General features: G+C 33.6%; 11 protein-coding genes across 12 annotated transcripts in view; 2 read left to right on the forward strand and 9 right to left on the reverse strand.

Annotated features, from left to right (window-relative positions):
- The window catches only part of LOC100248925 (protein transport Sec1a), a 16,430-nt gene extending 10,072 nt beyond the window's left edge, over positions 1–6,358 (reverse strand). The window contains exons 1-5 of one of the 2 annotated variants that reach the window (XM_002278930.4): positions 5,938–6,358; positions 3,999–4,057; positions 3,099–3,180; positions 1,328–1,406; positions 1–24 (exon numbers count right to left, since the gene is read on the reverse strand). The exon at positions 1–24 is cut by the window's left edge and continues 27 nt beyond it. In XM_002278930.4, the coding sequence (XP_002278966.1) occupies positions 1–24; positions 1,328–1,406; positions 3,099–3,180; positions 3,999–4,057; positions 5,938–6,010 (317 nt within the window). In that variant the 5' untranslated portion in view covers positions 6,011–6,358. Of the gene's footprint in view, positions 25–1,327; positions 1,407–3,098; positions 3,181–3,998; positions 4,058–5,937 lie in introns of those variants that run through there. The other variant, XM_019225464.1, reaches the window with a different exon arrangement.
- Positions 6,359–7,697: 1,339 nt separating this feature from the next.
- On the reverse strand, positions 7,698–9,434 carry LOC100254019 (vestitone reductase). The gene is made up of 4 exons (XM_002278877.4): positions 9,157–9,434; positions 8,440–8,964; positions 8,102–8,297; positions 7,698–7,983 (listed from the first exon to the last, which is right to left on the reverse strand). The coding sequence occupies exons 1-4, from the start codon at positions 9,362–9,364 to the stop codon at positions 7,842–7,844; spliced, it is 1,071 nt and encodes a 356-aa protein (XP_002278913.2). The 5' UTR covers positions 9,365–9,434; the 3' UTR covers positions 7,698–7,841.
- A 5,044-nt stretch (positions 9,435–14,478) lies between these two features.
- LOC109121429 (vestitone reductase) lies at positions 14,479–16,314 on the reverse strand. The gene is made up of 4 exons (XM_002278851.5): positions 15,984–16,314; positions 15,289–15,813; positions 14,984–15,179; positions 14,479–14,865 (listed from the first exon to the last, which is right to left on the reverse strand). Exons 1-4 carry the CDS (start codon positions 16,102–16,104, stop codon positions 14,724–14,726), a joined length of 984 nt encoding a protein of 327 aa, XP_002278887.1. The 5' UTR covers positions 16,105–16,314; the 3' UTR covers positions 14,479–14,723.
- Positions 16,315–17,948: 1,634 nt separating this feature from the next.
- On the reverse strand, positions 17,949–19,782 carry LOC109121428 (vestitone reductase). Its single transcript, XM_002278838.4, has 4 exons — positions 19,510–19,782; positions 18,605–19,129; positions 18,322–18,517; positions 17,949–18,212 (listed from the first exon to the last, which is right to left on the reverse strand). The coding sequence occupies exons 1-4, from the start codon at positions 19,700–19,702 to the stop codon at positions 18,071–18,073; spliced, it is 1,056 nt and encodes a 351-aa protein (XP_002278874.1). The 5' UTR covers positions 19,703–19,782; the 3' UTR covers positions 17,949–18,070.
- A 3,721-nt stretch (positions 19,783–23,503) lies between these two features.
- On the reverse strand, positions 23,504–25,278 carry LOC100242041 (vestitone reductase). Its single transcript, XM_002278783.5, has 4 exons — positions 25,022–25,278; positions 24,169–24,693; positions 23,850–24,045; positions 23,504–23,752 (listed from the first exon to the last, which is right to left on the reverse strand). Exons 1-4 carry the CDS (start codon positions 25,140–25,142, stop codon positions 23,587–23,589), a joined length of 1,008 nt encoding a protein of 335 aa, XP_002278819.1. The 5' UTR covers positions 25,143–25,278; the 3' UTR covers positions 23,504–23,586.
- Positions 25,279–33,907: 8,629 nt separating this feature from the next.
- LOC104881872 (two-component response regulator ARR1) lies at positions 33,908–35,210 on the reverse strand. The gene is made up of 3 exons (XM_010663323.3): positions 35,002–35,210; positions 34,752–34,904; positions 33,908–34,629 (listed from the first exon to the last, which is right to left on the reverse strand). Exons 1-3 carry the CDS (start codon positions 35,144–35,146, stop codon positions 34,052–34,054), a joined length of 876 nt encoding a protein of 291 aa, XP_010661625.1. The 5' UTR covers positions 35,147–35,210; the 3' UTR covers positions 33,908–34,051.
- A 3,434-nt stretch (positions 35,211–38,644) lies between these two features.
- On the reverse strand, positions 38,645–39,704 carry LOC104881893 (transcription factor BOA-like). The gene is made up of 3 exons (XM_019225599.2): positions 39,634–39,704; positions 39,001–39,550; positions 38,645–38,902 (listed from the first exon to the last, which is right to left on the reverse strand). The coding sequence occupies exons 1-2, from the start codon at positions 39,679–39,681 to the stop codon at positions 39,032–39,034; spliced, it is 567 nt and encodes a 188-aa protein (XP_019081144.2). The 5' UTR covers positions 39,682–39,704; the 3' UTR covers positions 38,645–38,902; positions 39,001–39,031.
- A 37-nt stretch (positions 39,705–39,741) lies between these two features.
- LOC132255185 (two-component response regulator ARR2-like) lies at positions 39,742–40,748 on the reverse strand. Its single transcript, XM_059743046.1, has 3 exons — positions 40,557–40,748; positions 40,289–40,441; positions 39,742–40,199 (listed from the first exon to the last, which is right to left on the reverse strand). Exons 1-3 carry the CDS (start codon positions 40,693–40,695, stop codon positions 39,742–39,744), a joined length of 750 nt encoding a protein of 249 aa, XP_059599029.1. The 5' UTR covers positions 40,696–40,748.
- A 1,642-nt stretch (positions 40,749–42,390) lies between these two features.
- Positions 42,391–48,808, reverse strand: LOC100259113 (flap endonuclease GEN-like 1). The gene is made up of 9 exons (XM_002273123.4): positions 48,542–48,808; positions 48,111–48,287; positions 47,534–47,704; positions 45,499–45,680; positions 45,206–45,389; positions 44,793–45,017; positions 44,469–44,604; positions 43,719–44,191; positions 42,391–42,874 (listed from the first exon to the last, which is right to left on the reverse strand). The coding sequence occupies exons 1-9, from the start codon at positions 48,734–48,736 to the stop codon at positions 42,614–42,616; spliced, it is 2,004 nt and encodes a 667-aa protein (XP_002273159.1). The 5' UTR covers positions 48,737–48,808; the 3' UTR covers positions 42,391–42,613.
- Positions 48,809–50,797: 1,989 nt separating this feature from the next.
- Positions 50,798–53,103, forward strand: LOC100854402 (uncharacterized). Its single transcript, XM_003633885.4, has 2 exons — positions 50,798–51,889; positions 52,276–53,103. Exons 1-2 carry the CDS (start codon positions 51,194–51,196, stop codon positions 52,759–52,761), a joined length of 1,182 nt encoding a protein of 393 aa, XP_003633933.1. The 5' UTR covers positions 50,798–51,193; the 3' UTR covers positions 52,762–53,103.
- Positions 53,104–55,518: 2,415 nt separating this feature from the next.
- On the forward strand, positions 55,519–58,405 carry LOC100242001 (UDP-galactose/UDP-glucose transporter 4). Its single transcript, XM_002273054.5, has 8 exons — positions 55,519–55,577; positions 55,791–55,934; positions 56,618–56,646; positions 56,753–56,954; positions 57,212–57,454; positions 57,552–57,653; positions 57,742–57,849; positions 58,062–58,405. Exons 1-8 carry the CDS (start codon positions 55,575–55,577, stop codon positions 58,296–58,298), a joined length of 1,068 nt encoding a protein of 355 aa, XP_002273090.2. The 5' UTR covers positions 55,519–55,574; the 3' UTR covers positions 58,299–58,405.
- Positions 58,406–60,608: the final 2,203 nt, after the last annotated feature.

Consider the following 60,608-nt stretch of genomic DNA (forward strand, 5'->3'; position numbering starts at 1 on the left):
ATGTCAGACAAGAACATGACAACACTGCATGTTAAGCAAGAAACAGAAGTTAAATACATTTCCACGGTAGGAAGAGAAGTGAAAATAAAAACAAAAAATTTAAAAACAGAAATGAGAGCCTAATCTCAAATTTAGGAACCCTTGTTGGTGCACTTATGTTGGAATTAAAACAATCAATTTCTGATAGGCATATCAACTGTACTGAGAAATCATTACATCTTCTGACAACCGAAACAATAAAGTATTAACCAGTAGTATTTTGCAAAAGGTTTATAGAGTCAACAGCTGAAAAGACATAACAAAATAAAGGAAGGGGGATTTAATGATGGCCTAGAAGGAAGGTGGGGGGATTCTACTAAAATCCTAAAAAAATAACAAGAATGACTAGATTTGAATCCAAATAAAAAATACTGAGAAGGAACAGTTTTCTTTGAACCATGGAAATTTTAGACTCCATTTAGGTCCTGAACAGTTTGAGAGAAAGTGCAAGAGAATGAAAATAGAGGGGAAAAGGGGAAGGAAAGAAAAAAATAAAGGAAAAAAAAAATGGTTTAAAGTTAAAAAAAATAAAAAAATCCCTCACATGTTTTTTGAAATTTATTTCTCTTCTTTGCTCTCTTATATTAGGAATGAAGAATTTGAAAATGCATACAATTCTAACTAACTTTCATTATATTTGATTTTTCCTCATATTTCTATGGTAAACCTAAAAAGAGAATTTGTATTCCTTCCTACTTTTCTTCCTTTCCCTAGGACTTTTCATGATCCAAAGGGAGTCCAAGACTACAAGTATGAAGGCAACAAGTAGAATCCTAGAGCATTTTTTGATAGCTTGCTTTGAACCACAAGTGCCATATGAAGAGAAATTGATGACTATAGACCTTGAGATTTTCAAGCGTTCATTTGGAAATTAAACTATGAGTAACGGTGTTACAAAACACTTGAAATGCATCTCTTCTCTACCCATTTTGACAACGCCTTGCCCCCCAGTGTTTGGGACTGGGCACAAAACCATTTTAACCAGATAGTTCTGTAAGATTTAAATGAACTAATGGATACAGTCCAGCAGGAGCAGTACTGAATCAGAAGACATGCGAATGCGCAATTGCTAGCTAAACTACAAAGGAGTCCAAAAAAATTAATACCTAGACTTTAAAGGTTTACTTTTACTATTGAATTCAATACAGAGATCTATATATAGAACCAAATTAAAAACAGAAAAGCAGCCAGGATTTCTTCACATACCCAAACTATGCAATTTCTCTCTAAATATAACTAAGGAAATAAGCATCAAAGAGAAAAACAAATGAAAGGGAAAATATTGTACTTCTCCTTTGAAGGCTGGATGAAATATATAGCATCCAAGGAGGGCAATGGTTGCCTTCTCCTATAAAGGTCTTCAACCACTGCAGAAAAAGTAGAAATTCCATTCGGTATCATTCATAGGAACCGGCACTCAGAAACTAAATTAGGAATATATTTTCGTACGGTTGTATAACTGAATATAGAACCACATAAATGCACAATGCAATCAGCATGGAAGCATTCATACAAACCAATATTTGGTTGGAAAACAATGGCATAGAAATATATTCACTATATAACAAGAAGTGTATATAAATAGAGAACAGATTACTAAGTTGAATAGCATTGTTTTCTGTGTACAGACAATATGACATACAACAAGAAAAGCATCTTGTGCAGAGGGATTTTCTATGGGGAGAGGGAGCTCTTGTGCAGAGGCCACACCTTGTTAGGTGGAATCTGGTTTGCTTGGAAAAAAGGAAAGGTGGGTTGGGTGTGAGAAATTTAGCTTTGATGAATAGAGCTCTCTTAAGTAAGTGGAATTGGTGCTATGCCAATGAAAAAGAGGCTTTTTGAAAGCAAGTTATCAATCAGAAATATGGTGTGGAAGAGGGAGAGTGGTGCACTCAGGTTGTAAGTGGGAGGTATGGTGTTAGACTTTGGAAAGCAATAAGAAATGAGTGGTTGTTTCTGAATAGTAGACTAGCCTACCAAGTGGGTAATGGTCGGAGAGTGAAATTTGGGAAGGACAAGTGGTGTGGAGATGAGCCTCTTTGTGAGTCATTCCCCTCTTTATATTCCATTTCCCTGTCTAAAGATGCTTGGGTGTCGGATGTTTGGAACCCAGACAGTGATGGGGAGGGTTGGACCCCTCTTTTCTCAAGGGCGTTCAATGATTGGAAGATTGAGATGGTGGAGTGTTTTATTTTCAAGATCCAAGCTTTTAGGGTGCAAAGAGAGGACGAAGATAGAGTGGTTTGGATGACTTCAAAGAGTGGTGATTCCTCAGTCAAGTCGTTGTATTCTATATTGGAGCCCGAAGACTCTCATTTGTTCCCTTGTAATAGCATATGGAGGGTGAAGGCACCTCCTAAGGTTGCCTTCTTTGCTTGGGAGGCTTCTTGGGCTAAAATCTTAACTTTGGAGCAAGTTCAGAGGAGGGGGTACTCTATGGCAAACAGGTGTTTTCTATGCCTCTCTGAAGTAGAGACGGTGGATCACCTTTTACTTCATTGTGTAAAGACGCGGGTTTTGTGGAATCTCATTTTCTCCCTATTTGGTGTGGCTTGGGTTCTTTCATGTTCAGTGAAGGAAACTCTTCTTAGGTGGCATGGAGCTATTGTGGGGAAAACTCGTAAAAAGGCTTGGCAATTGGCCCCCTTATGTATTTTTTAGTCAATCTAGAAGGAAAGGAACTTGTTAGCTTTTGAGAATGAGGAGCTTTCGCATAGACTGAAATATTCTTTTGTATGTAATATTTGGTCTTGGGTTAGGATGTCTATGGTTTTGAGCCCTTCTTCTCTTGTTAGTTTTTTGGATTGGCTAGGCTCTAAGTAGGGGTTTCGAGCTTTTAGGCTACTTTTGTATACTCTCTGTATACTTTGAGGGCACTGTTTTTGGTGCTTCCTCTTTTCGTTAAATACATTTCTTTTTATCTATCAAAAAAAAAAACAAGAAAAGCATCACAGGCATGAATACATTCAGAAAACAAGGAAATGTGGTAAAAATTAAAAGAATAACAAGTGAATGGATTCACAGAGTCCAATTTTCAGCAAATGCCTTTTGAAGCTTACAGGAAATTCCTTCATCTGTTATGTCCGCCATTTTGCATGAGGAAGACATGACTTTCGTAGTAACTTTATCCATGATGAGTACCTGTGGAAGATCAGTTAAGGTTGACTAAACAACATAACATAGACAAATTCAACAATGTGCAACTATGTACTGGATATGACGGACAGAATTATTCAGCAAGAATTAACAACAGAAAAGAATTCAAGATGCACTGATCACAAATATCACATAGGTTGATTAATTAGGCGAAGACAGCAGCAACTCTAATGCATATGACATGGAGTTAAAAACATAAGGAAAACTTTAATCCTTGGTCAAGGTTAATTTGCAATCAAATCACTACTTGTATCTTATTGATCAAATCAACAGAATTTTATTTTCCAGGTAAAATATTGCTGCATTTCCCAGCACTCATCAATAAGAAGAGATTTTCAGATGTCTTAATGTAACAAACATGCCATTTATGTCCAAATCCCTTATGTATCATTGAAAATTTGAGGATATCATATTTATTGCTACTTATATGTGTTAAAGCATACCAACCCTAAGAAAGAACCAGAATTCAAATATGAACTCAACATTCTAAATTTCATTCTCTTCCCTCTCTCTGCTCCAAAACGTCAATTAAAATTTTAATTTTGTTAGATTTCAGTTTTGAACAAAAAAATAATCAATTTGCTGTAACATAGCCTTAGAAGCATTTATCATCAAGGCAATGGTCCAATAGTAAGAGGGGATCTGAACTATCAGGTACATGCCATGTACTGTTTGTTTCTAATTTTGAAAAAATAGGGGTAAACAAAAGCAAAACACCAAACATGTTCTCTCCAAAACAATAAAGCTAGGTTCAAAAAGCATTAAGAGAATCATAAATCAGAAGATTTGCAGCATCAACATACTTTCCAAGTTGATTTTGAATCCCCTGTTTTAGTTGATCTGAGCATTTCATGTAGTAAACCTGAAGTACGAATCCACCAATAGTATATGAGCAAAGAGGAAGAAAAAAACCAAAATTAATATGTCAAATTCAACATCTACTTATCAAACAAATGTTCAATGAGTTCTAAAAATTTATCTTGCAACAATCTTAAACATAGCATATCAAAATAAATATGTTAACATGCATGTGGACGTTCCATAGGGATGTAATTTCTTTAACAAACAGAAATGGCTACCATCTTGCTTGCCTAAAAAATTAAGATTTTACCTTGGTTAAAATGTGATCATTCTAGGAAGTAAAAGGCCATCATAATGCAAATTATTTACCCAATAAGATCAACAAACAAGCAACTGATTTAGTGGATTTGAGCATATAAAGAACAACCACCAACCGCTTTCTGTAGTTTTTTCTTAAATAACATATTCTACAATACTTCAAAATTAGTTTTCTATCATCCCACCATCAATACCTTATCCAACTTCTTGAGTTGGTTGCACAGGCTCTTTTCTCAAATATATGTTTATCATACATTTTCCAAGTGATCAATCTTCAAATATTTTACTACAACACAAAAGAAGGGTGGGAAGTTTGACCAACAACCTTTTGACCTTCACCTCATCTTTTCAAAGCACTGAAGCAGCATAATCCGCTTCATTGGGATTTCACTAAATTTTCAGCAGTTTAATCTTCTTAGTCAAATCTCTGTTTTGCCCACTGTTGAGCTAGTCCCTAGCACTATACTGTAATGCAATCATTCTAAAATTATGAACTTGTGGCATGCAGTATCCACATAAGTGCCATCTCCAGATCCCTACTCCCTACCATCTTGAAATCCAATAACGTTCCATTGTTTCAATTGATTGGCAACTTAAAGCAAAATGACCACCAATATGGAAGAAGAGCATTAGCCAAACTGAACATGTTATTTGTCTTTGAGCCAAATCACTATGTCTTGAATTTAAATTGAAGTTCAACATCCTGGATTACATTCATCTACAAATAAAGAAAAAGAAAATAAAGAAATAAATAGACTGCCTAATCAGGGGACTGAACTATTCTACTGAAATTCATATGCTTTTTTTTCATTTACTCAGAGAAGGGTTACACGAAAAAAAAGGAAAAAAAGAAAAAAAGAAAAAAAAAAAAAAATGAACTTCTATTGCATAATCATTTCTTTTCTTTTCTTTTCCTTTTTTACCTTTCCTTTTTTTCACTAGAAAAACCATAAAAGACCAATAGCATCTCCCAAGTGCTTTCTGATGTATATAAATAAATCCTCTTAATTATGCATGCAGTTCCATATCAAATCAACAAATATTTATATAAGTTATAGTAAACACAAATCATTTTTCAAAAGCATATGATTCAATGTGTGGGACCTTCTCCACTCAGGATTCAGAATTTCTCTGGGAAAACAAAAGCAATGAAACTTACAATTTTAAGAAGAAACCTATTTTCGGCAGTATTAAGTTGCTAAATGGTGTTTCTTTCTTGAAAATCAAGAAAAAAAAAAAAAAAATCAAAATTTCAGGTAGGTCAAGAAAACTTTAAGTCAACATCCAGTACACCAACGCCGTTTCCCGTTACTGGAAACGCACAAATTTTTCTCAGGATTTTCAATACCCCCCTACTCTCAAAAACATTCTTCCACGCACAGATTTCGAAAATGCCATATGCCCACAACCTTTTCAAAATTTTCACCTCAAAAGCAAATAAGAAACTCATTTGTCCACAAAATATGATTTCTAGAAAGAAAAAAGAAAAGAAAAGAAAAGAAAAGAAAAGAAAAGCTTTTCTTCATCATTTCCCTATCTTTTCGTCCGTTTTCTTAGCAAAGAAGTACAGACAACAAAAGTACAACAAACCAAAATCCAAACAAAAAAGTCAAATAAACTTACGATCGCGGCTGATTTGACGAAAGTTCTTGTACTCTCCGGCATTTGACGAAAAATCAAAGTCCGACATCGACATCGCGGATCCAAACGAACGAAGATCAGAGAGCCAAATCCAGAAGAGAAAAGGCGAGAAAGTTAGAGGGGAGAGTGTCTTCTCTAGAGAGAGTTTTCTGGAGCAAGAAAGGAGGAGAGAAATGATCGGAGGAAAGGTCGTTATGGTTGTGGTGGGAACGTTCTTCTCGATGAATATTTTTATTTTTTGAATGTAAAATAGAACGGGAATTTCGCTTTCGTTTCGGTGGGAACGCCGCCAGAATGGTGCACCAAATGCGTCGTCGTTTTGTCTCTTTAAATGCTTGAAATTACGGTTCCATCCTTTCTTGTTTTTCAACTGTCGGCCCCTGATATTTGGGGTTATCTCATACGGCCCCCCTATATTTTGAAGTGTTCGACTTTTAACCCTCGAAGGGGCTTCGATCCTGGTGTTGGTGCCAAGACGTGACCGCCTCTCAACTCTCACGTTGATTTATCTATTGGAGATTTTCTACAAAAATGGGCTACTTGAAGGACAATTTTTCTTTAGCTTCCAACTTCTTTATTTACTTATTTTTAATGAAGACACAATTTTTCCAACCATTTTTAATACTTGAATTAAGTTTGAATTAAATTTTTGTTGAATTCAAGTTTTAAAAAATAAGGTTAAATTAAATTTATATTAACTACCCCAAATTAAAACTTAAGTTAAATTATATTTGACTAGATTATTTCTTAATTTGAATTTAACCCAATTTATAATTCGATCTAATCCATCTAAATTACAGTCAGTCTTAAAATGACAGTTTCAATTACTTAAAATGACTGCTTCAATTTTATTTTATTTTTAAAAAAAATGAATCTATGTTGGAGTTGTTCTTTCTTTAATAATAACTTCTATTTTTAAAAGAGGTTGTTACTTGAAGAGAAAATTTTACTAAAAATAAAATATAAAATAAACTTAATTTTTAGTCTAAGTGTAATTTGAAGGAATAATTTCAATGTAAAAGAAATTAATAAATTTGTAGCACTAGCCCATAAAATGACAGTGTTTGAGAAAGAAATAGGCAAGTAATGTAACAATAAGAAACTATGTATGAATTATGATATTTGAGTGGACTTGAAGCTATCTTGGCCGTCGAGATATTAGTTCAATCAACATCATGTTGGCTCCTTAAATCACATATTTGTAAGCTAGACCTGATATCACATGGCCAAGGAATGCCCCAGGAAGCTCAAACTATGTCACTCAACTACATGTAAATGTATTAAGGGTGAGATAGGGCTCAAGCCCAAATACAATTAAAATCACGCAATTATCATATTATTATATAATTTTTAATAATATACTTTGCATTTTATTGAAATATTAAACAAAATATTACATTTTTTTCTATTCCAAAATTATACATATATATATACATATATACATGTATATATATATATATATATATATATATAACCAGTTAGACGTGACTAGCTTGGGATATCACATGGGTGAGTCAAACGGTTTAACCCAAGTAGCTTGACTGGTTCATTGAAATCAATTTAATAACGTTAAACAAGTAAAGAGTGAGTTTGATAATGATTTTAGAAAATATTTCTATTTTTTTTAACACTTAAAATTTTTTATCTTTTAAATATAAAAATAAAAAATAAAAATTAGAAACACTTCCTATAATCACTACCAAACACACTCGAAATAGCAATGGAAAACACAACCCCAAATGTAATGTTCAAACTGACAGTTCTATTTATTAAGAGCTTATTGTCACAAGATGTTTCAGTAAGACTGACTTAGCAAGATAAGTGTCTTGATTTGTCTAAGTGTTGCACAGAAGAGACTAAATCCGTGATATTGTGCCAAACATGAACTAGAGAAACCCCTTCTCTTTGCAGCATTGAATTGCTTCATCAAACATCTCATCCAGCCCATACTTATACTTGAACCCAGTATCCAATAGCTTCTTTGACGAGACGCCAGGTGTTCCATACCCTTGAACCTCCTTCAAAGAACTGCAAAACAAAAAAAACAAAAAAGCAATTGAATATTTTGCCTTTTCAGATCAACAGATATGAAGCCAAAAAACATGGAGCAATTATTAAGAAAGGATTAAAATGGAACAGAACTCACTCTATTGTGGGTATTGGAAGTTGTGGGTACTTGGCAGAAAGAAACTCAGACATCTCATTCAGTGTCAGTCTGTCTGATGAACAAATATATCTGCCTTTTGCATCTGGGTATTCCAGAAGAAAGATGTGTGCACTGCATACATCATCCACGTGCACCATTGACACGCTCATAAGAAAATGATAATGTTGCTGGTCACCTGTATATGTCAAGAAAATTATGAAGAAGGTAGTTTCAAGTGTGGACTTGGTTGACCCAGGCCTAAAATGAGAAGAAAGTGCGAATATATATCACATGATTCAATTAGAATATATGTGTCTTCACAAAGTGAAGCAACATACCTAAGACCAGAGCCAGTGCGGCGTTCACCGATCCAGGGAACCGGGGACAAATGAAGGGGCCCACAACAAAAGAAGGAATCACAGTCACCAGGTCCAATCCATGCTCATGTGCAAAATCAAGAGCTGCCCTTTCGGTCATTGTCTTGGAAATCATGTATGATAGGCCCCAATAGTTGAGAGCCTTGAGGAAATCTACATCACTCCATGAACTCTCATCCTTTATGTCTCCACCCTTGTCATTGTACTCAACAGCAGATGTACTAGAAGTATACACAACTCGCTTCACCGTCTTTGAATTCAGACACGCCTTTAAAATGCCTAAAGTGCCTTCCACCGATCTTTTGGTCACAGTTTCCTCTGGTTCTGTGTCTTCAAAATCTATGGGATGAGCAACATGGAAAACTCCGATACATCCTTCAATGGCTGCTTCAAAACTGCTGGGATCACTCAGATCTGCGTTGTAGATTCGGAGCTTTTCCGATGCTCCCGGAAGGTTTGTCAGGTAGCTAACGTCTTTCTTGCTCTCTGATCATGTGGAAATTTTTGCAATTTCTAGAGTTAGCTTCTTTGCTAAAAAAGCCCTAAAAAAAACCAGAATGGCAAAACATTTCGTACTCCAAAACACGATTAATAATTTTATTAGTTTCGAAAAACTAAACTTAAAAAAAATGAGGAAAAAAAAAAAAAAAGATTATAAAATTCAAAAAATTTGCATACGAGGGTGAGATCGAATGGTAGCATTAACAGAGTAACCGTGTTGCAGAAGCTTCATGACGAGCCATGAGGCTATGAACCCTGTCCCACCTGTTACACACACTCTGCCTTTCTCGCCTTCCATTTCTTCTCTCTCTCTTCTCTTTGTTTCTCTGTCTCTGTGTGTCCCCTCTCTTGATTTCTTTCTCTCCCTTTCTCTAGTAGGTTGCATATCAATCTACATACTTTGTCCCTCTTGAGTCTTGATTTCTTTCTCTCGCTTTCTGTGTTAGGTTGCATGTCAATTCAGTCCCATATAATCTATTTAATAAAAAGGATGATATTCTTAAATATACAACTGGGGAGAGCGGGACAAGAGACTACCATCGAGACTACCAGGCACACCACAACCAACAGGCAAGACAAACGAGACTTGGGAAAGCTGGCAACCCAATCGGGAGACAGAGTCTCGTTAAATAATAGATTTCTTTCCTCCTATTCCTTTTTTTCTAGCAAGATGACATCATTACTTACATGCTCCTGAGATTAAATTAAAGAGTATCGGGTCAAAATGGGTCATTTATTAAAAAAAAAAAAAAAAAAACAACCAATTTTTCAAAGTTACGATCAAATTCGTCTCTTTGTATTCAAATTCATCTCTTTGTCATAGGCATCATGTCATTAAATTATTTTTTTTTTCATCATTTTAGTTAAAATATCAATTGATAGCTGAAACTTCATTTTTAAACTAAAACCGTAATTGATAATAAGACTTCATTTTTTAACTAAAGCCTCAATTGATAACTGAGACTTTAGTTAATTATTTTTTAAAATTAAAAATTATTAAATTATAATTTATTATTGAAAATTTAAAAATATATTTAAATAATAATTATTTATATTTAAACTTAAGAATCTAGTATTATTTTAACAAACATAAATTGATAAATAAAAAAAATTATAACTGAATATTTTATTTATTAATAATCTTAAAATAATAAATTTATATAACATATAAATAATTTATAAAATAAAAATGAAGTGATTTTAAGTAAAATGATGATTTTTTTTTTTTTTTAATGATATGGCGCCTACGTGACACCAAAAATGCTAATTTAAACACAAGTTTCAAAAAGGCTAATTTAAACACAAGTTTCAAAAAGTGGTTGGATGTTATGTTTTTTTTTAATAAATGGGTCATTTTGAACCAATGCTCCAAATTAAATTTAAACCTATGAGCCCATCCCGAACACTTCATACGAAAATGGATTAACTCATTGAAAGACTTGCAAGAATGTTGAACATTTTGCCTTCTCAGATCATCAGCAGCAGACAAGCAATTAATACTGAAAAATGACTGAAAATGAATTAATTTACTCGGTTGTGGGATTACCTTTTTACTTTTATTTATTCTAATTACCTTTACGATCTCTTTTGCTATCCTACCACCTCCACTATTAATCGATCTTGTTTACTTTAATTATAATTTATGAATATAAATATGCTAATTTTATAATTTAAAATAAGTTTTAAATTAACTTTATTAAACAGCCTTAACGTCAATTAAAATTTTAATTTTGTTAGATTTCAGTTTTGAACAAAAAAAATCTATCAATTTACTGTAACATAGCCTTAGAAGCATTTATCATCAAGGCAATGATCCAATAGTAAGAGGGGATCTGAACTATCAGGTACATGCCATGTACTGCTTGTTTCTAATTTTGAAAAAATAGGGGTAAACAAAAGCAAAACACCAAACATGTTCTCTCCAAAACAATAAAGCTAGGCTCAAAAAGCATTAAGAGAATCATAAATCAGAAGATTTGCAGCATCAACATACTTTCCTAGTTGATTTTGAATCCCCTGTTTTAGTTGGTCCCAGCATTTCGTGTAGTAAACCTGAAGTATGAATCCACCAATAGTATATGAGCAAAGAGGAAGAAAAAAACCAAAATTAATATGTCAAATTCAACATCTACTGATCAAACAAATGTTCAATGAGTTCTTAAAATGAGTTTTCTATCATCCCACCATCAATACCTTATCCAACTTCTTGAGTTGGTTGCACAGGCTCTTTTCTCTAATATATGTTTATCATACATTTTCCAAGTGATCAATCTTCAAATATTTTACTACAACACAAAAGAAGGGTGGGAAGTTTGACCAACAACCTTTTGAACCTTCACCTCATCTTTTCAAAGCACTGAAGCAGCATAATCCGCTTCATTGGGATTTCACTAAATTTTCAGCAGTTTAATCTTCTTAGTCAAATCTCTGTTTTGCCCACTGTTGAGCTAGTCCCTAGCACTATACTGTAATGCAATCATTCTAAAATTATGAACTTGTGGCATGCAGTATCCACATAAGTGCCATCTCCAGATCCCTACTCCCTACCATCTTGAAATCCAATAACGTTCCATTGTTTCAATTGATTGGCAACTTAAAGCAAAATGACCACCAATAGTAAACACAAATCATTTTTCAAAAGCATATGATTCGATGTGTGGGACCTTCTCCACTCAAGGTTCAGAATTTCTCTGGGAAAATAAAAGCAATGAAACTTACAATTTTAAGAAGAAACCAAATTTCGGCGGTATTAAGTTGCTAAATGGCGTTTCTTTCTTGAAAATCAAGAAAAAAAAAATCCAAATTTCAGGTAGGTCAAAAAAACTTTAAGTCAACATTCAGTACACCAACGCCGTTTCCCGTTACTGGAAACGCACAAATTTTTCTCAGGATTTTCAATAACCCCCTACTCTCAAAAACATTCTTCCACGCACAGATTTCGAAAATGCCATATGTGTTGATGTCTCACGTCTTTGAGGATCCACGTAGTTGACAGATGGATGGACGCGTGATCTCAACCCATAAAGGTTCTTGATCCAGCCGTTATACCTGCAAGAAGGCATCCGGACAGGGTGTCCGGACGCACCCTCCGATGGTTTTGTTAGCCATGGTGAGAGAGAGGAATATAAATCAGTTGGCCTTTTACCAGGTATTAAAAAGTTACCAGGAGGATCCCCCTCTTCTTCGTGCGAATGCATATATATACAGCTTCAGGGTACTGTTCCTTTCATTAATGGTGAGGAAATATTTTATGATGGGATGTGGGCCATAGCTGGCTGTCGTGATAGCGTGTAAGACTTGCTTTACTTTGATTGATGATCCGGACGATTATATCCGGGTGGCACATGCTTATTGCCCGGATGTATTGTGGGGCGAATCCATTATGAAGGTTGTCCGGATGTCTGTGCTTTGCCAGCGACGTTTGCTCTCCCTTGGATATGAGAAGTTGAAACGTCTTTTGCCTTTCCTTGAGGTGATCCGGATAGGAGAACTGCCTCATGCATATCTTTAGGGGAATCCGGATGGTGGTGGTTCGGATGATGATGCGTGCCACGTGTCACTGTGAGGTGCGTGCCACGTGTTTTCCAGAGGGAGGGGTCCCTACAATATGCCCGCAACCTTTTCAAAATTTTCACCTCAAAAGCAAATAAGAAACTCATTTGTCCACAAAATATGATTTCTAGAAAGAAAAAAAAAAAAAAAAAAAGCTTTTCTTCATCATTTCCCTATCTTTTCGTCCGTTTTCTTAGCAAAGAAGTACAGACAACACAAGTACAACAAACCAAAATCCAAACAAAAAAAGTCAAATAAACTTACGATCGCGGTTGATTTGACGAAAGTTCTTGTACTCTCCGGCATTTGACGAAAAATCAAAGTCCGACATCGACATCGCGGATCCAAAAGAACGAAGATCAGAGAGCCAAATGCAGAAGAGAAAAGGCGAGAAAGTTAGAGGGGAGAGTGTCTTCTAGAGAGAGAGTTTTCTGGAGCAAGAAAGGAGGAGAGATATGATCGGAGGAAAGGTCGTTATGGTTGTGGTGGGAACGTTCTTCTCGATGAATATTTTTATTTTTTGAATGTAAAATAGAACGGGAATGTCGCATCCGAAACACCAAATGCGTCGTCGTTTTGTCTCTTTAAATGCTTGAAATTACGGTTCCATCCTTTCTTGTTTTTATCTCATACGGCCCCCATATTTTGAAGTGTTCGCCTTTTAACCCTTGAAGGGGCTTCGACCCTGGTGTTGGTGCCAAGACGTGACCACCTCTCAACTCTCACGTTGATTTATCTATTGGAGATTTTCTACAAAAATGGGCTACTTGAAGAGACGTGGACATTTTTTTTGTTTTTTTAGCTTCCAAACTTCTTTATTTACTTATTTTTAATGAAGACACAATTTTTCCCAAAATAATTGCATTTCAAATAGGGATGACAATGAAATGGATTTTTTTAGGTATCCGCACCTTGCTCCTAATGAGACAGGGTTCAATTGTAATAAACGAGTTTGAGATTTTTTTTCCCCCATTTAATTTTTTAAATGAGACGGGATGAGAATTATTTTAAATAAACGGAGCGGGGTTGGAATGGGGACGACCCGTCCCGAATCTGTTTCATTGTCATTCCTAATTTCAAAGCAATTTTTAATACTTCAATCAAGTTTTAAAAAATGTGATTAAATTAAATTTATATTAACTACCTCAAATTAGAACTTAAGTTAAGTTAGATTTGGATTGATTGTTTCTTAATTAAATTTAACCCAATTTATCTATTAACTCGATCCAACCCATCTAAATTGTAATCTTACTTAAAATGACAACTTCAATTTTATTTTATTTTAAAAAAAAATGAATTTAAGTTGGAGTCATTGTTTCTTAAGTAATAATTTGTATTTTTAAAAGAGGTTGTTACTTGAAGGGAAAATTTGACTAAAAATAAAATATGAAATATTCAACTTTTATTTTTAAAAAAACTTAATTTTTAGTTTAAGTGTAATTTGAAGAAATAATTTCAATGTAAAAGGAATTAATAAATTTTATATTAAAATTGTCTCTTGAAAAAATAACTTCAAAACACGTAAGTTAAAAACCTTTAACAAGTTCTCAATATCGTAAATGTAACCAAATATTCAAATTATATAATTATGCTACTTTTGATCGAGGTTACAAATGCCTCACAACAACATTGAACAAAACATCCAAGCCATTCATCACATGAATGACCTCATGTGTGAACATCCTCCCTAACTAATGAGAGAGCATTTGTAGCATATGAAGCATTCTTACCACTAGCTCATAAAATGATAATGTTTGAGTAAGAAATAGGCAAGTAATGTAACAATATGAAACTATGTATGAATTATGATATTTGAGTGGACTTGAAGCTATCTCGGCCGTCGAGATATTAGTCCAATCAAAATCATGTTGCTTCTTTAAATCGCACATTTGTAAGCTAGACTTGAGATCACATGGCCAAGGAATGCCATAGGAACCTCGAACTATATCACTCAACTATGTGTATATGTATTAATTAAGGGTGAGATAGGGCTCAAGCCCAAATACAATTAAAATCACACTATTATCATATTATTATATAATTTTTAATATTATACTTTGTATTTTATTGAAATATTAAACAAAATATTACCATCACTACCAAACAAACTCCAACTAGCAATGCAAAACACACCTCAAATGTAACGTTCAAACTGGCAGTTCTATTTATTAAGAGCTTATGCCAAACAAGGACTAGAGAAACCCCTTCTCTTTGCAGCATTGAATTGCTTCATCAAACATCTCATCCAGCCCATACTTATACTTGAAACCAGTATCCAATAGCTTCTTTGACGAGACGCCAGGTGTTCCATACCCTTGAACCTCCTTCAAAGAACTGCAAAACAAAAAAACAAAAAAGCAATTGAATATTTTTGTCTTTTCAGATCAACAGATATGAAGCCAAAAAACATGGAGCAATTGTTAAGAAAGGATTAAAATGGAACAGAACTCACTCTATAGTGGGTATTGGAAGTTGTGGGTACTTGGCAGAAAGAAACTCAGACATCTCATTCAGTGTCAGTCTGTCTGATGAACAAATATATCTGCCTTTTGCATCTGGGCATTCCAGAAGAAAGATGTGTGCACTGCATACATCATCCACGTGCACCATTGATATGTTCATAAGAACATGATACTGTTGCTGGTCACCTGTATATGTCAAGAAAATTATGAAAAAGGTATTTTCAGAAGAAAGTGCCAATATATATCACATGATTCAATTAGAACATGTGTGTCTTCACAAAGTGAAGCAACATACCTAAGACCAGAGCCAGTGCGGTGTTCACCGATCCAGGGAACCGGGGACAAATGAAGGGGCCCACAACAAAAGAAGGAGTCACAGTCACCAGATCCAATCCATGCTCTTGTGCAAAATCAAGCGCTGACCTTTCGGTTATTGTCTTGGAAATCATGTATGATTGGCCCCAGTAGTTGAGAGCCTTGAGGAAATCTACATCAGTCCATGAACTCTCATCCTTTATGTCTCCACCCTTGTCATTGAGCACAACAGCAGCTGTACTGGAAGTATACACAACTCGCTTCACCGTCTTTGAATTCAGGCACGCCTTTAAAATGCCTAAAGTGCCTTCCACCGATCTTTTGGTCACAGTTTCCTCTGGTTCTGTGTCCTCAAAATCTACGGGATGAGCAACATGGAAAACCCCGATACATCCTTCAATGGCTGCTTCAAAACTGCTGGGATCACTCAGATCTGCGTTGTAGATTCGGAGCTTTTCCGATGCTCCCGGAAGGTTTGTCAGGTAGCTAACGTCTTTCTTGCTCTCTGATCATATTGAAATTTTTGCAATTTCTAGAGTTAGCTTCTTTGCTAAAAAAACCCAGAATGACAAAACATTTCGTACTCCAAAACACGATTAATAATTTTATTAGTTTCGAAAAACGAAACTTAAAAAAAAAAAAAAAAAAGATATAAATTTCAAAAAATTTGCATACGAGGGTGAGATCGAATGGTAGCATTAACAGAGTAACCGTGTTGCAGAAGCTTCATGACGAGCCATGAGGCTATGAACCCTGTCCCACCTGTTACACACACTCTCCCTTTCTCGCCTTCCATTTCTTCTCTCTCTCTCTTTCTTCTCTTTGTTTCTCTGTCTCTCTGTCTCTCTGTTTCCCCTCTCTTGATTTCTTTCTCTCCCTTTCTCTAGTAGGTTGCATATCAATCTACAAACTTTGTCTCTCTTGAGTTTTGATTTCTTTCTCTCCCTTTCTGTGTTAGGTTGCATGTCAATTTACAAACTATGAATACAGTCCATATAATCTATTTAATAAAAAAAGGATCATATTCTTAAATATACAACTGGGGAGCAGATTCCCCGTTGACAGTGGGACAAGAGACGACCATCTCGAGGCACACCACAACCAACAGGCAAGACTCACGAGACTTGGGAAAGGCAACCCAATCGGGAGACAGAGTCTCGTTAAATAATAGATTTCTTTCCTCCTATTCCTTTTTTTCTAGCAAGATGGCATCATTACTTGACATGCTCCTGTGATCAAATCAAATCTAAACCCAAGAACCCATCCCGAACACTTCATATGAAAATGGATTAACTCACTTAAAGACCTGCAAGAATGTTGAACATTTTGCCTTCTCAGATCATCAGCAGCAGACATGGTGAAACCAATTAAATGAAGCAATTAATACTGAAAAATGACTGAAAATGGATTAATTCACCTGGTTGTAGGGATTATTTTTTATTTTAATTACTTTTACGATATCTTTTACTACCCTACGCCACTATTATTAGATCTTCTTTACTTTAATTATAATTTATGAATATATATATATATATATATATATATATATATATATATACCAATTTTATAATTTAGAATAAGTTTTAAATTAACTTTATTTAACAATCTTAACATTTAAAGTAAAAATAAAATAATAAGTTTTAAGTTAATAACTTAAATATAACTTATCTTAAAGTTAAGTCATTAAATTATAAGTATTATGTTTTACCAAACATCTCCTAACTAAAGAAATGATAAAAAATCATAATTCTAAAGCCATAAAGTAGCTTCCTTTTACCCAAACTCAGTAAAAAAAAGAAGGCAAAACACGTATTAAAATATTCATAAAAATCTATTAAAGAAGAAGACTTGGACTATGTTTAATTCCCGAAAAGTATTAAGAAAAGTAAAAAATAAAATAAAATAAATGATTTTTTATGTTTGATTCCACTATAAGAAAGATGAAAAAAAAATCAAATATAATTAAAATTATTTAGAAACTTATGTATTTAAAGATGATTTAACATTTGTATAATAAAAGAAAACAAGTGAAAGGAATTTAAAAAAATAAATAATTTATTAACTTTGAATCCATTTTTCTTTTTCGTTTCATTTTTTTCTCTATTTTTTTTCCCTTATATTTTCCTTTAAATTTTTCTATAACCAAACATCACCTTATGAATACCTCAACCCCTTGTGAAACAGGGGATAAGTTTGAGCTTTGATTTATCTCTCTTATGTATTCCTTTTGACATATTTTTTAATAAAGAGATTTATTCAATTCATAGAAAATTATAGTCTTGGATATATATATATGAAGAATCTCCTTGTTACAAGGTAACCAAAATCCAAATTGAACACAAAGTGCAGGAATTATTCATTGAGTGAACCGACAAACATCTTGAATATCGCTTGACTTGACCTCCTATTGATGGGTATAGATCATTCAATATCTATAAAATAAATATTACATATGAAAGTGATTTAAAAATATAAAAAAATATGTTAAAAATATAAAGAATAATTTTAAAAAATAATTATTAAAATTATCTTGAAATGGTTTCAACAAATCATCCCTCCATGTACTTATCGCCTACTGGTTTCACAATCTCATGTACTTATCTTGAAATGGTTTCAACAAATCATCATCACAATAGCAAATTGGAAAATAAGTGGCTTTCACAATCATATTAAACAATAACAAAACATAAGTCATCAGTCATCAGAGACCATGAAATACAAGCAAACTTGCTAAAAGTGAAGAGCTAGTGCCCAAACATAAACTAAAGAAAGCCCTTTTCTTTGCAGCATTGAACTGCTCCATCAAACATTTCATCCAGCCCATGCTTGAATACAAAACCCGTATCCAAAAGCTTCTTTGATGAGAGGCCAGGTGTTCTGTAACCTTGAATCCCACTTAAAGACCTGCAAAAGTGTTGAACATTTTGCCCTTTCAGATCATCAACAGCAGAAATGAAACCAAACAAAATGAAGTAATTAATACTGAAAAAGGACTGAAAATGGATCAACTCACTCGGTTGTGGGGATTGGAAGTTGTGGGTACTTGGCAGAGAGAAACTCAGACATCTCATTAATCGTTATTGTATTTGATGAACAATTGTATCTGCCTTTTGCATTGGGGTAGTGAAGAAGAAAGATATGGGCACTGGCTACATCATCTACATGCACCATTGATGTGTTCATAAGATTCTGGTACTGATCCTGAATACCTACACAGATATGTTAAAACATTAGTTTTGGTTGAAGGAAATACTGGAAAATACTCTAATGGAATGACCTAGTCCTTCAAAATGTACCCTTGATCATAGTAAGTGCCATCTGCACTGATCCAGGAAGAAATGGACAAAGGAAGGGACCAACAACAAAGGAAGGAAGCAAAGTCACAAGATCCAGGCCATGTTTTTCTGCAAATTCAAGAGCTGCCCTTTCAGTTTCTGTCTTGGAAATCATGTATGGCCCTGCAAAAGACCCTAGAGACCTGATGAACTCCACATCACTCCATGAACTCTCATCCTTCATGTCTTCATCCTTGTCATTGAACACAACAGCAGATGCACTAGAGGTGTAGACAACCCTCTTTACTGTCTTTGAATTCAGGCATGCCTTTAAAATGGCTAGTGTTCCTTCCACTGATCTTCTGGTCACAGTTTCCTCTGGTTCTCTGGCTTCAAAATCAACAGGATGGGCAACATGGAAAACCCCAATGCATCCCTCCAAGGCTGGCTCAAAGCTGTGTGGTTCACTGAGATCTGCATTGAAGATTTGGAGCTTTTCTGATGCTCCTGGTAGGTTTGTTATGTAGCTGATATCTTTCTTGCTTCCTGATCAAATGAAAGGATGTTACAAAAATTGTGTACACACAACTACCCACAAGTGGGATTTGAGGAAAACCCAGAAGCTTTGTGAAGCAGAAAGTGAGAAATTCCAAGTTCCAACCATTGAGAAAATGACAAAAAAACAAAAAAACAAAAAACAGAGGAATAAATTAAACAAGATGCTAAAAAGGGTCAAACAAGAAAACAATTTTATTACACATTTTTTGTTGAAACACTGTGTTATATTCACTTGCAAGTAATGAAATGTCCCTAAAGATCCATAAAGAAGCATCAACATAAGGCAATAAAGCCCATTTAAAAAGATCGGATGATCAGCCATGAAAATCCATAAAATGGTAGAGTACTCAGAGGAGAGAATTGCATACCAGGGTGAGATCTAATGGTGGCGTTAACAGAGTAGCCATGTTGAAGAAGCTTCATGATGAGCCATGATGCTATGAATCCTGTACCACCTGTTACACACACCCTTCCTTTCTCATTCTCACCTTCCATCTCTCTCTGTTCTCTCTCTTTGTTTCTCTTTTCCCTCTGCTTTTGTCTCGTGGGTTGCCCTATCATATCAGATTTCTCTCTCTGTTTCTCTTTTCCCTCTGCTTTTGTCTTGTGGGTTGCCCTATCAAATCAGATTCCTGCCAAAGCATATATGTATATAATAATTTCCACTGTGTAAATAAAATAAGCATCTATTTGATTATTTTCTTGAATTGGAAGGGTCTAACATTTCAACTAAATATTTTAAATTTTACATGTGTAGTAGTATGTGATTCATATTTGAGTGAAAAGACATGAAGAAAAAAGGGTAAAATGTCGGAGCGAAGCAGAGTAGAACGAGAGCGTAGCGATGACATTTGTCATTCAAACTTCTACTTTTTTTTGTTGTGATGGTGAACAATAGGTTGGGGGTGTGGGGGGCAACGCTTCCCGCGCTACAGTTCATGGGTATTTTTGAAATTTCATTTCTAAGGGTTAGTATAAATACCATTTTATGTAACTCTAATTTTAACAAAGTGAACATCGTCTTTCCCTATTCTCGTGGACATAGGCAATTAGTCAAACCATGTTAAAATCTTCGTATTCTTCTTTCTCGTTTTTCTATTTTTCGCCATTAATTGTTGCACTGATTCCAACAATATGAATTACTGAGAGTTGAATAAATTAAATATGGGATTAACCCACTGTGTCCTGGTCCATGTGTTTGAGCCTTGGTCCAATCTGTTTTAGGGCCAAGGTGGCATTCTCAATAAAACAAGCTGTATTGATTAGTTCTTAACAAGATATTAAGTACCACCATCCTGGAGTTACGTAGATAAGATTATAAGTACCACTATCACGGATAAGCATTCTTTAAGCAACAAAATTTTCTTTCTTTCGAGCTCAGCATATCATTATTTTCTTTGTCGGGTCCCATTATGGAATCAATGTAGAGTTGTCTGAAGCCTAATTGCACTATACATTTTTGCCGCCATTGTGGATGGATCTTTGTGGTAAGATTGACAGGGTGGAGGGCGACTTGAAGGTGGAATTCTAACATTAAGAGTAAACTAATCTTTTTATTTATTGATTTTTTATTTTCTTATTTAATATAACTCTAGTGCATAAGGGTTTTACTCCTAAGAATTGGAATACATAAAAAATATGATAAATTAATCTGTGTCATAAACATGTATATTTAGGTCTTCAATATACATGAAGAATCTCTTTGTTACATGGTAACCTAATACAAATTGAATAAGTATAAAAATTATTCATTAAGTGAATGAGTAACTATCTATAATATTGGTTGACTTGACCTTTATTATGTATGTTAGAGTTTGATGACCTGAATTCTATTTGGTTTTATCCAAAAGGTTCACAGTGCAACATATGTGATAAAAAAATTATGAGATTTTTTAGAGGGTTTGTATTGGTAGCGGATTGACCCGATCCTTTAGGGTTTTGAAATTTATGTCTATGCAGTAGTCGCTCGATTATCTTTCATTTTACATCAAATTTTGATATAGTGGATTTTCTTTTTTTCTACTTATGGTTTTTCTCATATAAGGTTTTTCATGTAAATTTGTGTGTTCTTATTTTCTTGTTACATGTTGTCGTTCTTTTATAATAGTGTACAACAACAATTCAAAAACCAAAGGATTTATTTCCTTCGTCACTTTATGCTTTTCTAAATTTTTTCATGTACTTTCAATGACGTTTCATGGGTAAGATCGATTCAATAACCTAGAATTTTCCAACCTTCTTTGTTGATTTGTAAGCTTAAGCGACCTTACCATTTTAAACATCTCAGAGTTTTGTAATAATACCTCATCATGATGGGTGAATGAATCATTTTCCTTTCACAATTTGGCAGCGCATGGTTTCTTCAAAATTCCCCCCTACTCACATTTTGAAAGTAGGGCAAATGGAATTTTGGGTCCATTCAAACATGTGGTTGAAAGTGGAAAATAAGAAAATCCCAAAATGCAATTTAATGATACTTAGACATCTAGACAAAAACATTGTATTACACTTTAGGATACATTTATTAAAAATTAAGTACTTTATTTATACAAAGAGTGCTTGTTCATTTGCTTATGTATAATCATTAATTTATTAAGGATTAAACATGATTATTAGAATCATTGCTAGCTTGTTCACTGAACAATATTAAGTCATTCAGGAAACAATTTAAGTGATTATTAGAAGATTTATTATGGGAAGTTTGGTAAAAGAAATAATTAGATAAAAAAATGGTATGTTTCATTTTTTTAATGTATTTAATTATGTTAATTAATTTAAATGAACAACATCATAGTAAGAATGATGGATTCATAAGGAATACGTTGATTTTTTTTTTAATTAAAATTGAAATCTTTATAAAATAAAGTATTTTTAGTGCATAAAACAAAATTGAATTAACATATAAAAATTCTTTTTAGTGCTAGGATCCCATTATCTTCTTCCATCCTACTTCCTCTTGGATCAATGAGGGCAAAAGATTATTCAAATCTAACACCACTTTGTATCGATTCGCACTCAAACATCATAAATACCCTCTCATGCAAACACAACATCTTCATTATGTCCCACAAAATTATGGGGTCAAACAAACAAATCCCACACGGGTCAAAAATCGACTCTGATACCTTTTGTAAGTACAAGACCCACACCCAAATGTATACATATTATTCGTTCTGTAATCCAAAAGGGTCTTCACAATTTTAAAAGTTGTCTATAAAGTTAAGAAAAGTATAGAAGTTGTCTATTAAAAATTGTTTACAAAGTTAAGAAAAGTACATATATATATATATATATATATATATCAAAGAATTTCACAACTTTCTTCCCTCCCATTGTAAAAATATATCATTATTTCTAATGCCCATCATCATATGTAACATCAACAAATAGAAAGTAAGATAGAAAATCCCAAATCCTAGAAAATGGTAGAAAATCCCAATGCCCATTGCCCACCATCTCATGACATCAAGTTGGAAAATAAGGATAGATAATGTAGTATGCTGCTAACTGCTCAATAAACTTTTCCATCCTATTTGGCTGTTGTCAAACAAATTTGATTGTTTCGTTTGGATCTATTTATTTTCTCAAAGTAGATCCAATTTTTTTTTTATTGCAGAATTATAAAGACTTATAACCCATGTCAATCTTAAGCATGCAACTTGATTAGGCTATAAAACTTTGGTATGCTCTTGATATGTTCTTTATTTTTAGAAATAGAATATTTTATACAAAAAAATTCGAGTAAAAGATCTTCATTTATTCTAAGTGTTTTTAAGAATAAGATTAATTTTTATGATCACTCATGGCGTTTAAATTATTCAATTTTAGTATTTTTAGTATGAATGCAACTTGTTTCTAGGGTTCATATCGTTTATGTCAATCTTAAGCATGCAACTTGATTAGGCTATAAAACTTTGGTATGCTCTTGATATGTTCTTTATTTTTAGAAATAGAATATTTTATACAAAAAAATTCGAGTAAAAGATCTTCATTTATTCTAAGTGATTTTAAGAATAAGATTAATTTTTATGATCACTCATGGCGTTTAAATTATTCAATTTTAGTATTTTTAGTATGAATGCAACTTGTTTCTAGGGTTCATATCGTTTATTATTATTTTTTTCTTATTTATTACTCATTTTTTTAAATTTTTTATTAAATAAAAAAAGTTAAAATATTAACTTATTACTCATTTTTTAAAAATAATAGCTAAATAAAAAATTAAAATATTTAGATTTTTTGAATAGTAAAAATAATCTATTAGTTTTTTTTACTTATTAATTAATATTTAATAAAAATAAAACATTAAAAAAATAAATTTAATATTTAATACCATTAAATACTATTTAGTTTTAAGTTCTATTTAGAATTAAGTCTGGAAATGTATAAATGTTTTAGTGCAAAAAGATATACAAACAAAAATCTATACACATGATACAGTAGTATTAAGAGATACTGTCCGGTGAGAAATTTAGAAAACCCTTTTCTTTGCAGCATTGGATTGCTTCCTCAAACATTTCATCCACCCCATACTTGTATTTGAACCCAGCATCCAAAAGCTTCTTCGATGATGCCCCAGGTATTCTGAAACCTTGAATCTCCTTCAAAGAACTGGAAAAAGGAAAAAAAAATGATCATTTTTCCTTTCAGAAGAAAAAAAAAAAAAAATCCCTGAAGAATATCAAGAAGGACTAAAAACAGAACTCACTCTATTGTGGGTATTGGAAGTTGTGGGTACTTGGCAGAGAGAAGCTCAGACATCTCATTAAGTGTTAGTATGTCTGATGAACAAATATACCTGCCTTTTGCATCTGGGTATTCCAGAAGAAAGATGTGTGCACTGGCTACATCATCTACATGCACCATTGATGTGTTCTTTAGATATTGATAGTGATGCTGGTTACCTGCATAGATAGATATCTTGTTAAGAATTCATGTCTCGAAGCAAATTATTGAGAGACATACTTGAATAGATCTTTCAGCTGAGTTATAATGAAGGGTTAGTGAGACTGAGGCATGAGATATACCCAAGATCATAGCCAGTATCAAGTGGACTGATCCTGGAAAACCTGGACAAATGAAGGGACCAACTACAAAAGAAGGGATCAAAGACACCAGATCCAATCCATGTTGTTCTGCAAATTCAAGAGCTGCCCTTTCGATTCTTGTCTTGGAAATCACATATGACGATCCTAAGGGCTTTATAGAATTGATCACATCTATATCACTCCATGAACTCTCATCCATTATGTCTTCATCCTTGTTATTGTACACGACAGCAGCTGTACTAGAAGTGTACACAACTCGCTTCACTGTCTTTGACTTCAGGCAACCCTTTAAAATTCCTAAAGTTCCTTCCACTGATCTTCTGATCACAGTTTCCTGGGGTTCTCCCTCTTCAAAATCCACGGGATGAGCAACATGGAAAACTCCAATACATCCTTCAATGGCTGCATCAAAACTCTGGGGCTCACTGAGATCTGCCTTGAAGATTTGGAGCCTTTCCGATGCTCCCGGTAGGTTTGTTAGGTAGCGAATGTCTTTCTTGATTTCTGATCACATTTGAAAATGTCACAATTTCTTGAGTTTGCTTTCTATGCAAAAAGGGTGCAAAAATAACTACTAATTATATAAAGGTGGTTCTGAAGCAGAAGGGTATATCATAAACCCCACAATTGAAGATTTCTAAAAGGGGAAGAAGTAAGAGAGGAATCTCCCTTAAAATTCATAAGTCTGAGGCATAAAATAATTATTCCTCATCATCGGTTGCCCAAGAAGCCCAAGCATGTGAAGGTAGTTAACATGTAAAAAAAGCAGATGATGAGCTAGCCATAAAAAATCAATGAAGTAGTACTGGGTTAACAGACGAAAGATACATACGAGGGTGAGATCGAATGGTGGCATTAACAGAGTAACCATGTTGAAGAAGCTTCATGATTAGCCATGATGCTATGAATCCTGTACCCCCTGTTACACACACCTTCCCTTTCTCACCTTCCATTTCTTATCTCTTTCTCTCTCTCTCTCTCATCCTTTTTCTTTCTTCTCGGTATTTCTCTCCCTTCTCTCCAAGTTGAATGTCAATTTAACTTCACACGTTATCTCTCTTGAGTCTTGATTTCTTTCTCTCGCTTTCTCTCACAGGTTGCGTGTCAATTTACAGTGTGAGTAGTTTACACTCCATTGCCACGATCATTTTCGATGGAAAGGTTTTCTTTCTCTTGTAGGAATTTTTATGTGTGGACCTAAACAATTAATTTGATAATTTCATAAATCAGTGTTAATTTAATTTGTGTATTGTGATCCATAATGGGGCTGGACACATTATTGCTTGATTTCTATGGGTTCACCCTAATTCACTTGACTGTCCCATTAAGTCAAGTGGTCCAAATTGTGTATGTGTGATATGTAATATATATATATATAAGGGAAAAAGGCAGGGTGACTATCCTATTCTGTTATGTTTTTCTCCTTGGGATTGAGAAGAGAATGTACTGCACGAACGAACTCTTTAGAGCACACAATTATTTTGGGTGTTGAAAGGGAAGAGCCAATTGAACTCGAGGTTTCTCTCCTTCACGAATTGAACGCATCCTTGAACATCAAAAGAACACAGGAATGACTTTCTATGGGATCAATCAAGGTTAGTTTTTCTTAATTCCCAATTTTTATTGTATGCTTTAATGTCTTTCATGAGATCCTGTTTATGATTTAAATTTTTCATCAATTGGTATCAGAGCACCCATAGATGACATTTAAGTTGCAATTTTTTTTTTAAAGTTTTTGGATTAATCAAGGTTTTCTCGAAGTCAATTTTTGGGGCTTTTTTTCGTTTGATGTTAATTCTCCATTTTGAAGAAAAATTGATGTTGGAGACTTGTAGAAAACATCTTTTGGAGGAAAATCCAGAATTTTTTTTGGTTTTTTGGAACTCAATTGATGGAATTTCGAAAACTAAGGTTTCTTATGGCTCTTCGTTTATGCGTTTTTGTGCAAATTTTTAGTCAAGATTGATGGATTAATATTTGATGACGGAAAATCGGTTGTTTGTGTAGGAAATTGCATAGTTTTTTTTGCCGAAATTTTTTTTTCTTCTCTAGATCTGTACAGCTAGAACCAGGGTTGTTCAGCCCGTGGAAAAGATGATGACGTCATCATGACATCATAATTTAAAAAAAAAACAAAAAAAACATTTTTTTTTTGTCTTGGCATTCTTGGAATGATAATGCATATGTTGGAATTATTATGCATTTATAAAATTTGGATTTATTGGGACACTTATTATTGTTATTGTTGTTGTTCTTTTGGGTATAATTTTTGTGTTATACCAATAATGTTGTCCTAAACTATTTTGTTCAATATCTCAATTTATTATGACATTGAAGAACACTTGTGTGATTGCCTATCGTAATTCTAAGTGTGTCAAGTTGTGCAAATTGAGATATTTTGAATTCATCATGACAATAGTGAACATATATGTGGTTGCCCATCGTGATCCTATATGTGTCAAATTGTCTTTGTTGAAATATTTAATCTCCCACATTTTGGTTGTTTTATTATTGTAATTACTAAGATCCATACAGGTATTGTAATTGTCCTATCGATAATTATAATCCTTGGTAGGATGTTTAGATTGGTGAAGGAAATTAATTATATATTATGAATCGTACTATTTTTTTTTTTTGCCCTTTCGGTAATAAAATTAGTGCATCTTGGTTGTGATATATAATTATTTGTCCTTACCGCTATGAAATTTTCAAAATTCCAAGCTATTGGTAAATTGAGTAATTCTGGAAACTAGCAAACAACATGATTTTGTAGTAACATGCATATTGTTTTATTTTGCTATTTTCCAGCAACTAGCAATCCTAGTATTACTCTGCAATTGTCTGTCATCAAGCTTTTTACAGGAAATAATTTTGAGGAATGGTTTGAGTCTTTCAACGTCCATATGACCCTGCAAAATCTGGACTTGACTTTGAGAGTTGATGAGTCAAGTAAACCCACTTATATGAGCTCTACAGACGAAAGATCCTTTTATGAGAAATGGGAGCACTCCAATAAGAGTTGTCTGATGGTGATGAAATACACTATGGATAAGTCCATTAAAGAATGTGTGCCAAAGACAGAAAGGGCCAAAGATTTTTTGGAATATGTGAAGGCCAATTATACCAAGACTGATAAGGCAAAAATGGCAACTCACTTGAAGCTTCTCAAAACCACTGTGTATGATGGAGTAGGTGGGGTTAGAGATCACATCATCAAACTAAAGCACTATTTCAACAAGGCAAATGAGATGAAAGTGGAGTTAAGTGAGAAATTCCTGAAATGGCTAATACTTAAGTCTCTTCCTGCTTCCTTTGATGCAGTGAAGTTGACCTATAATGCCTTGAAGGAAGAATGGACTTTGGAGGAGTTGATGTCCATTGTGGTGCAATATGAAGTCTCACTGAAGAAAAATGAGACTCACTTCATTGCTCTTGTTATTGATCATGGGAGCAATATGAAGAAAAAACCTCAACACAAGAATTCTGGTGGCTCTAAGCAATTCAAGAGGAGAGGGAATTTGAGTCAAGGAGCCCTTAGTGGATCTGCTTCATCTATTGGTACAAAGAATGAGAAATTCAAGTGGAAGTGCAACTTTTGTCATAAGGTTAGGCATAAGCAGGTTGATTGCTTCAAGTTTAAAAATTGGCTAGAGAAAAAGAAGAAATGTAAAATTGTGGTTGTGATTGATTTGAATGCAAACATGATTGAGACTAATATTGTTAATGTTCATGTCAATTCTTGGTGGTTAGATACTGGTGCCACTATTCATGTTACTAATTCTTTGTAGGAGATGACAAAGAAAAGGAGGTCGTCAAAGCATGAAGAATTTGTGTACATGGGTAATGGAAGCAAAGTGAAAGTAGAATTTTTTGGCATCATAAAACTGAGATTGGCCACCGAAAGCTTTTTATTGTTACACGATGTTGTTTACATTCCCTCACTTAGGAGGAATTTGATTTATGTATCTGTTTTGGATAGACATGGTTATTCTTTTCACTTTGGAGGTGGAAAAGTGGATATTTTTAGCAACTCAGTCTTAATTGACAATGGTATTTTGTTTGGCAATCTTTATAGTCTCAGTTTGCATCATGGTCCTTTGTGTGATTCATCTTCCGTTAATTCTGTTGTTGGTTGCAAGCATGCTAGAATGAATTTGAGTTCTTCTATGTTGTGGCACAAATGCTTAGGTCATATTTCTAAGCAAAGATTAGAGAGATTGGTTAGAGATGGTGTGCTTTCTGATCTTGATTTCTCAGACTTCGAGACTTGTGTTGTTTACTTAAAGGGGAAGATGATAGCTAAGACCATAAATGAGAAGATTGATAGGTGCGAAGACACTTTAGACTTGATCCACACAGATATATGTGGTCCTTTGACACCAACTGCTTTAGGGGGTTATAAATATTTCATCACTTTTATTGATGATTTCTCTAGATATGGTTATGTTGAACTAATCCATGAGAAATCTGACTCCCTAAATGTGTTTAAGGCCTTTAAGGCTAAGGTGGAGTTTTAGTTGGGAAAGCCCATTAAAGTTGTGAAGTCTGATAGAGGTGGTGAGTATTATGGGAGATATGATGAGACTGGACAAAATCATGGACCATTCGCTAAGTTTCTATTGGAATGTCGCATTGATGCGAGATATACAATGTCAGGCACTTCTCAACAGAATGGGGTTGCAGAAAGGAGGAATCGCACATTATTGGATATGGTGAGGTGCATGTTGTCTAATTCCTCATTGCCAGAATTTTTGTGGGGTGAAGCCTTAAGGACCGCGACATATATTTTGAATCAAGTGCCTAGTAAGTTTGTGCCTAAGACACCTTATGAGCTATGGTCAGGGAAGATACCGAGTTTTCATCATTTCCATGTTTGGGAATATAAGGTTGAGGTTAGGCCCTATAACCCACAGTCAAAGAAACTTGATCCTAAAACCATCAATGGTTTCTTTGTAGGTTATTGCATTGGATCAAGGGGTTCCAGATTTTATTGTTCATCTCATACCACTAGGATCATTAAGTCAGACAGGGTTGTATACTTTGAGGATGAAGTTAATGTTGATCCAATTTTTGTGCCTTGTGAAATACCTTTTGGAGAAGAGCATGTTGTGATTCCTTTTCCTACATCTTATGTTCCAAATGTGGATGTTCCTATTGTCCAACAGCCAGCCACTAATCAAAGAGAGCATGGTGATCAAGTGGAATCTAGCATTCCCGTTGATAATACTATTGTTGATGGGGTTCCTTTAAGAAGATCACAAAGGGTTCGTAGGCCAGCTATTTCAAATGACTACATGATTTATTTGCAGGAGCATGAGTATGATGGTTATGATGTTTCTGATCCAATCACTTATCAAGAAGCAATTCATTGTCCTCAATTCACTTATTGGAAAAAAGCCATGGATGATGAAATGAATCTTATGTATATGAATAGTGTTTGGGACTTGGTCGAATTGCCACATGGTTGTAAACCAATTGGGTGTAAGTGGGTCTTTAAGACCAAACGTGATTCTTGTGGGCGAATAGAGAAATATAAAGCTAGACTTGTGGTTAAAGGTTATAGTCAAAGAGAAGAGATTGATTTTAAGGAAACCTTCTCACCTGTGTCGACCAAGGACATTTTTAGAGTGATTATGGCTATAGTAGCTCATTTTGATTTGGAACTACATCAGATGGATGTCAAGACAGCTTTCTTAAATGGTGATTTGGATGAGGACGTGTATATGGAGCAGCCTACTGGTTTTTATAGAAGTTGGAAAGGAACACTTAGTTTGTAAGCTTAATAAGTCAATTTATGGTCTTAAACAGGTTTCAAGGCAGTGGTATCTAAAGTTTGATAGGATTATCACCCAAAATAGTTTTAAAGAGAATACAATTGACAAATGCATATATTTGAGGGTCAGTGAGAGTAGTTACATATTTCTTGTTTTATATGTTGATGACATACTACTCGCATCAAATGATTCTGACTTGTTGATTGAGACAAAGCACATGTTGTCAACCCATTTTTGACATGAAGGATCTTGGTGAGGCTTCTTATGTTTTGGGCATAAAGAGTCTTCGTGATAAGGCTAATGAGGTGCTCAAATTGTCTCAACGAACCTATATTGAGAAGATATTAAGGAGGTTCAATATGCACAACTGTAGTTCTACTAAAGCACCAATTGTGAAGGGTGATAAATTTTCAAAGGCTCAGTGTCCTCAAAATGATGATGAGAGAGAGGAAATGAGAATCATTCCTTATTCATCTTTGGTTAGCAGCCTTATGTATGCTCAAGTATGTACACGCCCTGATATTGCTTTTGTTGTGGGCATGTTGGGAAGATACTTGAGCAATCCTGGGAGTCAACATTGGAAAGCTGCTAAGAAGGTCCTTAGGTATTTGCAAGGAACTAAGGACTCAATGTTGACATATCGGCGCACCAACATACTTGATGTAGTTGGGTTTTGTGATGCTGATTTTGCTGGTTGCATAGATGATAAGAAATCCATTACAAGCTATATTTTTATGATGGCAGGAGGAGCTTTATCTTGGAAAAGTGTCAAGCAGACACTTACAACATCCTCAACTATGGAGGCAAAGTATGTGGCATGTTATGAGGCTTGTTGTCATGCTAAGTGGGTGCAGAATTTTATTTCAGCTTTGGGAGTTGTTGACTCCATTTCTAAACCGCTAAAATTATTTTGTGACAATTCCGTAGCTGTTGTTTTCTCTAAGAACGCTAGGAGTATTTCTCGCTCCAAACATATTGATGTAAAATTCTATTTTGTTAAGGAGAAAGTAGTAGAGTCTCTTATTGATATTGAGCACATGTCCACAAAAAGTATGTTGGCGGATCCACTAACAAAAGGCTTACCCATAGTTGTGTTTCAGGAACATGTATCTCAAATGGGGTTGTTGGAAGCCTAAGTTGTATTAAGTTAGTGGGAGCCACTTTTGGTATTGTAATATTATGCTATTGTTGGAAGGATTGATATTATTGTATATTTCCCTGTGAATCAAGCAATGAAGCATATATGATTGCTTTTGATTATTTGTTTTTGATGAGATTCTATGGGGCATTGATTTATGATTATGTATAAGTTGTGATGTTTGATTATATAGTCCAAGTGGGAGAATTGTTGGAATTTTTATGTGTGGACTTACATAATCAATTTGATAATGTCATAAATCAATGTTAATTTAATTTGTGCATTGTGATCCATAATGGAGCTGGACACATTATTGCTTGATTTCTATGGGCTCACCCTAATTCACTTGGCTGACTCATTAAGTCAAGTGGTCCAAACTGTGTATGTGTGATATGTAATATATATATAAGGGAAAAAGGCAGGGTGGCTATCCTATTATGTTTTGTTTTTCTCTTTGGGATTGAGAAGAAAATGTACTGCACGAACAAACTCTTCAGAGCACACAGTTATTTTGGATGTTGAAAGGGAAGAGCCAATTGAACCCGGGGTTTCTCTCCTTCACGAATTGAACGCATCCTTAAACATCAAAAGAGCACAGGAATGGCTTTCTATGGGATTAATCAAGGTCAATTTTTCTTAATTCCCAATTTTTATTGTATGCTTTAATGTCTTTCATGAGATCTTGTTTATGGTTTAAATTTTTCATGAGTCCTTTTTTTCCTCTTAAAATAGTATAGGGCTCATTTGGTCATGTTTTTTAGGACTTGTTTTCAAAAATTATTTTAAAGTTAAAAAAAAATGGTTTTTTGATATTTTCTGAAAATAAGGGTGTTTGCAAGTTATTTTTTAAAATACTCTTCAAAGAACAAAAGGCAAAAATTTCATTTGGATAAATAAATTTTAGTTTTTTTAATAATAATTTTTTATTTTGATTATGTGAATTTTGTATGTTCAATTTATATAATATCAATTAAATGTAATTCAAGTCTTATTAAAAATAAAAAATATATATTTTTATAATAATAAATAAATTGAAAATACATCATTTTTAATAAAATATGAATACTAATATTATGATAAAATCATAACTTATATTTTGTATAAAAAAATATATTATTTTAGTCTATATTATAAAATAAGGATATTAACATTGTATAAAAATAATATTATTTTAATATGTATTATAAAATATGAATTTAACCGTTTATAGAGGTATAATTGATTTTTTTTTTGTTAAAAATGAATAATAATAATTTAAAAATAAAAATAGTTAATAAAATTTTAGTTTAGATGAGTTAAAAAATAAATTTTAATTTTTTTTAATATGTGAATAAATCAAGCTTTTTTGTAATCATCAAAAGATTAGGAAAACCTTTAAGCTAATATAAGATAAATAAAATTGACTCATTACTTAATTCAGATCTAATTTAACAAATAAAATTTTCACAAAATTACAATTATGTATAAAGAAGAAACTAGCAAAATAATATTTCAGATGAGTTTTGTTTATAAATTAACTTTCTAATATATTATTAAATTTTGAATGTCAGTAACTTTCTAGTATTAATTTCATCAACTTTTGAATTTGAAATGATTTTTACAAATTAATAAATCTTATGTATTAAGTATTACTTAATTTGAAATCTATTTACTTAATAAAAAATTTAGAGAAAATTAAAAAAAAATTCAAAAAAAAGCACAGATAAAGAAATCATATTTAAAGATTTTTGGTATGGAGTGGTGGAGATACAACAAATCCAAAAAATATTGTATTCTATTTTATTTATTTCTATGAATTTTTAAATTATTTTTTATTTTTATTTTGAAAATTATGTGAAAGCAAATTTTGGTTGTTGTAGAAACATGAAAAGTATTTTGTATAGGATAAGATTGCCACATAAATTTTTTAAAAATAATTTTTTATTGGATGGTTACATGCTCTCAGTATTTTAAAGAATTAATTGGTAAAAAAAATGATAAAATAATCCTCATGGATTTAACATTATATATATTTTTACTTGAAGAGTAATCAATTTTTTACATAAATACATCGATCATTTCAAGTATTTACATGTAGGTTTTAAAAAAGTAAAAATGTTTTTATCAAAATATGATTAAAAAAATAATGAAATATTAGATTTTTAAAATCAGGTTTTCAACGACACTTTTAATCAAATAACCTTATTTTAAATATGAGTTAATTAGTAAGTGAAAATCAAATGATTGAAAAATGCTGCGATTGAGATTTATCATTTATCTACGTAAGTGAAAAGAGGAATCCGTTAATTAGTTAATTCTGTTTAAACATTCGGCTAGAAACCCCAAGTTCAAATTAATTTTTATGTTTTTGATGACGTTTTCAGACAAAAGGCTGCAATATCCGTTAAAAATAACTGAATTTTTTTATTCGTTATTCTAGTTGTCCGAGATTTGGAACAATTAGTACGTAACAAAAACTCACACATAGAGAAATATAAGGACCTTCTTCTCCTAAATGACGAATTATTTGAATTTAATCATTCCAAAGGTATTTATTAACTGTTAATATCAAAAACAGACATTTAAGACTTGGTTTGATAATTATTTTTAAAAATAAATTTTAAAAATTATTTTATGATATTTTATAGAATAAAACCTAAAATATTTTTAATTTATTTATATATATTTTAAAAATAATTTTTACAGCTTTATTTTTAATTATTCTACGTATTATATAATTATTTGAAAACAATGGAAAATAATTTTCGGATTTTTAAAAGTGTTTTATTGTTATTATTATTATTACGGAGAATAGAAAACAAAACCGTTATCAAACCAACCCATAAAATTTATTCCAATTCATAGAAGTATATCCAGAACCTGAATACATTATTCATCAACTTTATTCATAACCCAAAAACCCACCAAACAAGAACTCTCAAAGCTACTACTGGGGTGGATGATCAGAACCCTATTTGGGGAACAGTTGGTCGCCGCCTTTCGCCATATCGGACCCCTCATGATCATCTTCTGTTTCAGCCTCAGATTTCTTATCTGTTCCCTGCTCCTGTGGTGGTGGCGGCAGCCATGGTTGTGGGGGCGGTATGAGCTGTTCGTCTTCAATGGGGTTGGTGCACAAACCCGACCCACTGTCTGCAGTTCCAGAGGCAGAGCTTCCAGCAATATTCAGCTTTGGCTTCTTGGGCATGGGTGAAGTCAGGGTATCTTCCTCCTCTTCTTTCCTGGTCTCTACAGCGGACTCTTGATGGCTCTTCTCTCCATCACTCACTGCACTATATTCATCTCCATCTCCATCTCCATCTCCATCCGATTCGTCTTCTTCCTCGAATGATTCAACAACCTCAACAATAGTTACATTACTACTCCCCTTCTTTTCAGTTTCTAGGCTGAGTTTCTGTCGTCTTCTCTTAAAGACATACTGCCAAAAGTTCGTCACATCCTCCATTAAAACTGGCTTCACGAGATAGTACTCAGCGCCTCTTCTAAGACTTTTTAACATCACATCCTCATTCGAATCAGCAGACATAACTGCAACATTACCAACAAAGAAAAAAGGCAGAAAATCAAGAAGAAAGAACAACAAATGAAGAAGAAAAAGACAGTGAGATGAGCAGAAGATGACTTGAGAAGAAGTAATTAACGCCACTCACTGACAACAGGCAATTTGGAAGTTCTTCTGATTTCATCAAGAAGGTCGAGTCCGTACATGTCAGGCATGTGAAGCTCCGTCATAACGAGGTCAACTCCACACCCTCCTTCTAGTGTCATTGCCAAAGCATCCACAGCTCGATCAACAGTCAAAACTGATCATCAAAAGTAAAAACCACGACCACAAAAAAAAGAAAAATGTTAAGAGAATTGTTCATGGAAATTAGAATGAAAGAGAGAAGGAAACAACACCTTCATATGTCAAGGCTCTGAGCATTCCTGAAACGATCATGAGGCAGGTGGGATCACAATCCACAACCAAAACACAGATGTCTCTGTGCCCTTTAAATTCTTCAGTAGGAGTAACTGATGATGAAGAAGCTTTCTCACTGCCCATGACTGCAAAAAGCTGAGGGAAAATTTCTGAATTCAGAAGCTGCAAACAAGCAAGGAAGTGGTTGAGAGATGGATGATGAAAATGGGGTTTTATAACATCACTACCGTATCTCCTCATAATCCAGTGGGATTAATGGTAGCAAATTCATGTCTGGTGTGGGAGACTTTTTTCTATATTTGTAGGCATGCAATTACTGTTATTAAATAAAAGTAAGGGAAAAAGACAAGGCAGATGGAAAAGACAATATTACCCCTTTGACTTCTTTTGTTATGTAATTCTAAATTTGATTTTTTTTTTTTCTAACTTTTAGGAAATATTTGAATTTGAAAGAAGCGAAAAGATAAGATAATAGTTGAAAAAAAAATTTACCATTTTCCTCTCCATTAATGAAGTTATCAAGTTAATACTCTAATTTCTTTTTAATTATTTTTTTATTAGAAAAAAATTATGTTTTTAACAAATATTAAACACAAGAAATATCTTCATTTTTCACTTTTTCCTATTTTATCTCTAATTTTGAAAAATAATTTCACCCACAAGTTGACTTATCTTTATTACCAAAAGTACCATTCTCACCAACCTAATAAGACATCACTTATTAAATGCACCTATTTTAATTATTTTTCTTTTTCTTTTTGATTTTCATAAAAATTTCTCAAAATTTAAAATTCTTAAAATTAATATTAAAAATCATATTATTTGACCAAAAATAAATAATAGAAAATTTCAAAATTAATTATACTATTTTAAAATTTTACATAAATTTTAATTTAATTTAAAATAAAGTGAATGCATAATAATCTCTTAAAAGAATGACATAATGATAAATTTCATAAATAGTAATGTTGATGATAAAAATACAAATCATATATATTTTTTTAAATGAATAACAATAATTTAATAGAAATTATAAGATATGGATATTAATATTTAATAAAGCATTTTTCTAAATAAAAAATATATTTTAGAAAATAATAATGGTTAATTTTAAAACTTATTAGAAAGGTCAAAGAATAAAATACATCAAAGAATATATATATATATATCTCTACGCGCTGTATTTCATTGGCTTAAATTTTTAATTCTAATTTTTTTCAATTTATTTATTTATTTATTTTTTTCTTTTACTTTTCTTCCCTTAAATTTTCTCGACACCCCACATATCTAATTGACTAGATAAATAGACTCAACTACGAGCCTACTTCAAACTCAATAAGGTCTAGTTCTAATTTTAAATATGCTCTAGTTGAAAGTGTCCAAGAGCTCAACGGATAAAAGTTAAGTTACTCTAGGGATAATAAACTGATCTTCCCCAAGAACTCACATCGACGGGAAGGTTTGGCACCTCGATGTCAGCTCTTTGTCACTTGGGGATGTAGTATGTTCCAAGGGTTGGATTGTTCGCCTATTAAAATGGTACGTGAGCTAGGTTCAGAACATCATGAAACAGTTTGGTCCATATCCGATGTCGGTGTTAGAGCATTGAGAGGACCCTTTCCCAATACGAAAGGACAAGAAAGACACACCTTTGTTAATGTTAATAATGTTAATATTAACAAATTCAATATATATATATATATATATATATATATATATATATATATATATATATATATATATATATATATATATATATATTATTTTTTTAATATTTTAATATTTTTTATATTTTGAAAATAATAATGGTTAATTTTAAATTAATTTTAAAAATTACTAAATAAGTCAAAGAATATAATACATCAAATAATATATATATGTGTGTGTATGTGCGCGCGCAGAAGAGAAATTAACACGATCATTCTAAACTTGTATTTCATTGGCTTAAATTTTTAATTCTAATTTTTTTCAATTTATTTTTTTTTTCTTTTACTTTTCTTCCCTTAAATTTTCTCCTGACATATCTAATTGACTAGATAAATAGACTCAACTACGAGCCTACTTCAAACTCAATAAGGTCTAGTTCTAATTTTAAGTAAGTTCTAGTTGGAATTGTCCAAGAGCTCAATGGATCAAAGTTACTCTAGGGATAATAAACCGATCTTCCCCAAGAACTCACATCGACGGGAAGGTTTGGCACCTTGATGTCGGCTCTTTGCCACCTGGGGTTATAGTATGTTCCCCCGGGTTGGGTTGTTCACCTATTAAAATGGTACGTGAGTTAGGTTCAGAACGTCATGAGACAGTTCGGTCCATATCCGATGTCGGCATTAGAGCATTGAGAGGACCTTTCCCCAGTACGAAAGGACTAGGAAGGATGCATCTTTGTTAATGTTAATAATGTTAATATTAACAAATTCAATATATATATATATATATATATATATATATATATATATATATATATATTATTTTTTATATTTTGAATTTAATTTTTTTTAATAATTTTAAAATATTTAGTTCTTTTTAATCCTATTAAATTAATTGATATTCGATAGAGAATTGTTTTTAAAAATAAAAAATTGTTTTCTAAACTCAAAAACATGTTTGGTAATTTTTTTTATATATGTAACAGTTTTTTGAAAATATATTTTAATTGTTTTCACTTATTTTTTATATGGTTTGTTTTAAAAGTTAATTATAAAAATATAAAAAATGATTAAAAATAAAGTATTATTCATAAGAATTATTTTTAAAAAATATTTGAAAACATAGAAACAAGCTAAGGATATTTCAAATTTCAAACATAGCTTTGCTTTAAAAAATAAGAATAACTATTCTCAAAATCTATTTGTGAAAACATTCTCTAGCCTAAACTCCATTTAGTTCTAATATTTAACTAACCGATTGAAGGATCAAGTTTAGATGGAAATCACTTTTTTAATTAAAGCATAAGATTCTCGTATATGATATTCAATTTTTATAACATGTTAAATCTCTGCAACTTGCTTTAATAGTGAAAATCTTGTATAAACTTTTATAAAATTATGAACAATCGTCTCTTCTATATATCCTTTTGAAAATTCTTCTATGAGATTATGCTCGGTATAACAATACAATAATTTCATTTTTAAATCACATAACATGAATTACTTAAATGATGACTCTTGAAACAAATCAATGAAGTACTATGATATCAAAAACTATGAAAAGTTCAAATAATCTTAAGGTCCCTAATAGAACACTAACCGATTCTTAAAAGACGCTCAACCTTCTATCCAAGAATTTGTAGCAAAGCCAAGGCTCCTCGTGGGAGTCGAAGTGGAGGATCGTTGAGTGCAGGTGGAAGCTAGGGAGTCATAGCATAGCATGATACCCTTGATGCTTCCATTTTCTTTTTCTTTCCCCTACTAACACATCTTAGAATATCAAAACAACATTAACGGTATTTTAACGGCACGATTTTGAGGGGTGCAAATCCGTTAAAATTAACTGTATTTTTTTTATCGTTATTTTAGTTGTTCACAATCCAGAGGAATCCAAGGATTTTCATAGAGGGTAGTTATAACTTATAACGGCCAACATGAAAAACAGAAATCAAACGGCATTGGAGGAGACACAAACCGCAAAACACCAAAAACTTTAAATTCAAAACACATCCAAAATCAAAAACACGTCCAGTACATGCATTATCCAAATCATTCAAACACTAAAAACCCTAATCCAAAATCAGCTAAAGGAAGACTATGATATTCCAAAACCCAGTTGCCCAAGGTACATATCAAGGTTGAGCCGATCTTTGTTGTAGCTTGGATCCACCTCACATGGAGTATTGATACTGTATGTCCCCAAGTTCAAGGCATCTTCACCACCTTGTTCCTGTAAAACATTGAAACAAATGGGATATTTACTGACGAAATACTTCTAAAATGAAGCTCGATCTAGCTAGAGAAACTTGACTAAGCTTTGCAACCTACCAGACTACCACTGGGATGGATGATCAGAACCCTACATGGGGAACAGTTGGTTGCTGCCTTTTCTCATATAAAACCAGGCATCAGCTTCGGCTTCTCCGGTAAAGGTCTTGTCTGTTCCTTGCCCTTGTGGTGGAGGTGGTGGCAGCAGCCATGGTTGTGGGGGCTGCATGATGGAATTGGTGAACAAACCCCATCCATTGTTTGCTCTTCCAGCATTGAGAGCCATTGCAGTCTGGTTAAGTCCATGCAGACTGATACTGGGATAGCTACAATTTTGCTGATTAAACAGCAGAGTGGAATATTGCCCATGTTTGATATTACTGGGAGTAGCATAATTACTCTGAATATAGGCTGTGAATCCTGGTTGAGACGCCATTGTTGGGGGTAGCAGCTTTGGGGCTTGAATCCCATGTGAAATATTGTACACTGTCTGATTTCGATACGGCACAAAATTTCTTGATCCAAAGTAATCCATGGTGGTCTTTTTGGTGGCAAATTCAAGCACTGACTGGACTGCTAGCTTGTCCCGCTTCACAGAGAGACGATATTTCTGGAACAATACTAATTGGTGAATTGGAACTCAAGTCTTATGACAAACCCTAAAGCTAAAATTTTTCAACTGAAAAACCAAACCTGTAAATGGCTCGAAATATGTTCTTTTGTGAGCCCTTCCACTCCCATAAGATGAAGTATTTTCTTAGGATGAGCATCTACATTGGAAAAGAAGAGAAGAGAAAGGGATTATAATTTATACATCCATGGACAATACCATAAGAATAAAAATTTATGTGTCTTACTATCAAGGCCTAATTCACCAATGGCGAGCAAGAATTTGTCATGAAGTTCAGTCGTCCAAGTGAGTTTCGCCTTCTTTCGAATAGGCGAAGTAAGGGTATCTTCCTCATCGTCATCGTCTTTGTCGGTCTCTACAGTGTCTGTTGTGGGCTCTTGGTAACCATGCTTCCCATTACTGATCAGTGCACTACCTGCATCTACATCTGATTCATTTTCCCCCAATGATTCAACCTGGACACCACCCTTCTGCCCAGTTTTCTGCAGCTGTTTATCCCTCCTATTCAAGAACACATACTGCCAAAGGTTTTTTATACTTCCCATCTCAACCGGCTTCATCATATAATACGTAGCACCCTTATTAAGACTCCTCAACATGGCATCCTCCTCAGCATCAGCCGACATAACTGGATTACCATTACCATCCAAAAAGAAAAAGAAATCTGTAAATTACAAAATCATATCATTCAGCAATTTGGATTATACTAATACTCACTAACAACAGGCAATTTTGAAGTTTTTTGGATTTCATCAAGGAGCTGCAGTCCATCCATGTCAGGCATGTGAAGCTCTGTCATCACAAGGTCGACTTCATCCTTTCTTTCCAGTATCATCGCCAGTGCATCAGTAACTCGTTCCACAGTCACAACTGGTATAATAATCCAAATCAAGAACATAAAACCATGAAAATTGAAAATCCCATGAAGTATATATCAAGATTGTTCCAAAAAAAAGAGGTAGAAGAAAGAGAAAGAAAACAACACCTTGATATGTCAAAGCTCTAAGCATTCCTGAAATGGTCATGAGGCTAGTGGGATCACAATCCACAACCAAAACACAAATGTCTTTGTGCCCATTAGACCCTTCAGTAGGAGGATCTGATTCAGCTCTCTCAAATCTCATGTCTGCAAGATTCCAAGTGAAAAATCTTTGAATTCAGACAGTACTGCAAAGAAGCAAGGAGGTGGCCAAGAGATGAACGAAAATGGGGGTTTTATAGTGAATCCAAATCATCAATATTATTTCACTTGTGTGTGTACTGATGGCAGATTGATATCCTGTGAAGGAGATTTCTTTCCTTATTTTGCTTGTAAGCAGTCTATCCTTTTTATTTCCATTAAATAGATTTTAAAATAATCAACAATTTTCCCATATTTTTTAAAATAAATTTTACATTTGTGAGGATAGGATATGGGAGTATCCACGAGGATATAGAATTAAATGGCTGCTGACTATATGTATATATACAAATTTAAATTGGTTATTTTATTTTATATTACTTTTTCTTCCTTATTTGGTGAAATATTGATAAATTGTATTAAATTTAAATAGTGGTCTACCTTGTAGACCCATCCATTCTAATTATGGGAGATTTTGATTAAGGATTGAGCTTTTTTTTTTCATTACAATAGTGATTTCATGTGTGAAAAAGAAAGATCAATTAATTCATACACATCAAAAGGTAAGCCAATCAACTAGTGTCATGTATATACTTTAGGTCTCATTGCTTTAAACCGAAGTCTGCTCCTATTATTTTAGACTAAATTTCATTTTTTTTTACCTTAATCTCATTTATTTATACTATCATTCAATGACCTAAATTTCGAAGTATATTTTCAATAACCCAAATTATAATCTTCTGTAGATATGAATTTGATAGCCTATAATTTTCTTTAATTGTTTGATGATATGATATATATTTAAGTCTTTGGTACATTGGATTGTTAAATTGCTATCACCATGCCTGAAAAATCCTAAAAATATTAAAATTTTCGTTTTGTTCTTGGAAAATTTGATGGAAGGGAAAAATTGCGAAGAAAAAAAAATAAACTTAATAAATTATTTTTACATGCTTCAAACTCATTTTATTTCATTTTTTTTCTCATTTTTATAAAAGACTAAATAATTTAAAACTACATAAATTTCTAACTAATTTTAATTATATTTATTCTTCTTTGATATTTTTCATGGAAAATCAAACAAAAAAAATCACCTTTTTTTTTCCTTAATTCCAACTAAACATAACATAAAAGTCTTTTAGAACCTCAATTTGCAAGAGCACGATGTTGTTTACATAAATCACATTAAAGCTTTCTTGATGGCATGGGTACTAAACAATGGGAACAAATAATTTAATGGGCCGCAACATTTAAGCAAATTCATCTTCATAGATGAGGCCCAGAGTTGAATGATGAGGGCCAAGGCCATTCAAAATTCAACAAAATCAAAGGCCCAACCCAGATTGTAGTTCTTGGGTGATTTCCATCAGACCAAATGGATACAAGCCCAAACCAAAAGCAATGGGTCGAGAACTTCAGATGGCCTAGGGCTAAAAATCCAGACTCCCTTGTGTAACTCTTCAGAGATCCTTAAACCCTGTGCTGACTGCTGATATCACCACCACTCTCCTATGAGCCTACTTGACATGTTTAACAAATGCTAGGTTTTCTTCTCTTAGAACTCAGGGTTAAACCCAGAAAATAAAGGAAGAGATTGGAGGTAAAATGAAATGTGATATTCCCCATCGGTTAGGAAAAAAGTTTCTGATGTCTCTCAACTATGCAGGTATATTTTAAGATCGTAAGGATACGGTGAATATCTACATGGAAAGGAGCAAGTCATTATACGAACAGTCCAAAGGACAATTAGAGGGCAAAGACTGCTAACTATCTACATTCTATCAGTTTAATCTGATTTTAGTTACAAAATGTCAGAACCAGACTATGCACAGCTGAACAAGATTCGAGGGCTACAAGTGAATCAAATTTACATGTTAACCAAACAAAAGCAAATTTCCCAATAGTAGAAATACCATCACACCCTAACCAAACAAAAGGCGTCGTCTTACAGACTTGGAAAGCTTTGAATCCGAGGCTTTTCTCTTTTCAGTTGAGGTCTCTCTACCCTGGGCATCTGAATTCCCAGCTGAATCTTCTGGTTTTTCATGAAAAATTACTTTTGCTGAACGGTAAAATTCAGTAATACTTAGCTGGACTCCTTTTGATTTTGGCGAATCTGGCATTTCTTCCACCCCTTCAGATCTTAAACCAGACTTATTTCTTCTTTTTGATTCTTTCAGTTCCTGCAAGTCACCACAAAGACATATTAGTATACCAGCTCTGCAGGCTCTTTCAGTTCCAAAAGCCTGTAAGAAACAACAAAAAATTAATTAACTTATTTTTGTTGATTTTTAATCCTCATGTTCACAACACCATATGCCAAAAAACTCAACAAGATATATTTATAAATTGAACACTAGGAAGGGCTAGGAAAATATCGGGGAGATTTTGACTATCTTGAGAATTTCTAATGAGCACTTCAAAATAATTTCTAAGTGCCTCTGAAGAGTTCTGGAAACATTCCTAGAGTTGAAAACAATCAAAGGTCATCTTCTATGCAATTCTATTGCAATTCTATTCCAAGGCCATGTCCACTGCCAACTCTTGGCTTGTCCTGTGGCCTATAACAAGAGCCCAGTTGCAATTCTATCCTTCTTCTGTTGCTACTTAACCATATCAACTTTCCCATGTTGTCTACACTCATTTCTGTACCATAAATAGCTGACTATAAATTCTTTTCATTAATTTGATGGCATGTACTGAGAGTCAATACCCCAAACGAATTTCTATACAAATCCACATTTGCTTAATTGTAGGGGCATCTCATACAATGGATCCTGAAACCGGATTAAGACAAAGACAACGGTCACCCTAATATTTCTTGGCTTTTAATTTTCCAAAGCCCTTCCTACTACTCCCCATTCGGCTAAAAATAGTAGAATATGGATCAATATTCATGAAATAACCAATCAGAAAACTAAAACTAGATTTCTTGAGTTTAAAACCTTCATTTTGTTATCTCTAAGATCTGACTGCTCAATTTAAAATGAGTCATCGAGAGAAGCAAAAATGATAACTAATGTGTACCTTTTCCAGCAGAAATCTGTTAACTTCCTCTGGAAAAGCAGCCCGAACTAAGTCCATATTTTCATCAGTCAACAAAAACCAGCACCCATCATCAACGTGAATCTGAGGAACATTGCACTCATCCAATAGATCAATGGATTCATCAACTTCTGTTAGCTTCTCTTGCTCTATATCAGAGTCACCAGGGATTGTATAGGCAACACTAGCCATTGCATGTACAGCCTTCTTCCATTTGACCACAAAAAATTGATGCCCGAACCTTACCTTCACACGCTGAATAGAATCAAACTCATACTGCCCATATAGCAATGTATTCGTTGGATTCAAAGCCTTTTCTCGGAAGAAGATGGTAGACAACATAGGAAGCATCCTTTGACGAATATAAGACGGCTCCCAATGCTGATGATAAGCTAAGAAATCAACAAGCACCTCTGTTTTTGGGCTTTCCCATGATATATGAGGTCCATCCTTTTCTGCAAAACACCAGAAAGACATAACAATCAACCAAGAAGGTCAAGAATGATAAAAGGAAACAGATGGCTAAAATTTTTTGCAATGCCCCACAAGGCAGTTAACAATCAATCTATACAGCAATTAGTTTTATTTCCTAAAAAATTACTCACTTCTGCAGATTCGATCCATGTCAATCATATCCAGTCAATACCATTTTCAAGTAAATATCATAGTAAAAATATTTAAGTACTATTGTTAATACTTAGAACCTGAGCTGATGAAATCAATCAAACATACCAGTAAAATGCCCATGGTTATTGCTCAAATACAATTCAATAATCTCATTATTTGGGAAATTCTGCTCCATGGCAATCTTTTTGCAAACCCTTAACTGCCAATTTTCTTGCTTCTTCTGTGCCTTTTCTTTTCGATCCTGCCATTCAAACACCATCAGATGCTTTCAAGATTAATAGCAGACACTACACAATCCAAAACCTTGAGAGTAAAATAAGCCACAATTGTTTAAATTCTTATTAAAATAGAAGTGAAAAGGCCAATCATAATATAATGCACCAATACCCAGCAATAAAAAGGAATGGCAATTAATGAGTTCAGATTTACCATGTCACAGGTGGAGCAATCACATACAAACCCCTCTGGTTTTTCCAAGCAGCCCCTCCTAGGAAAGGTGCCACAAAAATCACAAGAAAACTTGAGATGAGATTTCTTGCGACCTGGATGCCCACAGATGGAACAATGAGGAACTTTTGGCCTTGGTGACCTCTCATCTAAACTGGGTATGGAATCATCCATTTCTTGCTTCTTTTGTTCCTTTTCCTTATGGTCCTGCCAGTCAAACCCCATCAGATGATCTTAAAATTAATAGCAGGCACTGCACAATCCAAAACCTTAAGAGTAAAATAAGCTACAATTGTTTAAATTCTTATTAAAATAGAGCTGAAAAGGCCCAGCATAATATAGTGCACAAATATCCAGCAAAGAAAAAGAATGGAAATTAATGAGTTCAAATTTACCGCGTCAGAGGTGGAGCAATCACATGCAAACCCCTCTGGTTTTTCCAAGCAGCCCTTCCTAGGAAAGGTGGAACAATGAGGAACTTTTGGCCTTGGTGATTTCTCATCCAAACAGGGAATAGAATCATCCATAGATTTAACAGCCCCATCAAACACAGTTGCCCCATTGCCTTTTTCTTGTAACCTGCAAGAAAAATTAGATACAACAGTAATACAGCTCAGTAAAACTGAATCCTCATTTCAGTTGCATAAAAAGGAAAGACCTGATATCTCAAACCAGTTTCAAAAGAAACCTATTCAGAATCTCATCTTCACTAAAGCCTTGGACAAAACGAACAGCAGTGTCAAGCCCGATCCCTTGTACCCCATTTAAATCATAGTCATTGCCAACCAAAAGAGAGATGGCTATCAAGTGTTTCCTCTTCAGGCCAAGACCAGATTCAATATCTGACATGTGGTAGCATTCCAAGGGTTCCTGCATAAAATTAGATGCTCATGATTGACAGGAGGTGAAGAACCAATTGGAAGCAATTTAATATGCCCATTACATCCTAAAGAAAACAGTTGCTATAAATGTGCTCTGGAGATCAAACCCTTGAGGGAAAAAGTTGGGTCTGAAGGCACTAAACTGTGTTGTAAAAAGAATAACAACAATGCAATGATACAAGTAAATAAGATTGATAGTTCAAACCATGCACCTCTAAAATTACAAAAAATCAGCAAGTTATTATAGTTTACATCAGTCAATATAGGTTTACCCTTTCCTTGGTTAAATTTTTCTTTTGGTTGAAAAATCTTGATCATTATTAAATTTTCTTAGTCATCTAAGTCCAAGCAAAAAACTCTACTGGTGCACCTTTTGCTGGTTCCAAGCTTAGTGATAAGGAATGAACCCTAGAGTTTATTCACAGAAAGGAAGAGAAATATAGTTTGGTTTCACTATCCTATTTAGAATATTTTCACTATAATAAGATTGATTTTTAGTAGTTTATTTTTTATTGAGTTTTTTGTTTTAAGTAGTAGTCGGTCTTTCCTCTATCTGTTTTAGTCTTCTTATTATATTAGGAAAGTTTCTATTTCTTTTAGTTTCTAAATAATATCCCTTTCCAATATCTTTTCCTCTTCTTGCATGGAAAGATAAGGAATTAGGAGGGTGGTTGTATACTTGTATTGTTGTATTAGGGAAGGTCATAAGAGTTTTTGAAAAGTGGAGAACCTCAATTTTAATAAAAATTTTCACCATTTATTATGCTTCCTTTGAGCATGTGAATGTCTTCTTCCCAAATGTGATTGCTTAGAAACCTTGGTGTGATAACCAAAGATCAATTCTCTCTTTTCTTTTTCTTTTTTCTCTTCTTTTATCTCAAATATCATTGTGCAACACAGAAACAACTCCTATAGTGCTGAAATTTTTAAATCTTGCACCACTTAGATAAAGAAAGGATTATCTTAAGTAGGCATCCAAAACATAACCTTTAAGCTTCAGTCAAACTCATTTCAATAAACATCTAGCACAATAAACTTTAGGCTCCGTTTGGATAATCAAAAACACAACTAAGAAGAAAAAAAAAAAGCAATAAAATAAAAAGTACCAGGAAATTTTAAAAAAAAATATATGTAAACTTGTTTTTTCGATCATGCTTCATTAATATCTTCTTTTCATAGGCAAAGGCACATAAATAGTATATATTAATAAGAAGAGGACACCTAACAGCCAACCCAAAGCATACAGGAACCATACTTCATTAATATTAGTCCTCTTTTATATAGAAAATATAGAATTTAAAAATGTACAAGTTTTTTCATAACCATGCTTACCACATTGGATGTGTGTATCCGAGAAAATAATGGATCAATAAGAAAAGAGCAAGTTTCAACTAATCAGGCCTTATTTCTATTTGCATTCAGGAATTCAGAAAAAAGACCAGGCTGTGTCCAAGGACTCTCAGTATCACCCCCATCAGGTTCAAGAAAACCAACTTTTTATTGGTTCTGAAAGTCATGGCTGGATCTGAAACCACAAATAATTCATGTGTTATTACCAGACATACTGCAGTTTGAACCGGTCAGACTATCCTCAACTGACCATGTTTTTAGTTTCCAAAACAGCCTCTAGGTGCATGAAACCCAGCAACCAAAATTCAAGTCTTCTCAACCCCCCTTCTTACACAAATTCGTATTCTGGCCCTGACAATATTTTTTAGCTTTGATAAGGTGAACACTACAAGAAAACTCCAAAATAACTAGTATTGACCCATTAAAGCAGAACCAATTGATCAAGTGGGACATGTAAAATGAAAATAAGCATGCTAAGATGCTAAAACTTACCTTGCAATTGGGTCGGAGGCATTTTATCACACATTTAGCCCCAAAGAGGAATGCATCACTGTCAGCTGTGATGCAAGCATCTACATGGCCTTCACTATTTAACTGGGCACAAAGAGCTTCAGCCTCTTCTCTTGCTTTCAGTACAGGAATACCAAGAAGTTCAAGCAGTTCCTGCAAAACCAGTCAATGAATAAGTGGATAATCATCCCAAAGTTCTTTAATATTGAACCCTACTTGCAGATTGTTTTCCTTTCTAAACACACCGTTATTTGACATCTCCCATGGAAAATGCATGAGATAAATATTCATAGAAAAGTTTAAAGTTCCCCTTGAGCAAGTCATCAAACTATTTCCAACAATAATCTGAATCTAATATTATTTTGAATATTATTTTCCTCCGTTTTCTCATCAACCAACCCGAATTTAAGTACAAAAGAGAGCATTTTGAATCCTTAGATCACTAATTGGGAACCCATTTAAAGAGAGAAAAAAGGGCATACAGATTTAAACACACTCCAAAATCGTCAAGAACAATGTAGCAGAATACCACGAAAAAAGGAAGTGAAAGAAAACTCACAACACACTCTTGAACGCGTCTTGAGAATTCGGCATTCCTTTCCACCGAAACACCCTCCTCAACCACCGGCAAACCCGACAAATCAATTCCAGAACCACGGAAGAACCGTGCAATCCTTGCCTGAGATTTCAAGGGCGACGGAGTTCCATCCACAACAAACACCGGAAACGCGCCAAACTGCACATTTCCAACAGCATTGTCCTCAGTCTCAGAAATAACAGAAATGCCGTTTTGGTTGCAAAGAAAGGAAAAAAAGAACATAAAAGTAATAGAAGAAATTAACGTCCTCCACTGTTTCAAATTTGCATTCCCATCCATTCCTCCATCCCTTGCAAGTTGCAACAACGCATAACTTTCAAAATTTTCTTTTCCTTTCCGTTTCCTTTCGGGGCAACCAAACACAGTGAAAGGTAAAGAAAGCAGAGCCAGACCTTGGAGAAGAGATTTATCGTACGGAAGAAAGTGAGTCTGAGGTGAGGGTTCCGAACATTGGCTTTAGTGGCGGTTTCTTGTTGGACTATCCAGAAAGAGAGATCCACAGCCACCCGTTTGTTTCGGATGTAATCGAAGCCTTCAGGTCGGGCATAGGGTTTCAGTAATTCCCAAAAACTCCCTCCCACCCCCATTGAAAATTTACCAATGACATAAAACCCTAAACCATGGACAGAAGATTCGGAAGAAGAAGAAGATGGACGAGGAATTTACTCTTTAGGACACAAAATGGGCTGGTTTTTATTTTCTTATAACAGGGCCATAGCCCAACCCAAGTCATTAAGATGGAAGGCCCAAGTTTTAAAGGCCCTTCTTTTGGATTTTCCATTTATTTATGTTTGGATTTTTTTTTTTTTTTGCGATTTGTGGTAAATTTTTTGCTTCACAAACCCATCTCAATTATCAATGGACCCACCATTTTAAAATTGCCTTATTTTTTATTATTTAATTTAAATTACATTATCATTTTAAAAGTTTTATTAATTTCCAAAACATAATTATTTTTTATTTATTATTCATTTAGATACACATCTTATTTTTTATTTTAAAAATAAAAATAATATTAAATATTATATAATATATATAAAATTTTAAAGACTTTCATTGAAAATGTAATCATTTTTAAGAACATACTAAAAAATTAAGGTATTAAAAATAATTTATCATTTCAAATTTCAAAGTGATTTTTAATAAAGACATGTGCTAAATTTAATTTTTTTTATTGAGTTTTTATTTTTTACATAAATAAATTATTTTGTTTTTAAAAATTAAAAATTAATAATTGTATCCAAACAAAACTTTAATTTACTAATTTTCTTTTTTCTTTTTTTTTAGAAGTGATGATGTGGTACCAAAAAACCAAAATTTTGAGTGAATTATTTCCTCCATTTCCATGAGACTTTCTAAAAAACAATTACATTCTAGTTTAAAAGTAATAAAAGTACAATGTGTTTGGCAACATTTTCTTTCAAGAAATGTCTCATAACTTTACTTTTATTCCAAAAATATCCCTCTCTCACCATTATAAAAGTTATTCTATTTGAAATAACCCTATTAGTGTCAATCAAGGTTATAAAATATTTAGCCCACTATTATTATTATTATTATTATTATTATAAGGTTTGGGATAGGTCATCCTTGTCCCAATCATATTTTGTTTATGAATATAATAAATTTTCATAACCATCTCTTTTTTTTTTTTTTTTTTAATTCTTTACTTTTAAAATTTTAAATTCTATTAAAAATAAATATAATTTATAAATATATAAGTATTATAAAATATTTATAATATATATATTTTTTAAATAATGTCTTATATATGTTAAGAAAAGTTAAAAAATGAAAAAAAAAAACTCAAACAATATTTTATTTAATATTCCATATAATAGAATGAAACAAATATCAACAATAATAATAACAATAATAATAAATTAAATATTTTATCTAGAAAAATTAAATAAAAATTTTATTTATATTTTGTATACCACATATGAAACCAATCATTTTCCGTAGTTGAGGATGTGATAAAGCCACATGCACAAATCACAAGCTTAATTTTGGTAGTTACTTGAAAACGTGCATTGGATTTTATTAAATAATTTATTAACACTACATTAACTTTCATAAATATGGCATATGCTTGATTTATCTTTATTACTATTACCAAATCAAATATCATACCAAATACAGATAATTAAAAGAATGGATCTGTTCTTAGGAATTATTAAATCCCATAAATAATTGTTGTGATGTATCATAAAAATTATTTGAAAATTCTTTAAACGGCAAGAATCTAAAAAAAATTATTCTTTTTGGTTTCTATTGGCCAAGGGATGTCCCATTATCAAATCAATTGACGCATAAGGCCTACAATTTTCCTTTGTAAAGCAAACTTTTTAATCACATTTAACAAGAAGCTATAGATAATAAAGAATTATGTAATCGTGGGAGACACGTCATTGACTTAAAAAAAAAAAAATCTTAAATCTTCTAGCAAATTTCGTGGCTGGAAATTAATACAACATGGGATGCCTCCAACTGGGATCCACCTCGTCTAAAACTAGCTATTTGCACATGACGTTTAGTGGCATAAAGAAGCCACGTGGGCATTTTCTGTTGCTTTACAATAGCTAAACGACAAAAAACCTTCAGAAACTGATGAACTGTAAACCAATGATAAGAGTTAATTTCTGACTGGGAAGCGGTCCTCTCATTCAAATATTATTTTGGTTTAGGAGGTGGAAAAAATGAAGAGAGAGGTGATGGCCTGATTAACATTTATGCGCTGTGGTGGAACCGTTCATTAATAGAAGATGCGTCCACCACGACAAGATAAACCAAGTGATCGTCACTGATTAATACGGTGCAGATCATCAAATCACTGCGGTCGGATGCATGCATTGCCTCCTCCTCCTCCTTCTTCTTCAGTTTTATTTCTACTGGTTAAAGCAGCTTCCGTTTGTTTCTCGGGCAATTTATTTTGTGAAGATTATAATCTGATCTGAGTACAGGATCTTTCTCGAGAAAAAATTTCTACGGATTTTCGCTATATTGCATCTCGTGGAGCAGTTTTTTTTTTTTTTTTCAAGGCCATGTCTGCCTTGAATTCTTCATTCTCATACACCGACAATTCGATGCAAAGAAGGCATTTTCAAATCGAGCGTAGACCTCGAATGCTGAAAGATTTCCTTATAGACGATTCGAATTCATGTTCGTCAAACGGATTCAAATCCTTTCCTCGCAAAGCGAGCCACTGTACCGTACGGAACCTTCTCGAGTGCGATGGCGGAGAAAGAGGATCAAATTCAAACAATAAAAGTACATTTCTCAGAAGCCGATCCACGGCAGCGGCGACGACAATCTCGGCGTTTCAGAAGGCTTCGGAGATCGTGATCAACGCCGTTAAGTCGCCGTCGTTTTTACAAAGAAGCCTGAAACGGAGGTTTTGGAGGAGGAATAGTACCGAGGAGCGGGGGATGACGGTAACAGTTATTAGAGTTAAGGATATTGTGCGGATGAGATCGTTCCGAGACGTGATGGAGGAGAAATCAGCACCGTCGGATTCAACGGGGTCCATCACCACCACCGCCACAACCAGTAGTAACGGTTCTAGCTGGTGCGGGAGTGATTTTACCGCGGATTATGTGCAGTCGTGGAGCGGCAACTCCGAGGAGTACTCAGGTGCGAATGCGGTCAAAGTGGGAGAAAAGTATTTACCAGGTGTCGGCGACGGGAATGCAAATACGACAACGAGGACGACAATGAGCATCGATGCGGTGGGCCCCAAGGTGAGAACTATTTTTAGTGTTTCGCATACATAAAAATGTTTATGTGCGTCTGCGGGTGAGAACCGTTGGATGATTGCCTAATCTAGAAATCATAAATCATGACTCTGTAGTCTAGACTTGGTTGAACCCGAATTACTTTAACTTCCAGGTAATTTTTCGTAGTTGTCTCATTGTATAGAAGCTCAGTTTATGCCACGTCGGAAAACAGAGCACATGACCTGTTGTCTGGAAGCTTCCAAACCAATTACTTGGAAGCGGAGTCTCTTAATTCCTAAGCCAATCAAATATTAGCTTGCAAAATTTAATTTTGGATCTTTGATATGTTAATTTCATTTCATGTACATGTATGTAGAATTAATTAATTTGATGTATCAAACAAACGACAGGGTGAGTTACGATGTGAGGAGAAAGAGCAGCACAGCCCTGTTTCAGTACTTGATTGTCCCTTCACTGAAGATGCAGAGCCATTCTCCTTTTTCATTCGGGATGAAGAAGAAGAAGAAGCCGAAGAGAAGGCAATGCAGCTACTGGATCAAGTGAAAGCAGCGGGGTCGGTAGAATTTAGTAAAGCCAATTTGAATGATGATCTATTATTAGAGTTCTTCAGAGATGAATTGATGAAAATAAGCAGAGGAAATCAAACCGTGGATAAGGAAGTAGATGCCGAGATATTGAAGATAGCAGAAGCTTGGTTGAAGGGAGAGTTTGAATGGGGCGTGGAGACTGAGAAGGAGGCTTGTATTAGAGATATGGAGAGGGGAGGGAGGTGGCGAAAGTTTGAGGAGGAAGAGGAAGAAATGGCTTTGGAGCTGGAGGTCTTAGTGTTTGAAATTTTGGAGGATGAGCTTTTGGGTGATTTGTTTGTAAATTAGACAAATAACAGGGGCATTTTTGGAAAAAGATTCACTAGGTGGCTGACCGCCACCCAAGTTCACGGAAGTGGGCGACGGTGCAGCTTCGGTTGAAAGCTTGAAATCTGGAAGATTGTTAAGGGAGGGAGGTGGTCATGCGCATGAAATGACCAACACACCCTCGATGCAAAGTGCAGTGAGGATTTTACCAATATGGGCTGGGATGCGGGCTGTGTTGGAATGTAAATGGGCTTTTGAATTTTGTAGGGAATATGAATGGGCCTTGTCCACCGACAGTGACCTCGAGTTCAGAACTAGTTTTCATTGCCTTATTGAAAATAATACCACATATTTTCATTTTTACTAACATCCACAATAATCAATTTTTATCCAATTGAATGAATTAAAAATGAGATACCAGACACCCAACATGGTCGCTACTTCTAAAATATTTTCATTTTTTTTTTCAAAATAAGACTTAATACAACAACCTAATTAAAAAAAAAACTATCCCATAAAATATATTTACCTGTTATTTTGATTTATAAAATTAAAATATAATTCTATTTTTCTTAATCATACAAACACATAACTCTTCCTGAATGGTATTGCTTTAAGCACTATAATACCCATGATAAACACAATTTTTATTTTGGTTTTACAAAAAATTTAAAGGAAATTTGCATTAGAATGGAAAATAAAAAGAAAAAAATAAAAATAAAAATTAATAAATTATTTTAATATATATTTTAAAACTCATTTCATTTATGTTTATTTTTTTATATAAAAATTAATAATTTAAAATATACAAAATTTAAACTAAATTTAAGTTATTTGATTATATATATAATTTCATGTTAAGCCAAATATATAAAAATTTATTTATTTTTAATGTTTTTCCTTGTCTTAAATTACTTTTGATTCTAAGAAAATGATTTATATTTGGTTTATCATAAAAAAATATAAAAGAAAATAAAAATATTATTAAAATAATATACTTTCAAATTATTTAGTTTTTACATTGAGAAGAAAAAATTGGATAAAATAAAATGAAAGAAATAGGTAAAACAAATTTATTAAGTTTAAATCATTGTTTTTATTCAATTTTATGTCTCTTCTTTAATTTGTTTTACTTGCATCCTTTCTCAAAATTTTTAGAACAAAATATAGAATTAGTGATATATATATACATATTATCAAAATTTAGTTTTATAATTATCATTGATAGAAGGAATTTGTCAACTCATTTTAATCCGTGATTTATGTATAAAAAATTACATAAATATCGGTAATTGGATTTTACAAAAATTTCACGAAGTATTAGATGAAATTTTGAATAAACAAGTTTGATTATTGACATGGAAACTAATAGACACTTATAAGAATATTATTAAAAATCATAAATTAGAAAAATAATATATTTATGATAAAATTTATAATTGAAAACCCAAATTTGAAAATCTAATCGTCCATAACTTTTCTGTTTCATTTTAGTAAAAGTGTCTTTATTATTTTATTATAAAAATGATTTTTTTTTAAAAAATTTACAAATAAATACTTGAAATGGTAAAAAGTATTTATACTAAAAGTGGGTTATTCTCGGAGCAACTTACAAATACGGGATTATTTCATCTCTTTAGCCAATTATTTATGTATTTAATTACTATATAAAAATTAAAATGTGAGGTGAGGGGACACTTCCTAAAAAAATGCCAGACGTTCAAACTCTTGAAGTCTTAATTCTTCTTGTCCTAAGAAAATGACATGTGGGATGCTTCTCCAATTCCCAACCATATGACAAAATTTCATAATTGGGAAAAAAAAAATTTAATTAAAAATAATAGGTAAAAAAATGGTACCAAAGAATTAAATGGGTTGGCAATCCTGCCATGTGCATTCACACCCTCTGCCTATTCACAATTGTCAACTGAATTGATTTTATTGGAAATTTATTTTCCTGATTTCAGTCTCCCCATGCATTCATTCGTCTCTTACTCTTTCCATTAAATTCTTCAGACCCCATATGACCGGTTGAATAGAGATTGGGAAGATGAAAGGTTTATCATGCTTCTTAGAGAATGGTGAATTTTCCTAAGGATCCAAACAGGGCCTCAATATCTAGATGCCTTTCAGTACACTTAGCTGACTCAGTCCCCATGATATTCTGAGAAATGGATGTCCAGGACACGGTGGACAATTTTCCCGTACATTTTATTTTATTTTTATTATTAAATTTCTACCACCTTTTTTGTTACTTTTTTTTGATATTTTTTTAAAAATAAATTAATATTGTAAGTCTTGCGTGGCTTACACCTACTTGAATAAATATATTCATAAATTGTTTTATTAAATCAACATTTTTTTGTTTTTAAAAGTAAAAAAATACTTTTAAAAATTCATAATACTGTTTGATTATCAGGATAAGTTGAAATTATTTTCACTAATTTTTTTTTAAAAAAAATATAAACTCATTTGATAATATTTTTTAAAAATTAAGAAATAATTTTTTAAAAACAAATTAAAAAAAATGATAAGTCTTAATATTTTAAATAATTTATCATATTTGATTTTTATGTATATTTTTTACTAGAATTAATTTTTTTTTCTTATATATTTTTTTTCTAATTAGTTTATTTTAAATATCAGGTAATATGTATGAAAATTAAATTTTATATATAAAATACTAAAAAAATTGAAAAATGAATTTTCTACCCATAAAATACTGAAAACAGTTTAAATGAAAAAGCAATAAAAAGCAGAAAGGAAAATTCTACCTTTTTCCTTCTATTTCTCCTCTTTGGAAGTTTGGAAAGAGGAAAGAGGAAAGAGGAAAAATGGTGTGATTCCCATAACTTCCCTGCTTTTTATACTCTTTTTGGTTAACGTAATCAAACCGATCAGGCGATAGCTTTCAGACTTCCCAATATATATATATATATATACAGAGAAGGTCTCTGTTTTCTTAGGAGTCAACATGCAAATTTGTAGTGCAAACCCAACTTGATTCATCTTCATTTGTTCTTGATCCACGGTTGATCAGTTTTTCTCAGTGTTACAGTGAGAATACAATGAAGAATGAGGAGCAAGCTCGGTCCCTGTTCGGAATCTCTCTCTCTGACAGACCCAAATGGCAGCAATTCCTCATTTGCTCTTCTGGGTTCTTCTTTGGTTACCTTGTTAATGGCATTTGTGAGGTATTTTCTCCGTTTGGTTAGCTAGAAAACGAAAGAAAACTGGTTTTGAAGAGGTTTTGAAGCTTGGGGCTACTTGGGTGTGTTGTGTTTTTTTTTTCTTGTGTGTTCCTTTTTGGGTAGGAAACAAAGAGAAATGCCAAACTGAACTTCCTAGTTTCTTTCACCCCTTGTTTGGTTTCTGAGAAAAAAAGAAAAGAAGAAAACTTGGAAGTGTTACATTTTCTCCTGTTTGGTTTCCGGGAAAGAAAAATGCTAACCCGACTTACAGCCAACTAATTCTGGAAAGAGTCAGCTTTCTGTTTTTCCAGTTCTTTCTATTTTCCCTTCTTTTCCTCCGTTTCTTGGCAGCCAAACAGGGCTCAAGATTAAATTTCCAAAAAAATCATTTTCATTGCTTAAAGATCTTAAATCCTTACCTGCTCTAATTTTTTTCGTCATAGAACAATTCTTTTTGGTTTTATCTGATCTTGCATGGGACCCATTTTTGTCCATTCCATTCTAATCTCTACTTCAAAACAAATGAAAATTTTGGATGCTTCAAAATCTTTGGTAGCATTCTGAGCTTAATGCCCTTGAATTGCCCTTTTTCCTTTTTTTTGATGCTACTATTGTTCTAGTGTACCATTGACAGTGAAGATCTCAACAGCTAATAATTTCATTTAATTTTTTTTGCTGAATTTCAGGAATATGTGTACAACAGGCTCCAATTCAGGTCAGTTCTGCTGCTTCTGCATGTGATCTGTTTCATTTGATATTGATTGATTTTTTAAGCTTTTCAAATTTTGGGTTTTATTGGGATTTTTTTGTTTTAATTTCAGCTATGGTTGGTACTTTACATTTGTTCAAGGTTTTGTGTACCTTGTTCTGATTTACTTCCAGGGTTTCACCACCAAGCAAATGGTGAATCCATGGAAGACTTATGTGAAGCTCTCTGCTGTTCTTATGGGCTCTCATGGACTCACCAAAGGGTCTTTGGCTTTTCTTAATTACCCTGCTCAGCTCATGTTCAAATCCACCAAGGTAAATGGAAAATTCCCATTTCATGTTTTCCACTATGTTTGAGGAAATCAAAAGGAAAATGACAGAAACCAGAATTTTGATTGTGATGTTTTTGGCTTCTGTGATGCCCACCCATTTGAGCTGGGGTTTTCTGTTTTAGTCCCAATTCCTAAACAAGGGGAAAAAATATTAGAAATGTTTACTTATCCTAGCTTTTCTCTGCAACCAAACAAAGTCCACTTTTTCTGATGCCTTGGAGGTCCATTTTGGTATTTTAGGTTCTTCCTGTGATGGTAATGGGGGCATTCATCCCGGGCCTAAGACGCAAATACCCTGCTCATGAATACGTATCTGCAGTACTTCTAGTGGTGGGTTTGATCCTTTTCACCTTAGCAGATGCTCACACATCGCCTAATTTCAGCGTGATCGGTGTTTTGATGGTGTCTGGTGCCCTGGTCATGGACTCTTTTCTTGGTAACTTGCAAGAAGCCATCTTTACCTTAAACCCCGATACCACTCAGGTGATCTGCATTCCTTGACATTCTCTCACGCTGGAATGAAAGTGTGAAAAAAGTTTTCATGGAAACCTTGTTTCCCTTGCTTCATTTCCATTGACAGATGGAGATGCTCTTCTGCTCAACCGTCATCGGTCTCCCCTTCTTGATCCCACCAATGCTTTTCACAGGAGAATTGTTCAAAGCATGGAATTCATGTTCTCAGGTGACCAAAAGATGATTATTTAATTCCTTCTGTAATCAGATCACCAAAGTAGAAATTTCTAATAGTCTTTTTATTAATTTCCATGCAGCATCTGTACGTGTATGGGGTGTTGGTGTTTGAAGCCATGGCCACCTTCATCGGCCAAGTCTCGGTCCTCTCCCTCATAGCCATCTTCGGTGCTGCCACAACCGCCATGGTACATTCATCCCACAAGCTCTTCCAGTTCAATTAAGTCAATTTACACTCATAAGGAATATTGTGCATTGATTGAATACTAGCCTGAAGACTTCCATTCTCCTCTGAGAATTTAAATTTGGTCACAGGAAATGGCACATGGTATTTTCATACACATTGAATGCATGAAAGAATGAATTTGATTCGGGGTTCTGCAATTGAATTTGATCACAGGTGACCACGGCTCGAAAGGCGGTGACGTTACTGTTATCTTATTTGATATTCACTAAGCCATTAACCGAGCAGCATGGGAGCGGGCTCTTGCTGATAGCCATGGGGATTGTTTTGAAGCTTTTGCCCGATAACAAACCCTACAAGAAGGCCTCATTGGAGTCACCTACCACTGAAAAAACTGCAAACCCTTTTCCCAGGGAAGAAGAGAAAAGTGAAGAGATGAGACCCCTTGTTTGAAACTATATATTATGGCTGTTTTTATTGTATTAATTGTTCTTGCTTGACTGTTTCATCCTTCACTGAAGAAGAGATTACGAATGAGATGTTTAAGCCGTGTTTGGTAACTGATTTTTTCCACACGTTTGGCAACAAAAAACAAAAAAACATTTTCCAAACAGCCTTTGATTTTGATTTTGATCTTTAAGGGTTTACTAAAGATTATGTATTAGGTTTAAAAATTAATATTCAAACAATTTTTATGTCTCAAAAAATGTAATTTTTTTGCAATATATATGGTCAAAGGGATCCTTAATTTTTTAAAAGAAATATTAATATATAAAAATTTTATTATAAATTAAATAATTTTTGTTATATAAATAAGAAAAAAATTATTTATTTAATTTTTTTCTTATTTATATTATTATTATTATTATTTTTGAAAATATTGGATTAATAAAAATGCAACATCTTATTTAGATTTAAAAACGACTTTTGACTGTATAAATCCCAATCCAAAGGCTATATAGCCTGCATTAATTTAATTAGCGTTAGTTGGACACGCGCTGCGCTCTAACAAAACGTGGGACGGAGTATCACGTAGTGTAGCATGCAAGAACAGGGGAGGCATGTTTGCCACGTGTCAAAACCAGACCATGAATTAAAAAACAGAGCCTCCCACAAACCCTTCCCATTTCTTTACCACTTGAGCCACGTCTTGTGGGAAAGTGAATCATCAATGTTCCAAAGTGTTTCTGTTTTTTGTTTTGAGTCTGTTTTAATGTGAATTTTAGTTTGATTATGTTTTATTTATAGATTGCTTTCATAGTTGATTTTGATCTTTCTTTGGATTTCATTTATTTTAGGTTTTTATTAGTACATTTTCCTTTTTTGCTTGGTTGCTTGGTTGAAACTTATGTGACACCATTTTTTTTCCTACTCAGTATCTAAGAAAGTTTTTGAAAATCTTTTTCTCTGTAATTTTTTTACGCAGGCATGAACTTTGTTTCAATATCAGGCAGCAGTGGTTGGTGGATAGGTATTTCAATAGCTGAACGGATAAGAGAATCCCATACCATATTGTTCACGTTGTAACAATAAAAACCATGGCCTGTATAAACATAAATTGTGGTTCCCGCCATAGAAATGTCATATGCATAGAGGAAGGGGGGACTAGGTAGGGCTTCCCATTGATCAATCAATGGATCATAAGATTCAAACATTGCGGATGGAAGGTCATCTTCAGAGTACAGATAGTATTGCCCAAAAATCACATAGATTTTTTTTTTCAAATGTTACCATAAGAGGATTATACTTGGGAGCCTGCATATCGATTGAAAGCTTACGAAATTCAATATTATTTTCGGGATTCTCTGTCAAAAGTGACGGATCAACCGAAAGCAACTGTAATGGGGTGGCTACCAACACTACATTTCTGACTTCTTCCATTGACATCTAGACACAATTTTGAATTATACGATTTCATTGTGGACTATGGCTCAAGCTAGAACACAATTTTCCTTCCATGTACAGATTTTGAATTTTAGAGAAACCCTAAATCTCAACCTAAACCGTAGCCCTATCTCTCTGTAGATGTAAATGGAAGAAGTCAGAAACATTCAAGAAATACAACATCAATCTCATTCAAACTCGACGCCTCATCTGTTACACATACCATACTAGTACCAATCTTTAGCTTGGTTTCCACAAAGTTTTTTTCTCAAATTGTTCGGGACATTTCTGCAAGTGGAGTTTGAGAAAAAAAAACTCTATGGAAACCAAGCTGAAGATTGGTAGTAGTATGGTATATGTGTAACAGATGAGACCTCGAGTTTGAATAAGATTGATTCTTGAATGTTATAGCCTGCACACAACCCGCACATAGCTCGTACACAGCCCGCCCACAACCTGCACACCACCCACACCTCCACCCATGCACTACTCCCATCCCATAGCTCTCATACTGTCCATATAAAGCTCAATGTCTCCTTCATACCTCACCATGCAACCGCCCCCAACCACATGCTCACCCGCACCTCACTACCATGCAGCCACACCCCACCTTCAACTCACCCATGACCTCAACACACCACCATACAACCACATGCTCACCCACACCTCACCATCTCACAGCTCACCATGAAGCCATACCTCATCACAACTCACTCACACAGCTCACCATGCAGTCGTACCTCCCTCTCATGCACTCACAAAGTTCACACAACTCACCAAGCCGCCACTATGGACACACACACACTATCAGTAGCCACAAATATCCTCCACAATAGTACGTTTCTGACTTCTTCCATTGACATCTACAGAGAGATAGGG

This window comes from Vitis vinifera, chromosome 15 (genome assembly GCF_030704535.1).
Source record: "Vitis vinifera cultivar Pinot Noir 40024 chromosome 15, ASM3070453v1".
Classification (NCBI taxonomy): domain Eukaryota; kingdom Viridiplantae; phylum Streptophyta; class Magnoliopsida; order Vitales; family Vitaceae; genus Vitis; species Vitis vinifera.

What these genes read in the sequence shown, in the direction of transcription:
- LOC100242001 (XM_002273054.5), top strand. An exon ending in TACAACAGGCTCCAATTCAG is followed by an intron (nt 56,647 to 56,752) that starts GTCAGTTCTGCT and finishes TTTTAATTTCAG; the next exon opens with CTATGGTTGGTACTTTACAT. An exon ending in CATGGAATTCATGTTCTCAG is followed by an intron (nt 57,654 to 57,741) that starts GTGACCAAAAGA and finishes ATTTCCATGCAG; the next exon opens with CATCTGTACGTGTATGGGGT.
- LOC104881893 (XM_019225599.2), bottom strand. Translation starts at nt 39,681, where the DNA reads ATGGGAGTGGAAGGGCTCACAAAAGAACATATTTCGAGCCATTTACAG. An exon ending in ATATTTCGAGCCATTTACAG is followed by an intron (nt 39,551 to 39,633) that starts GTTTGGTTTTTC and finishes GTATTGTTCCAG; the next exon opens with AAATATCGTCTCTCTGTGAA.
- LOC132255185 (XM_059743046.1), bottom strand. Translation starts at nt 40,695, where the DNA reads ATGAGATTTGAGAGAGCTGAATCAGATCCTCCTACTGAAGGGTCTAAT. An exon ending in TAGAGCTTTGACATATCAAG is followed by an intron (nt 40,442 to 40,556) that starts GTGTTGTTTTCT and finishes TTATTATACCAG; the next exon opens with TTGTGACTGTGGAACGAGTT. An exon ending in TTCAAAATTGCCTGTTGTTA is followed by an intron (nt 40,200 to 40,288) that starts GTGAGTATTAGT and finishes ATGGTAATCCAG; the next exon opens with TTATGTCGGCTGATGCTGAG.
- LOC100254019 (XM_002278877.4), bottom strand. Translation starts at nt 9,364, where the DNA reads ATGCAACCTACTAGAGAAAGGGAGAGAAAGAAATCAAGAGAGGGGACA. An exon ending in TACCATTCGATCTCACCCTC is followed by an intron (nt 8,965 to 9,156) that starts GTATGCAAATTT and finishes CCACATGATCAG; the next exon opens with AGAGCAAGAAAGACGTTAGC. An exon ending in CGCACTGGCTCTGGTCTTAG is followed by an intron (nt 8,298 to 8,439) that starts GTATGTTGCTTC and finishes TGACATATACAG; the next exon opens with GTGACCAGCAACATTATCAT.
- LOC100854402 (XM_003633885.4), top strand. Translation starts at nt 51,194, where the DNA reads ATGTCTGCCTTGAATTCTTCATTCTCATACACCGACAATTCGATGCAA. An exon ending in TCGATGCGGTGGGCCCCAAG is followed by an intron (nt 51,890 to 52,275) that starts GTGAGAACTATT and finishes AACAAACGACAG; the next exon opens with GGTGAGTTACGATGTGAGGA.
- LOC109121428 (XM_002278838.4), bottom strand. Translation starts at nt 19,702, where the DNA reads ATGATAGGGCAACCCACGAGACAAAAGCAGAGGGAAAAGAGAAACAAA. An exon ending in GGCACTTACTATGATCAAGG is followed by an intron (nt 18,518 to 18,604) that starts GTACATTTTGAA and finishes ATATCTGTGTAG; the next exon opens with GTATTCAGGATCAGTACCAG. An exon ending in CTTCCAATCCCCACAACCGA is followed by an intron (nt 18,213 to 18,321) that starts GTGAGTTGATCC and finishes ACACTTTTGCAG; the next exon opens with GTCTTTAAGTGGGATTCAAG.
- LOC104881872 (XM_010663323.3), bottom strand. Translation starts at nt 35,146, where the DNA reads ATGGGCAGTGAGAAAGCTTCTTCATCATCAGTTACTCCTACTGAAGAA. An exon ending in CAGAGCCTTGACATATGAAG is followed by an intron (nt 34,905 to 35,001) that starts GTGTTGTTTCCT and finishes TTTGATGATCAG; the next exon opens with TTTTGACTGTTGATCGAGCT. An exon ending in TTCCAAATTGCCTGTTGTCA is followed by an intron (nt 34,630 to 34,751) that starts GTGAGTGGCGTT and finishes GTAATGTTGCAG; the next exon opens with TTATGTCTGCTGATTCGAAT.
- LOC100259113 (XM_002273123.4), bottom strand. Translation starts at nt 48,736, where the DNA reads ATGGGGGTGGGAGGGAGTTTTTGGGAATTACTGAAACCCTATGCCCGA. An exon ending in GCCTCCGACCCAATTGCAAG is followed by an intron (nt 45,681 to 47,533) that starts GTAAGTTTTAGC and finishes AATTTTATGCAG; the next exon opens with GAACCCTTGGAATGCTACCA. An exon ending in TAACCATGGGCATTTTACTG is followed by an intron (nt 44,192 to 44,468) that starts GTATGTTTGATT and finishes GGTGTTTTGCAG; the next exon opens with AAAAGGATGGACCTCATATA.
- LOC100242041 (XM_002278783.5), bottom strand. Translation starts at nt 25,142, where the DNA reads ATGGAAGGTGAGAAAGGGAAGGTGTGTGTAACAGGGGGTACAGGATTC. An exon ending in CACCATTCGATCTCACCCTC is followed by an intron (nt 24,694 to 25,021) that starts GTATGTATCTTT and finishes AAATGTGATCAG; the next exon opens with AAATCAAGAAAGACATTCGC. An exon ending in CTTCCAATACCCACAATAGA is followed by an intron (nt 23,753 to 23,849) that starts GTGAGTTCTGTT and finishes TCCTTTTTCCAG; the next exon opens with TTCTTTGAAGGAGATTCAAG.
- LOC109121429 (XM_002278851.5), bottom strand. Translation starts at nt 16,104, where the DNA reads ATGGAAGGCGAGAAAGGGAGAGTGTGTGTAACAGGTGGGACAGGGTTC. An exon ending in TACCATTCGATCTCACCCTC is followed by an intron (nt 15,814 to 15,983) that starts GTATGCAAATTT and finishes CAATATGATCAG; the next exon opens with AGAGCAAGAAAGACGTTAGC. An exon ending in CGCACTGGCTCTGGTCTTAG is followed by an intron (nt 15,180 to 15,288) that starts GTATGTTGCTTC and finishes TGACATATACAG; the next exon opens with GTGACCAGCAACAGTATCAT.